This window comes from Cynocephalus volans, chromosome 2 (assembly GCF_027409185.1).
Source record: "Cynocephalus volans isolate mCynVol1 chromosome 2, mCynVol1.pri, whole genome shotgun sequence".
NCBI classification, from domain to species: domain Eukaryota; kingdom Metazoa; phylum Chordata; class Mammalia; order Dermoptera; family Cynocephalidae; genus Cynocephalus; species Cynocephalus volans.
In genome coordinates this window covers 143,432,075-143,504,163 of record NC_084461.1, presented here as the reverse complement: position 1 = coordinate 143,504,163, position 72,089 = coordinate 143,432,075, and the positions used below count along the sequence as shown (strand labels likewise).

At 34.3% G+C, this 72,089-nt stretch overlaps 1 protein-coding gene across 1 annotated transcript; it reads right to left on the bottom strand.

Moving 5' to 3' along the window:
- Window positions 1-25,076: 25,076 nt before the first annotated feature.
- Window positions 25,077-71,838, bottom strand: GABRA1 (gamma-aminobutyric acid type A receptor subunit alpha1). Its single transcript, XM_063086320.1, has 9 exons — window positions 71,765-71,838; window positions 68,404-68,516; window positions 56,373-56,440; window positions 49,126-49,346; window positions 46,535-46,617; window positions 39,946-40,089; window positions 31,167-31,319; window positions 26,119-26,321; window positions 25,077-25,388 (listed from the first exon to the last, which is right to left on the bottom strand). Exons 1-9 carry the CDS (start codon window positions 71,836-71,838, stop codon window positions 25,077-25,079), a joined length of 1,371 nt encoding a protein of 456 aa, XP_062942390.1.
- Between the last annotated feature and the right edge of the window lie 251 nt (window positions 71,839-72,089).

Sequence of the window (72,089 nt, the reverse complement as noted above, 5' to 3'; positions counted from 1 at the left end):
TAATATTGAGAGATTAGTGTTGCGGTCCCTATCTATTATTGTATTTGGGGACTATCTCTCTCTTTAGGTCTAATAGTATTTCCTTCATATATGTGTGTTCTTTGATATTGGGTGTGTATATACTTATGATTTTTATATCCTTTTTTGGATAGGTCCCTTAATCATTATATAATCACCCTTTTTCTCTCTTTTTATAGTTTTTGTTTTAAATTCTATCTTATCCAACATTCGAATAGCTACTTGTGCTCATTTTTGGTTTCCATTTGCATGGTATATCTTTTTCTATCCCTTCACTTCTAGTCTTTGTCTTTACAGTTGAGGTGAGTTTCTTGTATGCACATATAATTGGGTCTTGTTTTTTAATCCATTCAGACAGTCTATCTCTTTTGAGTAAGGAATTCAATCCATTCACATTCATGTTCATTATTGAGAGGTATTGTCTTACTCCTGGCATTTTATTGATTTTTATGGTTGTTTTATATGTCTTTTGTTTCTTTTCCTTTTATTGCTTGTATTCAGCATTTGTTGGGTTTTTGTTTCTTTTTTGCATATCTGCTCTATCAGTGAATTTTAATCTTTTTTGTGTACTTATGGTCATGATAATGTCCTTTTGGATTCCAGATGTAGGACCCCCTTCAGAATTTCATGTAGGGCTGGTTGTGTGGTGGTGAATTCACACAATTTTTGCCTGGGAAATATTTCTGAAGGATAGCCTTTCTGAGTATAGTGTTTTTGGCTGGCAGGGGTTTTTTGGTTTGCTTGTTTTTTGTTATTTAGTACTTTCAATATGTTATCCCATCCTCTTCTGGTGTGTAAGGTTTCTGTTGAGAAATTTGCTGTTAGTCTGACTGAAACACGCTTATAAATAACTCGATGCTTTTCTACTACTCTTTTTAAGAATCTCTTTTTGTCTTTGACTTTTGACTGTTTGACTACAATGTGTCTCAGAGAGAATCATTTTGGATCAAATCTGTTTGGGGATCTTTAAGCCTTTTGGGTCTGGAGGTCTGTATCTTTCCCAATACCTGGTAAGTTTTCTGCTATTAATTCACTGAATAGGTTTGCAATGCCTTTTCTTTTCTTTTCTACTTCTGGAACACCCATAATTTGGATGTTTGTAATCTTAAGGTTGTCTGATAGCTCTCATAGATTTTCTTCATTTTTTTAAATTCTTTTTTTTTTCTTCACCTGGCTTATTTCAAAAAGACTGTTTATGAGATCAGAAATTATTTCTTTTGTTTGTCCTAGCCTGTTGTTTAAGCTCTCAATTGTATTTTTTATTTTGTTAAATGAATCCTTCAGTTTCAGGAGTTCAGCTACATTCTTTTTTAGGTAATCCATCTCTTTATACAATTCCTCCTTCAGATCCTGGACTGTTTTTCTCATTTTGTTGTGTTGTCTACCTGGGTATTCTTGTATATCACTGAATTTCCTTAAGATTGTTGCTCTGAATTCCTTTTTGGACATTTTAAAGGTCTTCTGATGTTTGGAGTCTGTTACTAGAGAATTACTATGTTCCTTTGGGGGTGTCATATTTTCTTATTTTTTTTTTATATTTCTAGTATCCCTGTGTGACCCTAATAGGTGTACTAGGGTGTACTGATACTCCTCAGCTTGAATGGACATACCATAGCAGTGTTTCTTTTTCCTATTTCCTACAGTCAGAGGCTTCTCATGGGTCCTTGCTTCTTCCTCTGATAAAATGCAGGAACATCTGAATCTTGGTGAAGTGAAGTTGGTGGCACCCATGCTAGGCATTGGCAGGGAGTGGGATGGACTGCTTTGTGGGGAGAGGGGTACTGGTGGTGGCAGTGCTCTGGGGCCAGGCAATGGTGATGGTACTGGCCATGAAGTTATACTTTCCTCTTTAGTTCAGGTACTGGACTACCAAGGTTAGAGCTGCTGTGACCCTTCTCAGAAAGTAGGTGAGGCCACTGAGCAGGGCTACAGTGAGAGGTCCCATCAAGCCACTTCTTGTGTGGTGGGTGGGGATGTTAGGCAGGCATGCAGTGAAGTGACCCAACCAGCTGCTTCTGGGAATTGAGCAAGACCACCAGGCCATCCTTCAGTGAAAAAGCCTGTGCAGCCACTACTGGGGCAATTGGCAAGGCTGCTATTTGGAACTATTCAGGATGAAAGTGCCTGGCCACTTCTATGGTGCATTTTATTTCTACCAGCCCAAGGGCATATTCATTAAGGTAGAGACCCATATGATGTTTTTCTGGGTTGGGGGCTCAGGTACACACAACTCAGTCAGCTGGCAGGGATAGGGGTGGAGGGAATAATGAGAAGTGGTCTGCCTGAGGAGGATCTGCCTGCCTACTCTCTCACTGGAAATATGGGGTGTTTCAGTTCAGCAGAACCAGTATTGGCTTCCCAGACTTCAGAACTACAGTCACAGCCACTGTGAGCCCAGGCTTCAAGCTGCTGAGATCAGGGTATTATAGCCTTTCCTGTGAGTGTGTTGGGTAGAGGGTAAAGCTTTAAGGCTGGGGAAGTGCTGTGGCTACTAGCTCCAGTGCAGAGCACACTCCCACAGGGCTCCAGTTTCAAGGTGGTGCAGTCCTGCATTGGCTTGGATTGCAAGGTTGGGAGGGGTGGAGTGCACTATTTGTGCTAGTGTTTTACAGTGATGCAGTGTGTATTTTCTAGGGTGCTCCCCACACTTGTCTCTGGACTTGTCCTGCCAAAGGATTTATAGGCCTTTGTAGTGAGAATGAGGGTCAGTGAGGGTCTTCTGCCTGCCCTTTTACCACAAGAAATAATTCTTCCTGTGCCAATCAATGCTGTCCCTGCTTTTGGAGATGTGGCATCTGAGGCCACGTGTCTCTCTCTCCTTTCTGTGCCATCGTCCTGAGTTTTTGTGCTCTACAGCGATCTCATCAGTCTCCCACTGCATTCCCACACTCTCCCATCAATACTTCTGTCAATATTTAGCTCTCTGTAAGTTGTTCTTATAATTTTCTGTGGGAGGAATGCACCCTGGGTACCTCTAGTACACCGTCTTGCCCTGTCTCTGAATCACTCAGTTGACATGTGATTTTAGAAATCAGTCATACAATGGAGTGCAGCTGCCACTACCACTATCCTGTTCATAAATAAAATGGCTTAAACAGATTGTTTCCTCATTGTTCTCACGATATGCCCCAACTGTTTCTAAATTGGCACCTTTGTCTTTGTGTTCTCCCTCGCACGATGCTCACTACTTCTAGTTTGCTTATTGGCATCTTACCTATCCATTTGGGGTAGCTGAAGATGCATTCTTCCTTGATTTTTGAGATCAGATTGATGCACTTGCCTCAACTCAGAGTTCATGCTGCCTCTTCCATTTACTCGTTTTTTCATGGTTTTAATGAAACTTTGAGGTTAACAGTACAGTTTTTTAAGTCAATCAGAGCTTGGTTTATAAGTGACACAATAGCATATTAGCTTTGCCTTTAATATAATATTAATCTTACATGTTTGATACATCTCTGATGCCTCCATGGTGAGTCACTTGGCTAATAAGTTTTAGGATCCAATGGCAGGTGTGGGAGTGAACAGGTAGGGCTTGAGAGCATGGGTGCTGAAAAAGGCAAATGAAAGCTCAGTTACCAGTAAAGAGAATAAAAGGAATAAGGAAAGACAAACCTACAATTAAATGTGAGGAGCTAAGAATTAGAAATCAATCTAAAACGGAAGTTCACCAAAGAGGTTGGAGAAGGCATTGGGGTAGCAGAAGTGTACAACCAAAGGCAAATATTGAGAAGAATATTAGTTTTAGTCCAGCGTCTTTACCAAGTCCTTGCAGAAGACAATCTTCTCAAGGACAGTGAGAGGCTAAAACTGCACATTCTATTTGTTGTTCCTTTAGAAATATATGACCTTGTGGTATTTCTGTCCTTTTCTGCTTCCGATAAAGTTTTTTTTGAATGTTGCTGCTTTGTTTATATTTATTTTATTTTTCCTTAGGTTTGTATTTATTTTTTTTATTCTAATCAATCAAAAGAGAGTATCTGACTTCTCCTTAAAAGCAGTTCTCCATTGTTCCTGAGGACATTTGTATTGAATGAAGAAGAGCCAGATGAAACAGTTGGGAAGGAAATATTCACTTATTTTTCCCTGTATTTTACTAAGGTGCCCAAACTCCATACCACCTGGATCATTTAGCAGTCCTGATTCAGGAGCACAGGGCCTGGCAGTCTGTGGAAGGTTGCTCCCTGGTGCTGCCTGATCTGCCTTGGGCTGCTAGCATCCTTATGGTCTCCAGACAATCTGTCATTTCTGCTGTGTCCCAGTAATCTTTGGCAACAACAGAAGCAAACAGGTACCTAAAGGATAAGAAATTCCAAGGTAGAGGATTTTTCCTTTTTTTATTTTAAAAATGGTGACATTTTTATCACAAGAAGTCATTGAGAAGTTTCATGTAGAATCAAGATCATCTGTGGGCTTGTTGTAATTCTACACCAAAAATCCTGTGCTTACTATTTGTGTCACACTTTTCATTCTGTCTTTACCAGGTTCTGAGAATAGGAGGAAATATGTAAATATTTGTGTAGATAATAACTACATATATATATATATATATATATATGTATGTATGTGTGTATATTTGTCTTTCACTATACATGTTGAGAGAGACAAAGAGAAACACACACAAACATATGCACATACATATACACAACCATGCATACATATATACATGTGTAATTATTATATGCGCAAATTTAAGAAAGAGAGAGTTAAATATCCTAGTACATGAAGAAAGCATTGCATCAAAAAGTCTAAATTATTCAGTTTCCATTGAGATCTGCATAATGTAATAGACTAGGGACCTTCAAATGCCTACGAGGTTGAGAAAAATGATTTTGATGAAGGAAGCCAGGCCTGGGTGCTGGGTGCTGGGGCACAGTACAGGGTGGTGGGGACTATGGAGAACTGAAAGGTTCATGTCCAATCTGGAAGGGTCAACAGCCACTTACCTCCAGTTCACTGTTGCCTAGCAGACTGTAGGTCCATTTTTGCCAGATTTTCTTTCTTTTCAAAATAAGCCCACAAATCAGAGTGCATACAAGTTCTCCTTATTTAGAATTAGTGATTCTATTGTGGTTTGAACAAAGGCACATTGGCAGGCTGAATCCTGCCAATGGGTCTTCCCATAGCCTGTGCCTTCATGGCCAAATTGTCCAAGTGATTCCAACTCATTTTACTCCTCCCTTTCCATTCCTCTTCTGCAGTATCTAAAATTTAAAGGCTGACCAGTTATCTCAGTTGGTTAGAGCATGCATTGTAACACCAAGGTCAAGGGTTCAGATCCCTGTACTGGCCAGCCACCAAAAACACATACAAAAAGAAAAACTTAAACACAGCAAGTTATTTTTTAATATGCCTTCAATTAATCCATCAGTATAGAGATGAAGATTAAAAGTGCAGCATTCAAATACACACTTGTTTCTGCCTTTTCACTCAATTCAATAGAGTAAGTACATTTAGAAAAATATGTTAAAGTAATAATTATCCTATATGCTTAAATAACAACTTTTTTCTTATTCATTTTCTCTTAATAGTAAATATAATATATGCTAATCTGGATTTTCTCTCTTTTTCAGTACCAAAACCTACTTATTGAGGCTTAACTGTTTTCCTCACCTGTCATAGACAAAAATCTTTTGTTGTGTTTGGTTCAGCTAATGTTCTTTAGTGGAATAAAAATAGTATGCCCCTCTCTAAATCTCGCCTTACAGAGCTCATTTTATTTTGATTGCCATCTCTGCTTCACAATACTGAAATTTATATTGTTAGCCTATCCTGGGGAGTGGCAGAATTCTAATACTATTATTATTTATTTAAACTTTAAAGAATTTGTGGATGTCTAATTTTCCCTGCCCAATCTCAGCTTTATCTATTGATAATTCAACTGACCCTTTCTAATTGTCCGTCGGGAGTCTTTCTTTACATATTGTTTACAAGTTTATAACCAAATCTAAATTTGTACCTACAACTTTTTATATTTCTATCCCCACTACAAACATTAGTCACTCAACAGAAAATTAATAAAACTTACATGTGAATAAATAACCAAGCAAAAAATATACTGTTTAAATTTAGTTCCTGGAAAATGAGATTTTATTGGCAGACTCACTAAGCTCATTGTTGGGTTTTCCAACTGCTTTTTCCCTTTAGCTTCCCATTAGGTTTTATTTTCCTTTTTCTCTTAAAACTTCTTGGGATGTACAAATGATTTTTTTTACCCCGTAGCAATTCTTATCTATCTTAAGATCTATGTTATATATTTTTTTCTGGCTCTTTTATGAAAATAGTTCTGATACATGGAATTAGTAGAGTTGAAAGAACCTTAATTATTAATTCAGACAAAGCAGCCTGGCCACTAGCATTTGATTAACTATACTAGCTTCTCATTAAATGTAGAAAAAAATCCAACCTCTTAAGTATGGTCTACAACATCCTCCGGGACATGGCCCCTGCATTCCTGTCCAGCATCTCTTATAACTCTTTATCCCAGCCATGACACTACGCTATGTGTACTTTATTTCTCTCCTAGAATTTCAATCAGCTTATCTCAGCCACAGGGACTTCGCTGTTCCTTTTCTCTCTGGCTCATGTAAATGATTAGTTGCTGGCTTTTTCTTGTCTTTCATGTCTCAGAACTTATTTTGACTTCCCACAGCGATGATCCTTGACCAGCCTTGGTGTTATTTATACTGGTTTATGTTCTTTTATTGTATTAATAAACACATAGTTTAATTATGTTTTCATTTTCTGCCTCTTCCACTCTGGTGTAAACTCTATGAGATCAAAAATCTGTATTGTCTTATTTACATTGACATTCCCCGGCCTTACGACAGTGTCTAGCATTTGGGGAAAAAACATTCTCTATCTCTCTTTCATAAAAAAATACATAAAGACTGATAAAATAATTCCACTTGAGTTTCTTTCTAAAAAGAAATCCACTACAAAAACATAAGTAATATTAAATTTAAGAAGTTGTAAGAATTATTGAAGTCATACATGTAAAGCACTTAGCAGAGTATGTGGCAGCATAGTAGGTAAATAAAGAATAGCTGCTGTTATTAGTTCCAGAATCCTGCCAAAGAAGACCTCCAGAAGATTTCTGGTAAATATCTTAAAAGACTTCTTAAAACTACAGGAATGTGGAGTGAATTCTAAGGAAAGAAGCAGAGAGTTTCTCATTCTTGGATTTTAGAGGTAGTTCTTATGGATTGAATTGCGTCCCCACAAAAGTTTAATGTGTTGAAGGCTTAGTCCCCACTGTGACAGTGTTAAGAGGATGGGAAGTCCTACTATGGTAATTGAAAGGTAGGGCCTTGAAGAGGTGATTAGATTGTAGGAGCATGTCATAAGCTATGGATTAATAATTGTGATCAGGAGTGTGGTTCTGAGGGCTTTAAAAGGAGAGCAGAAGAAAAGTGTTTCTCTCTGCTCTGCCATTTTCTGTCATTTGAGACCTCGGGGTCTAGTAGTTTTATTGCCATCACCAAGGCCTTCACCAAATGTGTTCCCTGGATTTTGGAATGCCCATCCTCCAAAACTGTAGGCAATAAATTTCATTTTCTTATAAATTTCCCAGTTCCAGTTATTTTGTTATAAGCAACAGAAACAGACTAATACAGTTGTATTAGAGATTTTTCTAATGTAATGTGTAGAAGTAACTAGTACCTGCTAACTTATATTACTGGTTCTCAAACATTTGGTCCCAAGATTCTTTTGCACTGTAATAAGTTACTGAGGAACCCAAATATGTTTTATACCTGTAAATATTTACTGTCTTAAAAATTAAAGTAGAACATATTTAAATATTTATTGTAATTTAAACATAAAGGTAACAAATTCATTAAATATAAAAATAAATAACTTATTTTAATAAAAATCCACCAATTTTTTTTGAAAAATACTGCAGAGTGGCATTGTTTTATATTTTTAAAAATTTCCTTAATGTCAAACTTAATAGAAAACAGCTGTATTCTCATGTCTAATTCTCATCTATTTTACTATTTCACTATGTTTTTTGGTTGAAGTGTATGAAGAATATCTGGTTTTATACAGATATGTAGTTGAAGAGGGAAGAGTATTTAAATAATATTTTAAGATAATCATAAATATTTGTGACAATACACACACAAAAACTGCAAATTAGTTTCTTATAGGGTAGTTTTAATACTGAAGCTAAGATTGTACCCATGAAATTTTCTTATTCTGTTAGAACAAAATTCAGTAGCATATCTGGGATGGTGAATGGATATTTTACCCATACATAGTTTCTTAACATTATGCCCTAGTCATTTGGACAATATTGGTTCACTCCCTGAATAACACAAATCTTTACTTGAAAGCCCAATTTCTGTCATTGGCAATAAATGCTATCAGTTGTTTCGCTTCAAGTGACATGATGACTTTATTAATTTTTAAGAAAATCTCTGCCCAGTACTCAAATTTGAGTCTGTCAGTTATTTTTCTCTTAAGTAAAAATGGTTTTCCAGAAATGAAGACTTCAGATAGGAATCCAACCAATTGTTTCAATACTTTTCCTTGAGTCACCATGATACTTCAGCATGTCGCAAAAGTGTGTCATGAGTACTCTCCATTTCATCACACAGGATGCTAAGAAGGTACAGCCTTCTCAGTGATTGAGATTTAATAAAATCAGTAGTTCTACTGCTTTATCAAGGACAGGATTAAATGAAAATGACTTTTTCTTTTCTGTGATGCATGGTGGTAAACAAAACAATGACTACTAGGGTTTGCATGTTTGCATTCATTCTGAAGTGCAAGCAATTTCACTCAGAATTGCTTTTACACCATCACTGCAAATGCCAATGCAGTGAAAAAAAGGTAAAAAAATCTTAGTATGGTTATGAACAACATTTTAGCGGTGTGTATTCCCTGAAAAGGTCACAAGGAGCCCAGAGGTCCACATAGCACATTATATTATTACCAAACATTTGAACACATATCTAGACAGATGGTTTTATCCTTAGTTCTTTTCTACTCATTCAAACAAAGCTTGGTTAACACTGACAAAGGTTCAATCAATCTTACTGTTTCTCAGTGGAATAGATAAAATTGTGGAATAATTATATCTGAATTCAGCTTGCCTTTCAAAGAAAATGTCACTTCATAAACTCGGTTGAGCCACTTTGAAGAATGCTAACAAGTCATTCTTAAAGACTATCTACTGAGTAAACTATCTAAAATTTTTAGGTAATAAAGTATCTTGATTCTGGAATAATACATGTGAGGGTGAATATTTAATATTCTATGGCTAAACATATACTTGTGTTCATATTGAGAGACTTGGAAAAGTTGTGTCACCCATCCCTGCAAAAGGGGACTTATCTTCTATGTAATTCACATAAAATCTATGTTCTTTTGAGAAAAGTCTATTTCGGTCTTTGCCCATTTTTTGATCAGATTTTATTTTATTATATTTTATTTTTTTACTCTTAAGTTGTTTAAGTTTCTTGTATATTCTGTATATTATCTCTTGTTGGGTGAATACCTTGCAAATATTTTCTCCCATTCTGCTGGTTACCTCTTAGCTCTGTTGACTGTTTCTTTTGCTGTGCAGAAGTCTTTTAGTTTGATGTCATCTCATTGGTCTTTTTTTTTTTTTTTTCCTTTTTTGCAGCTAGCAGTGCAGGGGTCCAAACCCATGACCTTGGTGTTATGAGGCTGTGCTCTAACCATTTGTCAATTTTTGCTTTTGTTGCCTGTGCTTTAGAAGTCTTCCCCATAAATTTCTTTGCCCAAGCCAATGTTTTGAAGTATTTCCCATATGTTTTTTTCTAGTAGTTTTATAGTCTCAGGTCTTATATTTAAGTGTTTAATCCATTTTGAGTTGATTGCCAATAGGTATGTGAAAAAATGCTCAACATCACTAACTGTCAGGGAAATGCAAATCAAAACCACAATGAGATATCATCTCACTTCAGTTAGAATGGCTGTTATCAAAAATAATAAAAAATTCTGTTGGGAATATAGAGAAAAGGAAACTCTCATACACTGTTTGTGAAAATGTAAAATATTATGGGTATTGTAGAAAATTCTATGGAGTTTCTTCAAAGAACTAAAAATAGAACTACTGTATGATTCAGCAATCCCACTGCTCGGTATTTATCCAGAGGAAGGGAAATTAGCATACTGAAGAGATATCTGCACCCACATGTTTATTGCAGCACTATTCACAATAGCCAAAACATGAATTATGAATGGATAAAGAAAATGTGGAATATGTAACACAATGGAATACTACTCAGCCACACAAAAAATAAAATAATAAAATAAAATTCTGTCATTTGCAGTACCTTAGGTAGATTGTCCCCCCCAAAACTTCATCCTCACTGTAACTGTTGATGGTGGGAAACTATTAGAGCAATTGAAAGGTGGGGCTTTGATGAGGTGCTTAAGTTGATGGTTAAATTGTGGTCATGGGCATGGTTCTGAGGACTTTAAAAGGAAAGTGCATAAGGAGATATCCCTCTCTCTGCTCCACCATTTTCTGCCATGTGAGACCCTTGCATTGTTGTAAAGACACCACCAAAGAAGACCCTCACCAGATGTGTTCCCCAGACTTTGGACTTCCTAGCCTCTGAAACCATAAGCAATACATTTCATTTTCTTTTAAATTACCCAGTTCCAGGTACTTTGTTATAAGCAACAGAAATGGACTAATACATGTAGCAACTTGGATGAGCCTGGAAAGACACTTTGTTAAGTTAAATAAGACAGGTATAGACAGATAAATACCACATGTTCTCACTTATATGTGGGTGCTAAAAAAAAAAAAGTTGAATTTTTAGAAGTAGAGAGTAGAATTGTGTGGAGCATGGGAAGGAAGGGGAGGGGGGCAACAGAGAGAGGTAGGTTAATGGCCCTGAAATTACAACTAGATTAGAAAAATAAGTTCTACTTATTTACCGTACTGTTCTACAGTAGTGATAGGCTCTTAAAATTAACAATATTTTATTTTATGTTCTGAAATGGCTAGAAGAGAGCAGCTCAAATGTTCTCATCACAAAGCAATGATAAATTCTTGTGATAACAAACATGCTAAAATACTGATTTTACGATCACAAATTGTATACATGAAATATAAATCTGTACCCCATAAATATATACAGTCAATACATTACAATTAAAAAAATAAATTTCTTTTAAAAAGCTATGTTTTTTATTTAATCTTTAATCTTGTTATGAAACTTCTTAACAGTTCCTTGTCTCAATTTCTCATCTTGCAATCAAACTAGTGACTCAAAACCCAATCATCATGTCTAAGGGATACCTGTACTCCCATGTTTACTCAGCGCTATTTACAATAGCCAAGAGTTGGAACCAGCCCAAATGTCCATCATCAGAGGAGTGGATAAGGAAAACATGGTATATCTACACAATGGAATACTAGTTTGCTATTAAAAAAATAAAATAAAATACTACCATTTGTAGCAACATGGATGGACTTAGAGAAAATTACATAAAGTGAAATAAGTCAGGCAGAGGAAGAAAAATACACGTTCTCACTTATTTGTGAGAGCTATAAGTAAATAAATAAATAAGTATACAGACAAATCAACAGGGGGCGGGGCAAGAAGACACAACAATCACAATTCCTTGAACTTGTTAAGACAAGTGAACAGAGATGATGTAATGGAGGGCGGGAGGGGACACAAAAATCAACTACATTGTATATTAATGAATTAAAATAAATGTAAAAAATAAAATAACAACAACAACAGCAACAAAAAACCATCAGGTAAGTCTGAGCCAAGATTGATCTTTGAAGTAGTATAAGTTAAAAAAAAAAAAAAAAAAAAAACCTAAGCCACTTGCTCACTGAAGAAAAGGATGTAAGTTTCAAATGTAAGTTCTACTACATGTCAGAATAAATATCCCCCAATATATGTAAGGAATATAACTTAAGAATACTTGACCTATGTATTAATTGAAGAAAATATTTTGACACACACAAAAATGGAGGGCTTAAGTGTAGTGAGAGTCTGAACCATTTAGACGATAAGTTGTTTCCTGAGAATTGCTAGGCAAATGTCTCTATACTTGCATATAAAGGTGGTAGAATAAGTGGCATTCTGTCTATTTTATCACATTTGGGGGGAATAACCTGCCTCTTTATGGAATTGTCTTTGGAGGAATCCTTTCCATTTAGCAGTTTTCTTCTCTGTATTTTCAGCTGCAAACACACATTGTCCCTTTTACACAGGAGCTAATCATCTTTAATCAATAAGTCTATTGATAGAAAATCAAGAAAGAGACTTGAGGCCTAGAGGTTGAGAGACACCTGGGATATGTTAAGCATAAAGAGACACAGTTTAAAGCGCACATATATCTTAGGAAAGGTGGCCTTTCTGCCTGATTGCCCCAATAATCTGCTTCTGGGCATCTCTTAAAACACTGTTGCGTGTAATAGAAAACTTTTACTTCCAAGTGTCTTAAATAATAAAGGCATATGTTAGCTCACAGAAGAAACTCAGAGGTAGATCAACTTTGAAATTGGTTAATTCAGCAAATCAGACATGTTGCTAAGATCTCAAGATTCTTTCCGTCTATCCCTTCCTCCACCTGCTCTGCTAGGAAACACTGCCATACACAACCATATCCAGTGAGAAAAATGAGTCCTCTTCCTGTGGGTCTTTTCAACAGAATAAGAAATCTTTTCCATAGCCCAATAGTAAACTTCACCTCACATCCCATTGGTCAAAATTATGTCACAAACTTATGCCTAATGACTCACTGGCAAAGGCATGATCACGAAGCATATGGTTTTGTGGAACTGAATACCATTAGGGTTTTATAAAAAGGTGGAGAAAATAAGGGACGTGTTGGTTCTACGTGACTTAACCATCTGCAAGGCCTGTTTCAAAAGCTCACCAAAAAAAACCCATTCCCTTTTCCAAAAGAAAAACAGAAGAAAAGTAAATTTCTTCTTTTAAAAAAATTTATTGAGGCATATTGACATGCAAAAAAGAAAAATCACGCACGTTTAATGTATACAAGAGTACTCATAAATTTCATGGAAAGATTTATATTGTCTTTTAATTATATTTTTTCCATGATCTTTTTGAAGTACCCTGTACGTCTGGATGAGTTTGGACATATGCATACACCTGTGTCAGGACCACGACCAGGGTACCAAATATATCCATCACCTCCAAAAATTTTTTCATGTGATTTTTTTGTAAGAACACAATATGAAATCTATCCTCTTAATATATTTTAAAGTGTACAATATTTTATTTTTAACTATATGTGCTGTATTGTACAGCAGATCTCTGGAACATTTCATTGTGTGTAAGAGAAACTTTATACTCATTGAAGAACAATTTTCCATCTCTTCCTGTCCCCAGCCTCTGGATACCAGCATTCTATCCGCTGTTTCTGTGAGTTCCATTATTTTAGACACCACATATAAGTGGAATAATGAAAAGGAATTTATTTCTTTAATTTATTCTGTGCACTCTCTGCTCTAGTAAATTGACCTTTCATGAGGAAAATAGCCCAATAGTTTCCACTGATGAGTATAATATTTATATTCTAACAAGTACAGTTTAAGTATTTTCCATTTTAAGGATATCACTAGGATTGTAACTTTTACTTTTTGCAGAGTGTGTAAAAGAATTATAAGTCTACATATGTCTTGAAAAAGATGTGTAGTTCAAATTAATGATCCCATAATAGCCAAGCAGGCATTAAGAAACCAGGAATTTTGACTGGAAACCCTTCTATGGGCTTTCAAGGGGTGGAGGTGGGAATTTAGTAATATGCCATCTGTAATGCTGCTTTTTGGGACATCACATTATTTTTTTTTAAGCCAACAACAACGACAACAACAACACACACACACACACACACACACACACACACACACACACACACCCTGACAGATATCCATGATCGCTAAATATGATTCTAGCTCACTATTTGCATGGGAAGTATAGTTATTTGAAATTTGTTGACATTCTTACAGTAGAAAGACTTCCTCTAGCTGTCTTTCCCTAATCCAATGACTGCAATAAACCTTCAGTTATCTTGGTAACATTGATACTGATGCATTGTTTAGATAGAAATATGTGAATAAGGCATCTTGGAAATAGCTTTGGCTGGGGAGGTGAGATCACATTTCAGATAACACCTTTGTCATAAACTGTGCAAACTGAGTAATTCAATTGTCTGTGCTGTAGTGATCTCATCAATGAAATGAGGCTACTGCACTGGACATACCTTTCAAGGTCAATGACCTGAATTTTCATTTCTAAAATAAGTGTTTCTGATTCCTTGTATTTAAATGTTTAAAAAATGATCCATTTGGGTTTATTTATGGTACTTTCTTCCTTTTTTTTAAAACAAGTAAACAGCATTGTGTATGTTGATATTTTGTTCAGAACCATCCATGAGCGAGAATTTTAGTCCATGAAGGCATTTGGATGATGTTTAAGTCCATGAGGAGGATGCTAGTTTGGTCCAAAGATGCTATTTCCATTTATCTGCTGATGGACAGATCATCTAGGCAACAAAGCAACAGAGTAACCATTACTCTTTCAGAAGGAGAGAAGAAATCTAGGGTAATTAGAGGGGGGAGGGAGGAGAGAGAGGGGGATGGGGAGAGTTTGGGCAAGGGGTATAAAGAATAATTATGACTTGTAACAATATATATGTTAGTAATATTGATTTGATCAACATACTTCAATGTTGAACCCCCAAAATATGTATAATCAATTTTGATTCAATAAAAATTTAACAAACAAAAACGAAAAAAAAAAAAAAATAAGATGCTATTTCCCCATCAGGAAGACACAGTTTTATAGAGAAAATGATGCTTTTATTTCTGTTGCATTCTTATTACATGTTTAAACTTATAATAAATAATCCTTGTTTGAGAGTTTTCAAATTTTTGAAAATTATTTCGTTCTAAATGTGGAAGAGCTATTGAACACCATTAAATAGATAATTAAACAATTCTGTATTACTGTGATAAAACCTTGTAAATACACCAGATTCCATAGTCACAGACTTCAGTACTTCAAGACCGAGGACCTCTTGTTTAATGAGTAAGATGATTAGTGAAATTTTTGAATTGGAAGTTTTAACTCTTAGTTGCTTGATATAGAAAAGGTCTATAGGTCTTTTGCTATTTAGATCTCTGACACATCAGAAAGAACTTAGTGATGGATTTATTTCAAAAATTGTTGTTTAGAGAGAACACCTCTTCCTCTAGGGCTAGGATAATCTATATGTTCCTATATCAGATTCTTAAGAATGTTCTAACAAATTTTTACAGCTGGAAGGCTTAAAACTACACAAATTTGTTTTCTCAAAGTTTTGGAGCAAAAAGTCATAAATCAAGGTGTTAGCTGGGTTGCACTCTCTCCGAAGGCTCTAGGGGGTGAATTCTTTCTTTCTTCCAGGTTCTAGTGGCTTCAGGGGTTCACTGAGGCTGCATCACTCGAGTCTCTGCCTCTACCTTCACAGGGCCTTCTCCTATGTGTGTGTTGTCTCCTCTTTGTCTTTGTTAAATATGCCTATGTCTTTCTTATAATGACATTTAAAGACATTGAATTTAGAGTCAGATAATCCAAGATAATTGCATTTCAGCATCCTTAACTCAATTTCATCTGCAAAGACCCTTTTTCCAAATGAGATCACATTCACAGGTTCTGTGGGCTAGAGCATGGACATACATTTTAGGTGCAACCTTTCAGACCATTACAGCTTTATTCATATGTGTTCCATAAAACCTTCTGTAGTCTATTACTCTGGATGCTATTTATTTGTTCTTAAAGGAAGAGGTGTTCCTAGAGAGAAAGGCCACATTATAATCATCTCTGTATTTAATATATCTAGCACATTTCCTGATACGTAAGTCAACTCTTAACATATATCTGCTCAAAGAATGAAATTATTGTAATAGCCGTATTCTGAAGGCTACATCTTGATTGGTGTAACCATACTTTTGGTATCATTTGCGCTGAATATCTGTCCTGATGAAGGAAATAATCAAATTGAAGCAGGTTTTCCAAAACTTACTGCCTAAGGATAAGCTTAATGAACTCGATGTCAACATCTTTTTCTTTAGATAAACGATGTATTTGGTTAAAACTGCTCATTTATTAATTAATGTATAACCTACTGGTTCTGAATAAGACACTTAGATATTGTTAAGAATAGCTGAAGCATGAAGCATCTGCTTCAGGTTGCACATAGACACTTTTGGTTTCCATTTTGTAATCAATAACCAATGCCTGTGATTCTTGTGTTGCATTAGAAAAGGACAAATGTACTTGGAATTTCTCTCCCCCTCCCCTTTTGAAACCTCCTTTTGAAACTCCCTTATAAAGTGCCTTTGCTTATAGTAGACTTCAAAGCACTTTTCAACTCTGTTGGCTGTGTTTTCCGGGTCAGTCCTCAAGTTTGGTTTTCAGAAAACGTTTATAAAATTATTTCTGCCTTCATAGCCTTGATTTCAGTCCACACTCTTCTCCTCTGTAGAGTGTGGTAGTAAGGGTGAGACAGCACAGTGGAAAATCCAACATGAAAGAACAAGCTCATATTTTAATTTCTTATTAGTATTCGAGACTGGTGTACTATAACTCTGGATCCACCTTTAGCTGAGTGCTTATCCACTATGGTTTTCATTATTTTTTATTTATAAAATAAAGGTAATAATTTAGATAATCTTTTAGACCCATTTCAGCTCATAAAAGTGGCATATTTTCAATCTTGTTTGTAATCCTGATTTAGCACTTTATAGCTACATAGCAACGGACAAGTTATATAATTTTCTTAAGCCTCGGTTTTCTCATCTGTAAAATGGGGGTTGTCATCCCTACTTCACAGGAATATGAGAATTAAATGAGATGATAAATGAAAATTATGTACTGTAATTCCTGACACTACAACAGCAATAAGTTATTGGGAACTATTAATAGTAATTATTATCACTGTTATATCATACAGTGGTTTATTTTCCTGTGGAAAGTTATATTTAGGATCTATGGAGTTTAAAGACATGTTTGAACATCAAGATTTCACTTTCTCCTGGGCACTGGCTAAAATTTGTTAAGGAAACAAAGTTTCTTTTCTCTGGGCCACATATGAAGACTTTATTTGTTTACTTATTTATTTTTATTCATTAACTTTTAAATATTTAATTGACAAATAAAGATTGTATATATTCAAGGTATGCAATGGGGTGATTTGATACACATTGTATAATAATGCAGTGCATACCCAATTAATTAACACATCTGTCACCACCCATGCTGTATATTAGATTCCCTGAATTTGTTCATCTTATAATTTAAAGATTGGACCCTTTGGCCAACATTTCCCCCATTTCTCCCACCTCCCATCTTACTTTATGTAAACCCTTACTCAAGAAAATAGTTTTTGAATCAAAAATGTTCCTGAAAATACCTCTGTAAAGAGTTCTGCCTAAGGCTTGAATTGGAAAACAATTCTGTTGTATTATCTGTTTCATTATTTCTATTTTTACAGGGGCCAAGAAGGGAAGGAGCAAAATTTATGAGGACAACTCACCTTGAAATATGTGAATTCAGTTTCCATATGTCAATTTGCCAACTCCTAGTGGTAGTCAATGAAGAAATAGGACTGCTGAGGAGAGAGAATCACCAATATCAACTTTAAGTGTTTACTTTTTAGGATTTGAGTAACTGTGTTAAAGAGAAGTAGTCAACAGTATTATGAAGAGATTCATTGTATCTCTTACCCCAAGATAATTGTAATGCCAGAATTTCAAGTTATATCAACAGTTGGGTTTCACACCTTCGATATTATAAGCATCCAGTTGGTGTTTTATTAATGCATGCACAATTTGCCACCCTCTAAAACTAGATCATTCTGAGCACACATTATGCTTCATCTTTCAAGACTATAAAAATTTACAATAATTACAATATCTACAGACATTTCCGTGTCCTTAAATCTGTTGAAAACTAGAGCTAATGGGCAAAGTAGATGTAGCTACAACAAAGTAGATGTAGCTCCAAACAGCAGAAGCAAATGTTACTCATTGACTTACAAATAGTGTATTAAAAAGGAGAGAGGAAAGTATAGTCTCATTTATAGTTTCTGAAATTGAGTTTCCTCTTTACAGGAAAAAGCAATTTCATTTTCAAAAATATTTGAGTTTTATTATGTGGGGAAAAAGCATCTGTTTTATCAGATTCATTGAATTTTACTTCTTTGATTTACTTGTACTTACTTTTCCATTTGTGGGTAGAATTTATCAGTTATCACCTTTATACTGAATGAGGCAAAATCTCCAATACTTACTTCAATAAGACTTTGAATTCCTTGTTATTAACAGTAAAATGTATATGCTTTCCATAATAAAGCCATACTTTATTGCTGGAATTGTCAGTCTTCCCTCTTTTCTCTCCCACATGGATTGTTACTTTAAATTCTGAAATAAAACCAATGAATCTATGAACATAGGCTGTAGGTAATGTTGATATCACGTGCAAATTTCTCAAAGTGTGTTGTCCTGGACCAGCGGCATCAGCATTACCTGGGGACTTGTTAGAAATGCAAATTCACAGGCACTATCCCAGACCTATTGAGTAGGAAACTCTGGAGATAGAGTCCAGCAATCTGTGTTTTAAAAAGTCCTCCTGGGCAACTCTAATGCATGCTAAAGTTTGAAAACCACTGGTTTATGGCATTCCAGGATATTCAGGTGCCGTGTTTTCCTGTTTCCTATAGAGAATATCTTTGTTCAGGTGTAGGAGTGTGCACACTGCGTGTAAGGGAAAAGGTTGAATCTTTCAGCACATGTTTTGAATAAATCACCTGGCTCATGAGTGTGAACTATATTATTTAAATATTGATCCATATTGTCCCTAAACCTTACTTTCAATTTACAGATAAGAAGTACTCCTGACCTCTTTTTATTTTGTGGTGTGACTGGCCCGTTGATAACTTTCTCTCTTCTTAGACAATTCTATTTGTTGCCACATGGAAATATCGGCTCTATCGTAATATATAATCCAATTCTGTAAAGGAAACTGGAGGCCAGGTAGTATTCCTGATTCTCTTGTGCACATTGCTATGAATAATGCCTCACAATAGTTCTTCACATTAACCATCATATTTTATACCTTTATTATGATATAACTTACACAGCATAAAAGTCACTTATTTTAAATGTACAATTCAATAAATTTTAGTAAATTAAGAAAGTTGTGCAGCCATGACTATAGTGCAATTCCAACACATTTCCAAGAAGGTGCCTCATGTTCAATTCCCCACTCCCATCCCCAGCATCAGATGCCACACTCTGCTTTCTTTCTCTCTATATTTATCTTTTCAGGATATTTCATGTAAATGCAATCAGAGTACTAATATGTGGTCTTTTGTGTCTGGATTCTTTCACTTAACATAATGTTTTTGAGGTTCATCTGTGTAGCTTGTTTCAGTCTTTTTTTGTTTTTTCTTTTTTGTCAGAGTAATATTTTTGTTTATTTATTTATCTGCTTATGGACATTTGGGATGTTTCCAGTTTGGGGTTCTTATAAATAATGTACCTATGAACACTCGCATGCCACTCTCTATAAGGATATATGTTTTCATTTCTCTTAGGTAGTGGAACTATTGAGACATATGGTAAGTTTATGTTTAACTTTTTAAGAAACTGCCAAACCATTCTCTAAAGTGACTGGAACATTTTACTTTCTCGCCAGCAATATATATAGGTTCCAATTCTTCCACAATCTCTTCAACACTTCTTTTGGTCTATAATTTTATTATAGCCATTCAATGAGTAAGAAATGTTATATCATTGTAGCTTTAATTTTCATTTTCCTAATCACTAATGATATTAAACATTATTTCGTATGCTTATTAGCCATTTCTTTATATCTATTGAAATATTTAGCACATTTTTGAAATGGGCTGTTGATCACCTTATTACATAGTTCTATGAGTTCTTTATATATTCTGGGTACATGACTGCTATCAGATATAATTCTTATATTTTCTCCCAGAACGTGTTGGTTATTTTTTTTTTCATTTTTTCTAATTATGTCTTTTGAAATGGAAAAGTTTTTAATTTTGATGAACTCTAATTGGTCCTGAAAATTTTCTTATAAATTTTGATTTTGGCATATCCATGAACTGTTGACTTAACCCAAAATTATGAAGATTTTCACATACATTTTCTCCTAGACATTTTATAGTTTGAACTTTTACATTTTACTCTGTGATTTGTTAAGTTACTTTTATATATGATATAACGTATCATTTTATTTGTTTTCTATGTAGCTCATGACTTTTTTGTTTTATTGTAATTTTTTTTGTGTGTGGTGAGAACACTTGAAATCTACTCTCTTAACAATTTTCAGAATACAATACATTGCTATTAACTATAGTCACCATGTTGTACAATAGATCTCCTGAACTTATTCCTCCTATCTAACTCCAACTTTGTTCCACATGGCCAACATTCCCCCATCCACCAGCCACTGATAGCCAGCATTCTACTCTCTGCTTCTATGAATTTGACATTTTTAGATTTCATATATAAGTGAGATTATGCAGTGTTTGTTTTACAATTGCCGGCTTATTTTACTTAACCTTATGTCCTCCAGAATCATTCATCTTGTTTTAAATAACAGAATTTCCTTTTTATTTGAAGGCCAAATTGTATGCCATTGTTGTATGTATACCACATTTTCTTTATCCATTCATCTGTTGATCGGCACTTGGGTGAAATGTCTGTCCCTTATCAACAGCAGCCAGCCCCATTACTAAAGTGCCTCATAAAAATCAAATCATCCTTCAAAACCTCACCCAGATAATACTTTCATCTGAAAACTTTCCTCATAGCACTCCCCAAGTATAAAACACATATACCTACCGGTACATTTATCAGTAATTACACTTACTCCAGGAACTATTGTGATTTTAGGGACACTTTGATTCTCTATGAAATTATGAACTTTCTCAGAGTATATTGTCCTCAGCTCTGTGATCTCAGTATCTACCCAAGTAGCTGAAGAATTCTTAGAGGTTCAAATGTTTAGTCTGTGGTTAAATGACCAACAGATCATAGAGCTGGCATTAGATCCTGGGTCCACTAACTCGTGGTCCAGGATGATTTTAATACCTCTTATATTTCAAATTTCACTCTGAGTATAATTAGTTCCTACAGATGAAATTTGGTAACTTTATAAAGAATGGCAATATACTTCTCTTATATGCCTGTTAGCATCCTCTATTTTTATCATAATATTTATTTTGTTATTTTTGTCTGATTCTCTGTCTTCCTCCCCCAGTAGAACTATGATTTCCTTAAAGAAAAAGGTGAGTGATGAAATATTTACCTCTGCATCCCCATCATCAAGCACAGTACTTAAAACACAGAAGGGACCAAGTCAGATGTTGATTTTTGTTAGTCAGTCATAAGAGCTGAATAGACTTTACAGAACTCCAACGTAAAGTTAGAACTAACTGGTATAATGAATTTTAAACAGATGGTCAGCGTTAATGCCGAAGTCCTTTCTTATTTTGATTCCTTTGGTTATTATATGGTGAGCCTTGACATGGCTTTGGTTTGATAGCCAAAATAATCAACATTCAGTACATTCTTTTTTTTTTTTTTATGAGAGCCCAGAAATCAATGAACACAATTAGCTAGTTTACATGGGAACTTTTATTTGGATTGAATAAATCATTTTGTTAAAGGATTTTAAAAGTATTGATTTTTATAAGTCCTAAATTCTTTTTTTTAGGAAGACACATGTTTTATTTGTTAAAATATAATTTATGTTTTTTGGCATGGACAACATTTAACAGAGACTGGTTTTTCCTATGTGGTCTGGTATGTAGAAACTGGGTATATCATTGAAATGATTTTTCTACGGTCTTTCAAGTGACTAAAATTTTTTTACTTTGATATGACTGGTTATAGAAACATTTATACATTTAATTTTTAAAAGTCTAAATATTAACAATGTAGGCTAATGATTTTCAGCCTTCGCTACATACTAAGATTTACCTGGAGAACTCTTAAAACTACAGGTATACATCAAAAAGTTCATAGAAAGATTCATATTATCTTTTAATTCTATTTGTACACAACTTTTTGAAGTATCCTTGTATAATCCTCAGACGACTCCTCCAAGACATTTAAAGCACAGTGTCTGGAGGTAAATCAGAAAATAAATTTCTTGTATTAACAATAGATATGAACAAATCCCACTATCATTTTAGCATTTTGACTGTTCAGTTTTTGTTTTATAAATTTTGAAGTGCTACTGGTAATACCAGATACCAAGTGTTTAATAAATTTTTGTTTTTTGAAGTAATTCTTTTAAAATCATGGTTTAGGATCATACTATTTTTACATCTTCAAAAATCTTCTACGTGATTTAGATTCCTGCTAGCACTTGGTACTTCTAGGAGCTCCTAACCTGAAAATGTGTTACAACGGAGCAATGGAAGGTTTTTTTGATAATGTGAAAAGAGAGTCAGTATCCCATTTTATTATTGAATAATGTTAGCTTTATTATTATAATAGAATACAGTGTGACATAAAATTAAGAGCTTTTGCTAAACTCTGTAAAGCAATACATGCATCTGCCATTAACAACCTTGATTCATGTTAGGTTTTATTGCCACTTCACTGCACTAAGGTGCATTAAACATTCAGTGTCATCTTTTAAGAAAATTTCCTGGGAGTAAACAGGAACTGTCCTCTATAAGTGTGTGTCTTTATTTTGAAGGAAGACTTAACTAGTACCACATGGTTTAGCAAAGCACTGTAGAAAAGCTACATAGAATAGTTTGTCTTTGATAAACTGTGCAATCAATTTATACAATAAAATACTATCCACATATACTAACAAACTAAGAAATGATAGAAATGCAGTCATTGCATAGCAGAAAGCAGACTAATAGGAAATATTCACATCTAATGAGCAAAATACAGACCAAAAGTTAGCTATGAGGAGTCTGGAAGATAAAATGCTCTCAAAAAACACATTAGTTTAACGCCGAAAAATAACAAGATAAACAGCAACATAGAAGTTAGAGCCATAATTTATTTTATTTTCTATTCATAATATCTACACATGATACCAGAGGATGAAATGTCCTTGTTTCAGCCTTTATTGGCCTAGCTTGTGAAACTTAGGCAGGATCGAATCAAACAATGAAGCACATTTAAAAAGAAAACCAGAGTTTGTTTAGGAAAACATAGTGTATTTTCCTATATCATTGGATAGCAGCTTTTTGAGAAAAACATTGCTGAAAACTTGGGTATGGATCCCAACTGTCTAATTTGGCAATTAAGCTAACAAGTTTATGTTGTTGTGTTCTAAATGTATTTAGACCATGACCTGACCTGTGGATTCTGAATGCTAAATTTAAATATCTGTAAAATTCTACCAGACAAAAGGAGACTTCAAAAATACCTTCTGCATAAATATTTCTCTCTAAAACACCTGGGCAGTAATGAAACAGACTAGAATTTTTATAGGGAATATTAATGGACCTCTTTTATTTTAAGCCCTTACATAGTATACCTATAAATATATTGCTACAGTATAAATAAAATGTAATATTACTCAGTAAAAGCTATTTCTTGTACATTCTTTCATGTATTTTATAATTAATGCTACATATAGTACAACACTTATTGAAATCGTTGGTATCAGCAAGGATAGTAATAACATACAGTTGATTTTCTAGTTCCAACTAATGCCTCCCATTTTCTTTTCTATGTTATAATAGCCAAAAATAGGGCAACGTAGTGGGGCATGGCTTGAGCAGATAGCAGTTGATCTATTACTGAACACTGGACAACAGTTTCAAAGCATAAACTTTCTCAGCAAAAGTGGGCTTCATACCTGTATGTTTCAAGTTCCATCTGATTCCTCCAGGCTGTTTTGTTTTTAAATTCAGGCTCAAAATGTATTTCCATAGTATTTAACAACATTCTAACAGCTAAAAATGGTGATTACTACACAATATTTTAAGAACGCAAATTTTAAAAAAGTAAAAAATGTACAATCTCATGCCGTATATTTACATATATAATTTTTATATTCTATTTCTCATTACTCATCATAAATTTCAATCTAAAGCTTTTAATGTAGTTATATAAAAGAATACATTCAACAATTCTTGAGCTTGCAAAATATTTTTGCCCCTCTAAAAACATCTTCTTAATGAGAATCAAGTGATTATTGGGCCCACGTGCTAATCTGTAAATAGATACACTGGAAAAGGAATATTTTAGAATTATTTTATTCTATTTACTTATTTATTTTTAGTTTTTATTGAGTGTACATTTCTGTTAAAATGATTCTTCCCTAAGTCTAGTGGGAAAAGTTCAGATTATATAAAGTAGGCTATTTAAAGCATTTCTCTCCATTAAATTAAATGAACTCTACAGTGAGCAACTGCACCTTTGCCTATGAAATCTCCATGTAAATAGCATTTAACAACAAAATAGCACATTAGGAATTTTTTAAAAGGAGAAAGAATGGAGATTTTTAGCTTTGGAAACAAAATGTTAAAGCTATACATCAGTTTAAAAAAATGTAAGAATACCATTATTTGTTCAATAAAGACATTGATTTTTTAAAACATTTTCATTAAATATTTATAATTTATTCTTTTAAACACCTTCACATAAAAATATTTTTGACATATACAGTATATTTTCAGAATATTTGGAAATATATATCTACAAATGACCTAGGAGTTATAGCTAATTTTCTTTTTCTTCTACTCTTCCTCATATCTTTGGACCTTCTTCCCCTTCCTTTCCTCTCTTATTCTGTTTCCTTCTGACACGATTTTTCTGTCTCACTACCTCTCTCAGAATCCTGTCTTCAAGCCGTATACTCTGCTCTGCTCTGGACTGCCATACAGGGGTCGCTTGTTCTTATATGAATTATGGAAATAAGGAAACCTTCAAATTCTTTAAGACAGAGGCAATAAAGCAGATAGGAGTTACTGCGTTGAGAACAGAAAGCAATTCCTGTTGTGCAGAGGACTGAACAACAGAATGAGACTGAAAGGACCTATTGATGTGGTGTGGGGGCTTTTAGCTGAGGCTCTCTGTTTAAATATGTTGCCCAGTAGACTAAGTTAAAGATTCCAAATAGCAGTGGGAAGGCTATTCTTGACAGTCGGTCAATTTTGCTGACACTGTTGAAGGTTTTCTTGGGTTCTGGTGGTTTTGTTTCAGGCTTGACTTCTTTTGGTTCTATGGTTGCACTTTTAGCAATGGTGGCTAAGCCAGGGTCACCCCTGGCCAAATTAGGGGTATAGCTGGTTGCTGTTGGAGCATAAGTGTTGTTTTTCTTAATGAGAGGATCTTTCACTTTCTTTGGCTGTAGAAGGAAAGAGTAAAGCATCTTGTTTAGTAAACCATGAGAAACAAAATTAGAAGTTGCTGAGCAGAGTGACCCTTACTTGGAACCCAAATCTGTGTTTTATTTAAAAATTTAACTGAGGGGAACAGCAGTATTCTTTACTTGAGAATTTTCTACCATGAGGAATGTATTGGTAATTTCCATGTGTTATGATCCTTCAAGTAAACCTCTATTTTGCAATGAGAAAATGTGCCTGCCCTTGACTTCACTGAAAATTGGGGATAGTTCAGTCTGCAAAGTCAATTCTATTGAGGCATTATAGTTATAAATTTATGACCAAAATTATTAGGTTCATAAAATTAGCAAGAGACTATGATTTTCAAGTTACAAAAATTGTAATTCACTTCATAAATGATGGGTTTGGGTAAGTTTTGCTCCTAATGTCAGGTTTGTTCTGAAATTAATAGAGACCATACATAGGAAAGCATATTGGGGTAGAAATGTTTACCTTCATGTTTGTCCTTTATCTCTACTCTACTCTGCATGTCTATTCACCCAAATAACTTCTCCTCTTAGTAATAACAAAATTTGCATAGCACTTCATCATTTATGACATAAGAAAAAAAACGAAGCCTCATTACTCCCCTCTCTTCAGGCTTTATCCAATCCCATGGGCCCAAAACATTCCATCACACAGGTTTAAAGAGACATGATAGTGATATATCACAGGAACTATTAAAGCATTTACCTTTTCTGGAACTACGCTTTTGCCATCCCATGCATAACCTCTCTTGGTGAAATAGTTTACTGTGGCAAACTCTATCAGAGCTGAGAACACAAAGGCATAGCACACTGCAATAAACCAATCCATGGCTGTTGCATAGGCCACCTTTGGGAGGGAATTTCTGGCACTGATACTCAACGTTGTCATGGTGAGCACTGTTGTTACTCCTGTAAGGAATGAAATTAAGTGAATATGTAGATTCATACTACGAATTTCATCACTGGATGTCAGTCTACTTGAGCAAAGGGACACCAACAATACCATGTACAAAATGTGGTTTCTAATTCATCCCATTTTGATTTGGGATGAATGCGTACTACTTTAACCCCAGTGTAGGTTATGGTTCGTGGTATGGCAATATTGAGGGGGCATATTGGAGGGATAAACAGCTCTGCTATTGAGGACCTATTAATAAGATAGTGAACTCCTTTAAATGTGCACCTTAAAATGGAGTCTTAGATGGGATAGGAAATAACATTTCTACCTTCACCCATTTCTTGGAATAAAAATCATAGATCTTCACTGCCTCTGATCCAAAGGAAATCTCTAGATCCTCAGCTCTGTTTAATATTCTACTTGTGTATCCCATGAAACCAATGACTTTTTGATAACTGATAGACAATTTAACTATCTGAAGATGATAATTTGCCATATCATTAAGTCTTCTACTTTTATTCTATTTTTTTTCTGATTCTAAAATAGCCACTCTGTTGAAGAAATTCCTGAAACCAACATGTGTGGGGGTGGAAGGTGTTAATTTTATATAACTTGCTTGAGGTCACACAGCCAAGAAGCAACAAAACCAAAATTTGAATACATGTTTGTCTGATTCAAATGTCCACAATCTTTCCCTGTTTACTAGTGCTGCCTCATTTTTCCTGCAGTGCAAATCCATCCCTAGTGATTCAAATAACCTCTCTTCAAAGCAGTTTTGAAGTTGTTGGGGTTTTTTTTTAGTTTATTCAAATAATTATATAATTTGGTATATGAAAGATGAAATCCTTTAATGTTCATTTAACAAATTAATATTCTAAACCTACTCCATGTAATGCACTTTCTAGGTACCGAGTCATAATACTGTAAGGTTTCTTTTAAGTCATTTGAAAATGTTTAAAAAGCAGTTCACTTTAGCCCAGTTGGGGTAGGTCAGGCCACACTGCATGGCAATGATCCTGATCTCGTCCAGTGACTGGTCCCAGTCTTACCACTTATTAGCTCTATGGCCCCAGGTAAGCGAATTCACTTGTAGGGACCTCAGTCTCCATATCTGTAAAAGGGATAATTTGCCCTTCATTCTCTCTCTTGTCTATACCATCTTTGAAATTCTAGGAGGGGAAAATTTCTGCCTATTTACAAGTTCACTGTGAGGATTAAATGTGATAATACATGAAAGCATTTTAAAGATTATAGATGAAGTATTGCCATGGAAGATAGTGTCATCCCACGTGTCTAAACTCATATCTATGATTCCTCCTCCCCTTTTGATTAATTTTAGTAAATCAGCAGGGTCACACAGATGGTAGGCAGCTAATTTTTGTAAGCTGCTTTAAACCAACCAGTATGCCTAAGTTCTCCATGAAATTCAAGGTAAATGGCCTTTGTAACTACATTAGGAAGTGATATAATTAAGAAGAAGCACTGTGAAATTTTTATTAAGTTGTGTTTAAGACACATTATTAAAGTTGTAGGAAATAGACTTACTTTGATATTTAAGGGTGTTACAGAAAGTTCTGCGGCATTTTTCATATTACATAACCAACAAATAGCTTATGCAGTATTGGCTGGAAAACTGACCCCAAATTTACATATCGATATTAACTTGAGTAAATAACAAGGTAATTAAAAGTTAGTATTTGAGGAACAGAGCAGTCTACTTTCAAATCCCAGTTCTGAATTGCTTAATGACCTTGGGAAAATTTCCTCACAAACCTGAGCTTCTAGGTTTTTTTCGTTATTATTTTTCCTTGCAAATTGATTTGAATAAGTCTACCTGAGAAAGCTATTGTGATTATTAAATAAAATAATGTAACAAAGTGTTTAGCACTTAGACTGATACTTATTAAGAAAAAGACTAATGACTATCATTATTGACAACTTCAGTCCTTTTTGATAAATCCCTGCTATAGAGAATTCCACTTTTTCAAATTTTGGTTTATATAGGTAGTTTTGAGAAGTAATTTGAGAATGGGTATTCTAAAACCATATGTATCCATAAATTAAGAGCAATTATGAGTAGTATAAACAGAGGGGTGTGTGTGTGTGTGTGTGTGTGTGTGTGTGTTGTTTTACAATTTCTGCTATAGAGAAAGGGAAAGGAACAAAAATGTGTTGAACAGTGATTAAGTTCTAAGTATTGTGGCTGACAATTTATATATTTTATTTATTTTTCTCATTTAATTATTTTAAGCAACACTACTTCACTTTCCCTGTGCTCTCATTTCACAGGCAACTGAACCTCAGATAAATGAAGTAAATTGGCCAATGTCACAGCTGGTAGGTGATGAGATTGCACCTACAACTTGGACCTATTAGGCAGCAAAGTTACACGATCACATTGCCTCCAAAGGAGAGACAGCATGGAAGGCCAAGAATATGGTCATCTTTTAAGGTATAACACAGACTTCAATTTTGTTGCATTCTGGATGCTTTTTAACAAACTGTTATAAAGTACAACTTTTGTTTACATTCTTCTTTTGGTATTTCTTTAAGTACTCCTGATCCTCCAGCATCTCATAGATCTCAGAGAAATGTGCTCAGTTCCAACTAAAATGAATAGAAACATATGAACTACATAAATGTTAAAAGGCTAAAGGTCTAAGAAAATTGTATTTGTGATTTCATTAAACTTAAAACGTTAGAAACATATCACTTGATTTATGGAAATACTTGCCACAACTGAGTTTACAGGTATACAGCTATGTTCACCCAAATGGGCATGAGTGGATTGAGATATAAGATTGTTAAAAATGTTAGGAGCAATGTTTCGACTTATAAAACATCCTGAAATGCTTTAGAGACTTTCCAAATAAAAAGGGCAGGATTTGCTGGGGTGAGAGGGGAGAAAAGTCATCAATTTAAAAAAATATATTTTGGGGAGCTGGCCGGTTAGCTCTGTTGCTTAGAGTGCCAACTTGTAACACCAAGGTCAAGAGTTTGGATCCCTTTACCAGCCAGTCACCAAAAAAAATAAAAATTAAAAACATTAAAAAAATATTTTTTCATGACAGTGTTTGGCTCATTCTACAAAATTAAAACAAAACAAATAAAATAATTATGTTATCCGTTCTCATTTTTTAAAAAAATTTCTAGTGAGTAAAGGGCTCTATATATACATATAGAAGTGAACATATTAACAAGAGTTCAGTCTTTAAGTGGCTTCAACACTAGTTAATATGGACAAATGGTAATAAGGAAGAACAGACTGAAAGGAACTGTTCTTTTGCTCTGCAGCTGGAATTATTCCGGATCTTAATTTTGCTGTGTTCTTAGGCTATTGTCAGAGCAAAGATTTGGTGGTTTCCAACACGGAAGAACCTTGCCAAGTTCAGAAGAGACACATTTCTGGGCACTTGCAGCAGAGTCTTACTCTTTTACTGAGAACTGATTTTTTTCATAACTTGAATATTATTGAAGGATGATACAACATGAAATCCACAGTTTAGATTTGATACTACTTCAGGCTATTTATTATCCTGTAGCACCAGGCCTTAAACACAGCAGATGTCTAGTTGGTATTTGTGGAATGAACCTTGATAATTGCACCTTTCACCAATAAATATGTGGACATTGCTTCCAGTTGAATGACAGTGAACACAACCAGCACATTCCATGTCCTGTCAAAGCAGCAGGACAGCACAGAGATGATGACGTGGCATCTTAATTAAGAGGTCAGACTCCAGAGCTAAGTTCTTGGGTCTTATTCCTGACTTCTCCACCTGATAGCTTCTGACCTTGGGTAGATTACTGAATCTCTTGTTCCTCAGCTTTCACTTTTATAAAATAGGGACAATACTCCTATATAGTATTTTGAGGGTTTAATAAGGTAATATAGGTTAATTTCATAGAACAATGCCTGGACTAAAAGGACTTAGTAAACATTACCTATGATTTTTATGATCATTCAAATTTTAAGCTCCAGGATAAAACCTTCAGAAGGTGATTGGTTTGTTTAGTTCACTACTACGTTCTGTGCCTAGGTCATGGTAGTAACTCACAGTAGGTTTCAAATAAAAACTCATTGAATAAATGAATCAATTTATTGATAAAATAAATTTACTGTAGTGAAATCTTTCATTTTCACCAGTGTGGAAAGTGTAATTGAGACAGTGTATTGGGATATAGGTAGGAAATATCTCTGTATATAAAAAAACAAGCTCCAAAATAATATGCTGGGAGGTAAGATTCTCCATTAGTAAAATGTTGCTTACCCTTTAAACAGTTCTCTATTAGATTGCCTTACGTTGAAGTGTTTAGTTCATTTAAAATATTTTAATAGAAAAAAGTATATTAGTAACTCTTCAGGAGTGTACACATTGGTTAAAGTGAGGCATCCTTGTGCGAATATGATGGTTATTAATGAGTTCTCCCTACTTAAGGAAACCCTACTTTTATGTATTTAAGGAAATGGTTCTGCTGATATTTTCTAAAATTCTCAAAAATGGACTGATACATGTCATGTATTTTAAATATATGATTTCAATATTAAGGTTTCTATGTATGTGTTTTTAATCTGGTATCATGCATTTTATGCCTACTTAATTCCATTTCTAGCCCAGAATATCAAATCAAACATTCATTTAACCTCTCTATTCATACACACTAAAACAGCTGCTTCTTAAAGTATTTTTTTTAAAAAAAATATATCATAATGAGAATGGCAATCCCTTAAATCTTTCTATTATACAATCGTCAGATTTTAATGTATAATCATTTTTTCATTCTCTTTGCAATGTCACAGACACACTATAACTCACCATCCAGACCCTTGAATGCATGTCTTGATTGGCACTTACCAAAGACAGTTCTTGCTGGTACTGACTCTCTGTTGAGCCAGAAGGAGACTTGGGAGAGAATAACCGTCATTATGCACGGCAGGTATGTTTGAATAACAAAATAGCCAATCTTTCTCTTCAAGTGGAAATGAGTGGTCATAACAACATATTCTCCTAGAAGGTAAAATAGTTAGGCTGAGCAATTTGACCTTGAAAAGAAGGTATATCTGAGGTTTTATATCTTTAGCAAAGGCCTGGAGGTTAGACACATCCTTTCTCCACATGACATCCAGTTCCTGGACAGCTTTTATCCAGGAGAGAAAAGAAACATTTTTAACATACACCAAAATGGCTCTGCGGATGCGATTGCTGTGCCAGAGTCCCCATGAATGTTCTTCCATCCTAAAATTGGTACATCATATATTTAAGAGACGTATCTGAGCATATGTTTACATATCGACCTTAATGACCTTGAAGGCAATGTGCTATACTCTGTGACAGACATCAATTGATCAGAAACAGACTAGATCCCCAGTGTGTCACTGCAGGACAGATTCAGGATGTCTACTGAAGGAGCTCTATGACCTCAGATAAGTCATTAAGCTTGGCCTGATGGGCGAAATGAGGAGAGTGGGCTAGAATCCATTGTTTCTCAACATTTATTTCCCAGAATTACCTGGGAAGCTTTTGAAAAAATCAATTCTTCAAATTCCATCTAGATTCACAAACCATTTTTTGAATTTCCAGGTAAATCTGCATTTTGAACCAGCTTTTGAGCTTGCCCTAGTTCCTGGCCTGATCTGAGAAACAGTGGAGTAGTTCTGCACTCTCTATGGTCTTTATATACTCCAAATTCGTACTTCACTTAGAAGCCCAATGCAGTAGACATATGACCAAAATTGCAGGAGGGTTTCACTTTTACTCATGTTATATTTTCTCAATTACAAATCTTACAAGTTTTTAACCTTATTCAATAAGAATGCATGCTTAGTTACCTGCAGGTGAGTAGGAGAAATAGATATGATCTGGCTAAGAAAGCATCAGATTGTTTAGAATTCACATTTCTTCATCTTTTTCCTTCCTTTCTCCTGCAAACTTTACCCTACCAGACCTAGCATCTTTACCACAGCACATGGGCATCTGACTTCAGCGCCTATAGCTCAAGACTTCTTAATCTTCATAACTAAAGCCCTTTTCTTAGTCTTCAAGCTGGTTGTTCACCTTCTTTATAGCATTAAAGAATGATTGTCTCTACCTTCTTGATAGCACACTTTTGATTCCCATTTTCCTTTATCTCTCCTCTTTAGTTTCTTTTCCTAATTCATTTACTATTTCAATTAGAAATCGTTTGTTGAGTTTTTATGTTGATCAGGTACTTCTTTTCCTTTTCCTGTAAAGTAAACGTAGGGGTTTTTAACGGAAGTGAGGCATAGTTCTGTCCTCAGCTCTCTTCCTTACTTTTTCTTGATTCTAACAAGTTCATCTTACCTCTGCTCCTGATGTAGTATCTATGCAGATATGCATATTTCTGTCAAATCTACATTTGTAAGTGACCTTCCTTGCAAACTAAGGACCTCTATTCTCAAGTCCAGTCTAGACAATATCTATCTCACAGATATTAATTTTCACTGATACTACCAAGAAAATATGTTCAAAACTCAAATTAGCTAATTATTCCCATAGAAGAATGACCAGTACATGGCACTATCATCTGACTGTTTACTCAGGCTAAAAATCTGGAATTAATCCTTGGATGTTAGGTGGTGCTTTGGAAAGAGAGAAGAGAGTAAGTTGATCACAACTTCAATTTCACCTCTACAGTATCTTTCATTCTGTCTCTTTTTATCTCAGTGACTGCCCTTATCTCCTTTGTAGATTTATTACAATAATCTATTAACTGTCTTGTGTGCCATCAGTCATATTCTAATGCCAATTTTCCGTTAATTTTGGTGTAGAGTGATCTTTCACATGAGTGATCATGCCACTCATTTTCTTACTTAAAATACCTTAATGGAGTCCCATTTTCTACATCAGAGTTTCTCTACATCAGCACTTTTGGCATTTTGGACCAGATAACTGTTTGTTATAGGGACTTTCCTGTGCATTGTGGGATGTTTAGCCACATGCTTGGCCTCTACCCACTAGATGCCAGAAGCAAACACTGCCTCCTCCCCCACTGTGACAATAAAAACTGTCGACAGTTCTACATGCTAACAACCAAACTCCCTAACCTTTATTCAAGACTCTCCACATCATGGCTCTAATATGGATTGCAATCTCATGTCTCTCTGCACATTTTCAAATTTCCATAGCTTGGCCTGCAAAACTCTACTTGACATCTTCTGTGACTGAATATTTTGTTCATCTATAGATTGAGCCCAGCTCAAATACCAGGTTCTCATTAGAATAGAAAGAAATGCCCTATAGAGGAAAGCACATTAGTTTTGGAAGCAAATGAATTTGAATTCAAAATCCAGATCTGCTATTTTCTTGCTGTGTAGCCCTAGGCAACTCACATTTTCTTATTCTCAGCTTCCACATCTGTAAAATAGTGAGAAGTATGATTTAAGGAGAATACAGAATAACGGCTCTAGTTAAGATGGATACTACAAAAAAAAAAAAAAAAAAAAAAAAAAGATGGATACTACATAAGTATTTTGAAGTACATTTCAGTTCCTTTCTCCATTTTCTTCACTTTTCTCCCCAATCGGAATTGGTAGAAATGTTGGTAAAAGAAGCACATTTACTTTCTACAGAAGGAAATCATCTATGCATGCTTTCATTATTAATTGTTATTAATGATAACACTTGACATTTACTGAGAACTTAGTAAATACCTTCAACTTGATTTAATAGCTCTTGATTATATTTATAATACCTCACACTTTGTATTTTAGTTATTCATATGCTTATATTCCTTTCACCAAACTGAGAGCTAATGAGAAGGCAGCTAATCCATTGGACATAGAATGACCTGACATATCTTCAGTATTCAATACCTGCCTTTGGTGAGAATGGATGCACTGAGGCTTAAGGACACTAAATCAAACAAAATCCATAGCATTCTTCTCTTTTGAAGAATAAACAAAATGTTAACTAGTTAATTCTCTTTTTATTTTCTGTATGTATCTTTGATGATGTCTCTGAGATCATTTCAAAGAGAAAGAAGTGATCCAAATTTGAGAAAAATGCAGAAAAACAATTTTTCCCAGACTTAATAAATATAGCATTGTGTGGACATACCATGTTACATTTCACCATCCCAGGGGTATGCAATATTATTCCTAACCATTAATATAGTTGTGGCCCACAATATGTCATCAGCTCAAAGAACAAAATCACATCTTTCATATAATATCATAAAGATGAGTGTCTACATACATCCCATTATCTTTTGTTGTTTGCAATGTGATATTTTAGCAAAGATTCTGAAAAGAATATGATTTTTGTAGATTTGAAGAGCTAGAATTTGACATTATATTTAGTTTATGAAAAAGTTCTCCCTAACAGATTAAGGAAAGAATAGGAGAACTTTTAATGTTTTGAACCCATCTTTTAAATTAAATGAAATCTGAGAAGTGTTGGAACAAAGCTTTTAAATAAGAAAAGAAAAGGGTAGCAACATTAGGATCATATTGCAGTAGTTTTAAAATGAAAGAAAACCACTACAACAAGAACAAAAACCTCAGTCTTCTAAATTGGATTAAGAGAATACGTCTAGACATCAAGTGCTTATGCACTAAGCATGTCAAATTCTTTTCCTTTAATTCAACAGTCTAGAAGAATTTTAATTCAAATATCCTTGCACATCATCTAACCCTGAGGGAAGCTTGTAAATCAGATGTGACAATATTTCTGATATATTACATTACAAAGTTGAGAAGAGTGAAAGAAAAGAAACAGGGTTATAATTTTACAAAGCAGGATTAAGCATTTGTTTATCCCTAGCTTCCAATCTCTGCTTTCTCAAATGTTATTTACTTGAAGGTAAACATGTTGCTTAACTTCATTTTACTTCATTTCCTGATTTGTCCAATTAATATGACAGCATTTAGCTTAGTTATTTCCTGGGATGCTGTGAGAATGAAATTAAATGATAGATTGTGAAAGTACTTTTAAAAAATTGGAGTTTTATACAGATTTATAGGGTAAAGACAGAAAAGATAGGAGTGTATTCTCCCGCCAGAACAGAAAGTCAACCATTCTGTCATTCATCATAATTGTATTGAACATAGATTCCATTGGAAACTGTCATTTTTCTTCCAAGTATTTTAAATTTGGTATTTTCTATAGGTGCTACCTTTTTAAAAGGAATGATGTATTAAAAATATTTTTGAGGGGGTTATGGTGGTTTTTAATAACTAGTTCAAAGAGTACTGAAATAGAAATAGAGGCAATGATTATAGTTCTAGGCCACTTAGCTTCTCTGGACTTGTTTGGTCATTTGAAATATGAATGAGTTGATCAGATGACCACAGAAGTCTTTCCAGATGTCACATTCCATGTTCATAATTTTTTTCTCTGGACATCATGTATTAGGCTTTATTAATGTGATCTCTGAGACTCCTTTGATGAATGTTAATCACTGCTGTCACTCCATGGTCAAGGAAGAGTTACTGTCCTCATTATTTTGACCCTCCATAGTCATTCTTAAATCAACTCATTCAGAGAATACTCCATCTTGGAAAGAAGGTCCCACAATTTCTCTTAGTCATCTCTTCTAAGGATTAACATAGTCATTCAAAAGAAACATCCTATTCACCAAACTAACCTAAATTTCCCGTTGTCAAACCTACTTAGGTAAATATGGAGAACATCTTATATTATTGTGTATTTTTAAAACATTGTATTTTACTACATCCTTACTGTTTCTGGACACTCTTATGCCTAACAACCAATTTAATTATTTTGCTATTTTATATAAAGTTATATTTCATGCCATTTAATTACCGTTGTAATTTCTGCCTGGGCTCACCCTGGTGTGGTGGAAAGAGTCAGGAGGTCATGCCTCAGATCTAATTCCAAAGTGCCTGCTCTGATGCTTTAAGCAGAAGTGACCTCTTTCTCCTTTAAGCCATCATGTAGCTCTCTTGTACTTGCTGTATTGTTATTTATAATACCTGATATATATTGCATAAGTTTTACACATGAGATACTCTTTTAAGAAGTTTGCATGCATATTCTCATTTTAATCTCACAGTAGTTCATGAAGTAGAAGTTACACAGTTAAACATGCAAAACCAGTGTTTCAGCCCTTGTAATATAACTCCAGAGTTGACCCTCTTAATGACTATGCCTCCCCATCTCACATGCCTATGCTGTCTGTTACTAGTATGCCCTGTAGTTGAGAGCACATACTCTGTAGCTAGACTACCCAGGTTCAAACCCCAGCTCTGCCACTTCCCAGCTGTGTGACCTTGGAAAAGTTTAAACCTCTCTGGGCCTCAAATACATCCCATCTATAAAATGAAGATAATAATAATCATAATATTTACATCTTGGGAATTTTGTAAAAATTGGATTTAAAGATTACAAGTCCCAGTACATGTTAATTACTTATCTCACTGAACCATGAGCTTCTTGAGGGCAGGGGCTGTGCATCTTTCATCTCTCTTCTCCAGGCCCAATAGCAATTCTGAACACAGTGAATTAACAAATAATTTTAAAAAATAAATGAATAAATGAATGAATAACAGAGAATTATACTGGATTTGAACATTGACTGGATTTATCCTTCCTGTGTGCCTGTAATAATTTCACTGTGACAGGTGAATAAGAAGTATATTTCAAACTAAGGTTCTAACTAATTTTCTTTCCTTAAATTTGATCGCAGACTCCAGGGAAGAGATTGTACCTTTAATGTGTCTGCACTGAATTAAAAATTGCAAATATTGTGTTGGGATCTCCATCTATTTCCCTCTGTCACTGAAGTTATCTCGAGGTATTTTGACCTGAAAGAGATCACTGAGATTGTTTGTGTATTCACATGTGTGTAGGTGACAGGCAAGTAGGATAACACCTTCTGACCTTCTAAGGGATGATTTGAATTGATTCTCTCCACATGGAGAATTTTAAGGTAGATGACAATGCCTTTTACCTAATTATTCTCAGTGTGTGTGCTCTCTGTTGTCGTCATTCTCTAGTCTTTTGACAGTAGCAGGGAGATAACAACATTCAATGTCATTTATCTTAATGTCTTCAGGGCTTCACAAAGAAATGTGAAATATAGCACCGAAGATCTTACACAAAGCTCTCTGTTTCTTTCCACTGAGACCTATCAAGGTGGATTCTTGATGGGATAAAGTGGACCCAGAGGAAGTGTAGTTCAGTGTATTCTTGCAGAGTTGAAAACGTACATCAAATTGAATTTCTTCATTATTCTCCCCACCCTCCAATATTCATTATGGGAATGACAGGAAAAAGCTCTTATTTTGTGCAGGTACAATTGCAGCTCTAACAATGTCTATTTCTAATGGACCCCACCTGTGAGGTCTAGCCAGCTTGATGGCAGTGGGTTGGGCCTCTGTCTCTTATCCCATTGCCCTTTTCTTGACTGTATATCTTCTCTGACTTACTAGAATGTAGTTAGGTTGTAGGTCTCCAAGCTCATCTGATTAAGCCAGTAATTTTTCAGACATGAGAACTGGGGTATAAAGAGGATTAAGTGGTCAAGGTCATTATGGCTAGAATTAGAACGGAGGCATTCCCTCTTCTGAGCAACCCTTGAGACTTGTACGTACTTCTACTATTGCATGCATGCTACAGCATTTGAATTGTTTCCCTGACGTCCTCCAACCTCTGCTCTAATTACAGTAGATGAAGATTTTGTTGAAGGAAAGGTCTATGTGTATTCTTCTAAATGACCTTGTCTTGCAACAGTGAAAATTTGGCCCCAACAGACATAATCTAAAAAAATGAAAAGTCAACCCCTGCAGCAATCCTTCCTTGATTATCCTAGGCTGAATCATTTATGTTTTTATTCTGTAATTCAAAATATTTATTCAGTGCCTCCTATGTCTCAGCTACTATAGAAAATAATAGGGATACAGAAGACAGACATGGTCCCTGCCCTCACAGAAATGTTAATCGCAGTACTTACCACTCATTTTGATAATTATGGTTTATATGTTCATCCTCTCTTAGGTTTCAAAATTCATGAGAGCAAGTTCTGTGTCTTGTCTATCATTGAATCTCTAATGCCTGTCATAATACCCAGCTTATAGTAGCAGTCAGTTTTTAAAAAGTAAACACAGCTCATTTTGGTATCTTTTCCAATATAACATGTTGTGAGAAAGAAAAATCTTTAGCATTTTATATATTTTAGAATATATTTAGAACTATAGCAACAGCTACTACATACCATTTTGAGCAACTGCTATATAACAACTCTTCAGTATTTTATATTACCTCATCTTTAATACGAGATTATAGGATTCTCATTCTTAGATGAGAACAGGATTTCTAACTGGATTAATGACTTGCCCAAAGTCACAAGGCTTCTACGTGTCAGGACCAGGACTTGAGTCTGCATCTTACTCACTGCAAAGCCTATGACCTTTCCATTATACCACTGCATTTCTAATAAAGGCAAAGCTAAGGAACAATCTTCTCCATTTTTAAAAATAAGAAGCATAAACATTTAAGCTTCTAAGGTAGCTATGGGTGCTTTTACCCAAGCAAAAGACAGATCTTGTTAAGTAGAACTGACCCAATAATCACAGTAAGAGATACCAACCTATTATTGAATGTATTAGACTTACGAGGGTCCCAATATAAAGTCTGAAATCTAAGCAACAATTTTGTTGAGAAAAAATAGCACCACTGCTTTTATTTACTAAGAAACCATCTTTCTTTAAAAAATCACAAATCAAAGTAAATGAGATTAATTTAAATTTTGCAAGAAATCCATAAAAATAATTGTTGACCCTTTTTAAAACCTTCAGTAATTGAACATGTCTAAAAATATTGGGCTTTGGGGGGAATATGTTTTCCTAATTGTTAGAGTCTAGCTTTTATTTATAATTACCTGACTTAAAGATCATATTTCAGATAGTACAAAATGGATAATTGCATAGCTAAACTCTTATTATTTGAAACAACATCAAAAATTTGGGTCCAGCTTTCTTAATATTATCTCATGTAGTTCTGAGTATAACATTGGTAGATCAGTTACAACACTAAAAACAATCAAATCCCACCTACTTTTAATTAATAAATGGAGTGATCAGTAATGTGGCTACGTCTCTGTTGGCTTTACCTGGGAAAGATCCTAGCAATACAAATGGATTTGCAGAAGAAATGAGTTTTTTGATGTCCCATGTGTAATGATTACTGCTACAAATTCACCAAGATTCATTGACTCATTGTAATAAATGGGACCTAGATGATATTAATAGCTAATATTAATGAAAAGCTTTTTAAGTTCCAGGAATTGTGATAAGTACTCTTCATTGACTTAATTTATTCCTTCCAACAATTCTGCAAGGAGATCACAATCAACAAGTAAGGTGGAGGAGTAAGGATTTAACCCACCCATTCATCTACAAGAATTTACATACCTAAGTCCTGTGCTACACTGATCACACAGAACCAGCTCCTTATTTTGCAAACAAAGAAACAGAGGTTAAACTGCATTAAATGACAGGTCTAAAGCCACAGGTTTGCAGAGTGTACATTAGTTCCCAGCTCAGCTGACCTTTAGTGCAATTTTCTCTCTACCTGTGTTACTAAAGGACTCACATCCTCACAAAACCTCTTTCTGTCCCTTCCCCCATATCTGGAGAAACAAAATGGCACTTACCTGTACTGGACTGAACAATTCCAGAGTCTACTGTTTGTCCAAGGAGATCATACTGGTTTAGGCGTGATCCATCTTCTGCTACAACCACTGAGCGTGCTGGCTCTCTGGTCCACTCATAGACAACTTCTGCTCTTGTATAAGCATCTAGAAGAAAAGAATGGAAAATTATCCATGTATTTTGCCACTTCAATTCTCCTAATTTGTTGCTGTGTTTTATCAGTGTCGAATTTTTCTTCTTTTTTTTTTGAAACATAATTAATTGTATATGTCTGTGAAGTACATAGTTGCATATCAATAGCTATGTGCAATATGTGATGCTCAAATCAGGATAATTAGTATATTCAATATTATACAATGTTATCATTTTTCATGACCCTTTATGGATTCCTCCCTTAGCCCCCCACCTCTGTTAACCTCAGTTCTGTTCTCTCCTTTTGAAAGTTCAACATATTATTGTGATTATTTTATCCTTCTTTCTTTCTTTTTGTAATTTTACTTTTTATTTTTTTAGCTCCCACTTATGAGTGAGGACATGTGGTATTTCTCTTTCTGTGCCTGACTTATTTCACTTATAATTTTCTCTAAGTTCACCCATGTTGCTGTGAATGACAGGATTTCTTTCCTTTTTCTGGCAGAGTAGCATTCCATTGTGTAAATATACCATGTTTTCCTTATCCAGTCATCTGATGAATGTCATTCAGGTTGGTTCCAACTCTTCACTATTCTAAATATTCAGGATTATATTTTCTTTTCTTTCTTTCTTTCTTTTTTTTTTTTTTTTTTGTGGCCAGTAAGGGGATCGTAACCCTTGGCTTGGTGTCATCCACACCGTGCTCAACCAGTGAGCGCACCGGGACGGTGCTCAAGGATCATATTTTCTATCTCATGGTTCCAGAAGGAGGCTATGGAAGGGGAGCTCATATCCCTTAGTTTGGAAAACTAAAACACATTTTCCTGATTCATTCAGTCATTTGTTTACTCTTCTGACAAATGGCTATAAAGCATCTGCAAAGGACAAAGTACTGTCCTGGGCATACAATAGTGAACATATTAAACAAGAGTCCTGATCTTATGGTGCATGCGTGGTTGTAGTAGAGACCAAAACAGATAAACAAAGAAATATATAATTTCAAGTAGTATTAAGTGCAATAAAGCCATATACAACTGGGTAAAGTGATAGACAATGAAGGTGGTGAGGGCACACTTTAGGTAAGGAAAGAGACTGACAGAGAGTCTCTGCAAAAGTGACCCTTCTCCAAGTGCATAACAGAAATGAGGGAGTGAGCCATCTGAAAGTCTTGGGGAACAGTTTGCCCAACAGACAAAGTAACAAGTATTTTCTTTTATTACAGACAAAAGCTTGACTAGTTTGAGGAAGACCAATGTGGCTAGAGTGGAGTGAATGAGAGGTGAAATGAGGTTAGATGCAGAAGCTTGGGTCCAGATTATGTAAAGCCAAGGGAAGGTCATGATAAATGTAAAAAATAACACTGGAAATTTTGCTGCATGTCCATTTGCAAAGGACATCTGAGTTTACTTTCTTTTTTTTTTTATTGGTTATCTTTTTATGCATATTTACTATCACAATGATGATGAGTTGCATTGCATAGATCTTCTCAATTGTTTTCATTTCCCATGTCACTTTTAACCTAGCCATCTCCTGTAGAAATTGAGTCAACAATCCTGATCTTATTTCATGCAGGTTGGAGGAGGAGAGTGGATAGAGTGAAAGAGAAGAAGAAGAAGGAATTCCATAGTTTTTCTGAGTTCTAGTCACAAAGCACCTACTCAACATAAGTTGGAATGATAGTACATACTCTCCTCTATTTAGATGCAGGGTGATGTTAAAAATGTCAGGAACATGACTGTAGAAAAATCAAACTGTTTCCAGAGTTTTTGAGAGGAAGGCATAATACCAGAAGTTGGCCTTACTATGAAAGCTTGACTCTGGGCAATGGCCAACTTCTCCATTAGACTTAGCGGGCAAAGTGCCTAGGGCCCACACTATTTTTAGGAGGGCACAAAAATATTTTAATTTCTTTTAAAAATCAGAAGATAAAATGAATCTAATCTAACCAGAATTATATTCACCTTTATGCAGACATAGTCATAATATATATGAGGAATGTCCCCCAAAGGCCAAAGTGCTCAGGGCTCATAGAAGTCATGATGTGACCCTGCTTGACCCAACCTCCATCAAGAGATGACCAGAGTTGGATATTGTGTTCAAATACGTATTTTCCCAAGCCAAAATATTATGACATGTAAAATCATGGTTATGTAAAATTATGGTTTCCTTTTTACATGAAAATAAGGCTGCCTGAAAAACATATGCAAGCCATGCCCTTCAGCCTTTGAAACAAAGCTCCTTAGTGGTCACTTCTCTCTGTGAGTGATGCAGAAAAATGTAGTCACTGTTCCTGATTCTACACAGGTATCTTTTCTGCTCCAGCATTATTTCTGGATCAACTTACAGGCAGATACCTTCTTAAGAAATTTTTCCAGACGTTTGATACAATAAACTAAAAATTAGTTTAGTGGTTCATGAGCTATGTAAAATTACAAATGGATAATTTGGAATTTGTCTTTACTGACTTTTCATGTTTAATTGTGGTTATCCTTGTTTACTTAAAAAAAAGCATTTCAGCATTATATATAGTAGGAGGATTGCATCTATTAAGAGGGTATAAATTTGATTTTCTTTTTTTAATCTCTTAGAAAAGATCGGAACACACTAGTTTGAGAAGGACCATATTGCTTACAATTTGTAGGTACCTCTGTTCAGTAAAATGTTGTTCTGACCATATATGCTTATTATTTTAATGGAAGCATCTTACCTAAGAAGACACATTGAGTTTATTATGGTAGTATGGAATGACTGAATGTTCAGTTTGGAAGGGCCTTAAAAGTTATACTGTTTAATCACATTTTAAAGATGGTAAACTAAGGAATAGAACATTAAATTATTTGTTTAAGGGTGCTTTGTTATTTAGGGGGAAAACCAAAATAAAAACTTAGTATGCCATTCATTCTATTCTACTGCTATTTACAGGGTTTTTCCAGGCAAAACCTGGATATTATATGCTCATAAGCCAAGCAAAGATACTTGGTGGTCATGTTGACAGCAATGAAACCAATCCATGTCTTGCATCATTTCACAACAAACTAAACCTCTTATTACTATTAGCAACAGTGCACCATATCTTTCTATACCTTGTCATGTGTTGTCACTGGGCTGCTACTATAATTGCAGAGAAAAAAAAGTATTACCATTAACTTCTAATCCATATAATTTTGGTGTCTCACTTCTTGCAATTTCTTAGAAACTGGATTGTGTATGAAAATGTGTAGACTATCTACTACAAATATGGCACTATTATGAAGGTGACGATTACTCATTATTCACATCTCTCATTGGAAATCTTCCAAATGAGGAGTAAATTCACATGATAAAAGCTGGGTTTTAAAATAGAGAAAACAGATATACTTAAAGCCATAGGATAGGTAATATATCCTATTGTATTAAATTTCAGCAGCTGAAAAGTAGTTTCTATGAAAACTTACTTGATTTTTGACTTCAGTATAAAGAAAAGAAAGTTAAAAAGAGTCTTCAACTACTTAGTAAAAAATTTTAAGCTATTATTTCAAATAAATCATATCACCTAAGAAAATGTTTAAAAAATAAACAAAACAAAATGGTTTTAGTTGGGGTTATAAAAGACCTTTGTAGTAGTACAACACTGGGAACATATATTTAGTATCAAAAGTGCAGCTTTTAATTGACACTATCACTCCACTTTTAAAAAATATATATTGATGAATTTCACTTCACTTTTATGAACCCCTGTTTTTCCATTTGTATGACACAGATGAACTAAATAATTTCTAAAGTTTTGTGCTGTTTGGAATTCATTTAAATTTATACTCATTTCTCTCCCCTAGTTTGCAAGATGCTCTGCTTGATAATCTGTAAGTCAAGATAACCATTTATTAAGTCCTTACTATATCCAACACTTGCCTAGATCTTAATATGAGAATCCATAAGCCAAATCTCTTCTTTTATAACCAAAGCCTTATTTTGTATTTTCCTCAAAAAAAAAAAAAAAAAAACAGTTCAGAGATGACAGCTGTATCATGCACATTATTTTTGGATTAACTGACCTTGTGAAGAAGCCAGAGAAATAATTAGACAACAAATGGGCTTCCACTGCCTCTTCCAATACCAATAGCAGGCAATGGTAACTAGCAATGGTACTCTCCCTCAATAAACATGACCATCTGAGACTGTATTTCAATGTCAAGTCTTCTCTGTTCAATTCCCAACAGTCCTAAATCTTCTTTTTTGAAGAAAGGGACATTTAAAGCCTGATTATTGTAATCTTTACCCATTCAATAAATATTTATTGAGTGCCTGCATTGTTTTAGCCTCTGTACTTGGAAATATTAGCAAATGTTACTCTCATGGAGATTGCAGTCTCCAGACAATAAAAAATGTGAACCAATAAATAAAACTAATAATTATTGCTGTGATAAATGGTAGAAAATAAATGCATTATGATCAAGAACACTGGTGGGGCAGTATGCAAATTTCAATAAAGTCATCAGGGAAGGCCCTAAGAAATGACATTTATGCTGAGATGTGGAAAGATAGAAGAGGCTAGCCAAGCTAAGAACCAATGGAGTAGTAATACAGGCAGAGAAAAGAGCATGTGCAAAGGCTCTGAGGTGGAAAACAGCTTACTTATTTTTCTTTAGCTTCAGCGTTCTCATATAAGACATATATTTGTTTTCTACTCTTTATATATTTCCTTCTTCCTCAAACACCTCCAATATCCTTCAGGCTGACGATGCACCCAATTGAAAGTATTTACTTCTCAGTCTCCTTTGCAAATAGTATTAGCAATGTTCCACATATTTGATTAATGGAATGTGAGAAGATTCCTGTTAGGATTTTAGGGAAAGCTTTCATCTTTTTGATGCAGACACTATTTCTTTCTTTTTCACCAACTATTTACCTTTATCTTGAAAGCAGATTCAATGGCTGGAGCTGTAGCAGCCATGTTGTGATGAGGAAGAACATCTAAGAATGTCTTAACACATCAGCTTTGCTAAGGCATTGAAGTGACCAGCAATTAACCAACAATCATTTATGTTTCTACATCTTATATGAAAATAGACTCCCTCTTTTTTTCAAATATTCTCACTGCTGAAAACATTCCTAATTCAAAAAAAACCCCGGTGTAATTCATTGTTCAAATCAGGATATTTTTGAAGGTAAAAGGGGACACTGTCTGTAATCATACCAGTATAGTAGGCATAAATCAGTACTAGGCAAACTTTGATGTGTGATCTTCCTAACTACAAGGTTATGTTGTGGATTACCTGAGCTTATGAATGTACAAATTGTTACTATACTGTCTGGCATGCAAGTAAAACATAATACATATTATCATTGTTAAAAAATGGAACTGGTTATCAGGAGACATAATAGCTCATGACGTAGAGTATATTAAATTAAGAAAAAGGTGGAGAGAAGAGAGTTATATCATTGAAGTCCTATTTAGCTGACAGCTTTTGAAGTAGTTTACCCATGGGTTTCAGAATAGAATGAAGTTTAAAAATAAAGTTGTCTCTCCATGACCAGTACTGCTAGGAGCTTAAAGGCCCTTTTCTATTTTCTTTGTTTGCTGTCTTCCTGCACTACCACTATTTTCTTTCTATGAATCATATCTTCACTAAAATAGTTGCTCAAACTGCTTGACTAGTGAGAACAGAAAGCTGGTTAGGTGGTCCTGGAGTTGACTCAGTCCTTGTGCGTAATTCCCCTGAAGGAAACTGGGAATATATTTTCCCCACTCACTTCATGCATGCTACTACTCCAAAGCAGAAGGGTAGAAAGAAGACCAGAGAACCTGACTTTCCAGACCACTGTTCTCTAGGCTCCTCTGAGATGTACCCAAATATTTTCAAACAGCACAAACCAAGAAAATTATTATAAAAAGGTTTTATCTAGGATACTTTCAAGAACATTAATATATATATATATAAATTCCATAGGATATACAAACTGATCTAGAACTTTTCTAAGACTATAACTAGGGTAGATTTTTTCCTAGAAACATCTGTTAGATATGGGTGCCATTACTGAGAAACACCTACTTATTGCCCTTTGCTACTTACCAATATTTATATCTGGTAAACAAATTGAATTATTCTTAAGATGAAACAAGTGTCAGTAATGATATAAAAGAAATACAATGATCCCCATTTGTTGGGAGGAAAATATTACCCATGAGATATAAGCATCCATACTCCACTTTTATTTATGAATACAACTTCAACAAAATTAGAATTCTTTTACTAAATAGTTCGATCCATTTTTTTCTAGTCTGATAGAGAATTGCTCTTCTCATGAAATAACATTCAAAAGTGAAGTTGAGGATTACTACTTATAGAAAGCCTTTGCACTATATTGCTATTTAAATTTTCTTGATGCTCTTACCTACCTGTCTCTCTGACAGACATAACCAATAAAAACTTAAAGACTTAGTTTTTATAAGAATAAAAAAATGTAAATAAATTTACTCACAGCTTCCAAATTTTAGTGGGCAGGCATGGGCATCCATAGGGAAGTCCTCCAAATGCATTGGACATTCAGCTCTCACCGTCAGCCTTATTAATTAGGGAAAATATAGGATACAAACAACAACCGTATAGATTAGACACTTCAAGATACACACCAGTGGGATGCTATTAAGTGTAGCAAATACATCAGCAAAGCAGGAGAAAGAGGCATAAACTGCAGAGCTATGTCAAAATGTTAATAATCATAGGATCTAAGGTAAACTATTACAACAATGCCTGGATTCTATCCATTTTTTGTTTGCTTGCTTTGAGAAAATAGGTGACATCTGATCTTGTACAATGGGCAAGCATTGCTAACATTTTCCAAAACAAACACCATCAACCAGTCCACCTAGCTACAGCAAATTCTTAGAGAATAAAACTAGGCGTTGGCAAATAAACACTTGCATAAATAGTAACTCCTTCTTGGCTGAGAAGACATGGAAAGCAAGAAAGAGAAAAGAATTTTTCTTGTCCTAAATGCAGCTCTCTACCTCTGCCCCTAAAATAACACCATATGCCTAAACAAAGAAGTAGGCTAAGGGGGAAGTGTCCTCAGGCTTTGTGAGATTGAAATTGATGTGAAGTCTCCTTGAGAGTTTACATGTGATCTGCCTGTATTCCAACCATTTAGTCTTATTTAGAACTCCGCTGCCTAACTGAAGCCAGGACTCTGCTATGCATCTCTTTTGTCCCTGGAATGTTTGGGAATGTAAATTCTATTCATGTTTTTTAAAAAGGATTGTTTTTGCTCTCAGTTTGTAGAATTATGAAGAAATTTATATTTATTTCTCTCATGTGATTTTTAGCAAGCTTATTTACCCATACCATTAAGTTGCTCAAGAAATATGGTAAGATGGCTTTATAGCCAATAAAATCATTAAGTGACTATAATACTGATGAAAGCAAATGAAAGATGCATAAATTAGCAATTACATTACATTCTTAAATCAAACTATTAAGGAAAGCAATAATGCATTAACAAAAGTGGTGAGAAATTTAAGAGATGGAAGATATAGGTTAGTTATTGATGAAGAACACTGCATATATCAGAAACCATTAATCAGTAAATAATTCAGGATACGCAAATCACTCCTCAGAAAATTGCCACCTGGGAGGAATGGACACTAGATTTAGGCTCAAAGGCAAGTGTAGGGTGTTTTACAGGGAAGAATATTTCAAATTTCAAATATAAATAGGTCCTGGTTGAATGATCGGAAAGCTCTCAACCCATGTGCCCACTGGTCCTCTATTTTATTTTTCTCCTCTAGTTTTTAGTTTTGCTTTGTTGTGTTTTGTTTTTTCCATTCTTTATGTCCTATTACACATTGACTACGTAGGTCCAATATCTAATATGGTTCTCGAAGCATTTTTTTTTTCCTTTTCATTTGAATGTTTGTGTTTGAAAAGCTAGGCATTCTGGCAGTTTTCTTCAATTCAAAGGCAAAATATCACTCTATTTCCATGCTAAAAACAACCCACTAAATTGAAGATTTTGCCTTTATTACCTTTTTATACCAAGAAAAAGAAAAAAAAAATGGACAGTCTGAATTATCATGCTCTGGCCAGATCTACAAAAACAATATTCTAACAGTTCATCTGGGACTCTATTTCCATGCTAAAAACAACCCACTAAATTGAAGATTTTGCCTTTATTACCTTTTTATACCAAGAAAAAGAAAAAAAATATGGACAGTCTGAATTATCATGCTCTGGCCAGATCTACAAAAACAATATTCTAACAGTTCATCTGGGAATGAAAACCTGCTGCTTTTAAGAATGAGTTCTGGAAAATTTTTAATTTCTCATGAATTAGGAATATTTTTAAACACCTCTTTGTTTTCTTTAAAAGTCATCAACACTTTGTTTGATTCATATTTTCTCCATTCAATCATAAATGTATTGAGCACTGACTAGATATTGGGCTTTGCAGTAATCGTGAAAATGGGGAAATGTTATAAACCAAAAATATGGCTATATACATATATACGTAGTCTTCTGTTTAAGCAAAATTAAGAATATTTATATTCTCAATCTAGGTGGCAATATCACTGTGAATTCATATACTTTTTCAAATACATATTTCCACAAGAATCTGTTTTCTTTTAAGAATTTTGTAACTTTTTTTATTTTCTGTCTTTTGTTCCTTCATTTTTAGTAGAAATATTTTCGGATATACACTGTTAGAAAGCTTCTAGAAAATTAATCTATAACATACTGTAACAAAGTAATATATGAAGTTTATAATAGGGGAAAGATTGAATTAGAAATTCAATTCTAATTCATATTGATTTAGAGCAGGTTGGAGTGATATCATAATATTAATACATATCATAAACATTTTGCTCATTTTTATAATCATTTGATTTAACATTTTAATGCTCGGATTATACTTCAGTAAGTTAAATTTTCACAGCAAAGTAGTTTTTAAGGTTGAAAACAGAAAAAAACAGAAAACCAAATCTTCCACCACAACCCATCAGCTTGATGATTGCCTGCAAGGGGAAGAGAATAACGTGCAGAGAGACTGACACATGAGAGCACAGCCATTCTTACCTCATGGTGTACAATAACGTGCCATCCTCTGTGATCCGCAGGAGTTTGTTGGGCATGGTCATGTTGTGGGCCACTGACTTTTTTCCATTGTGAAAAAAGGTGTCCGGAGTCCAAATTTTACTTGCCATTAGGTTATTTAACCGGAGAACTGTCATGGGTCCTTTAAATTTTAACCTTTCATCCTTCCAGCTTTGACGGAAAAATACATCTATTGTATATTCCTAGGTAATTTTGGAAAATGGCAAAGAGTTCACTGTGCTGTATTTTGCAATTTAAATATCTCTACACAGACAACACCTAATTTTTGTATCTTTGGAATTAAAACGTAAGCTAGGTGATGTTTCTAGAAATTAACTTGTGGTAGTATGTACATACTGATCTCAGGTGAATCACTGGTTGGTGTAATGATTTTTCTAAAGTATCTAAAATGCCTGACATATTTCTTGGTCATTTTTTTTTTTTTTTGCCAATTATCTTCTCAGATATATAAAATGAAAGTAACACCCCCCTCCCAACCCTTCCCCAACCCGACTACACTGGCACCTGAAGAAATAGAATATATTGCAATTAAAAACAAATTCATATTAGAGTGGATTACATACAGAAAAATGTTTAAATTAAATAATTCCAGCCATAAAAATAAAGCATAGTGTTTTAGGGTCCTTCCATGGTCTCTGAAAACCTCATATCCAAACCCAAATCAATCGTGGTTTTAATGTGGGTGTGAAAATACCATCTTCCTTTTGGCTAAACATATTTCTCACAGATAATGTATATATACTTTCAATTCTCCTACACAATCAAGAAGATTATGAAAATAAGAAATCCATTTCTACTAGTACTTTGGATCTTTTCCTAAATGTTAAAAAAATAAAATAAAAAAGAATGCAGAGTGTGTGGGTGAGTGTGAGTGTATGTTTGTGATTGTATATGCGTATAAGTCACATGAGAAATGTGTGAAGTTTATCAGCATTCACAGCTAGGGAATCTATTTATTTGAATAAACATAGCATTCCTTATGGCAATGCCCAGAGACAAACATCTGCTAATCTGAAAACAAGCAATTTGACTTACCAGCTCCTAAAATTGAAAAGGGTAATATCCATCTTCCTTGCAGTACTTGCTACACTGGCACTAAATTTGAAACTCAATGGTTTGAAATAAAGATTACCATATTCTCCATTAATTTTAGCATTCTACAAATCAGAAGGACTAACTTGAAAACATCAACACTACATTTTCCTAATCCTCTAAGCCCTGATGCATCAGAAAGGAGTTGTTTTCTTAATTTTATACACATATCATCTTTAGGACATAGAAAATAAATAACCTCTGTCTCTAGGCATTTTGTGCATTTGTTTGACTACTTGTCTCTTTCCCAGGGTTTAAGCAAAACTGGGTAAAAACTGAATGAAAGTGCCTCCTTCTGGCACCTATTTAGCATCGCTGATCCCTTACTGATCAAGTAACTAATACTTATTATTGCATGGTTTATAATGCATCAAGCACAGTGCTAATCACTAACTGAAATGGAAACAAGGAAGTGAAACATGATGCCAATATGTCTTTCCAGTCAAAACAAGTTACCTTGTTTAATGGTTAGATTTTTGTGTGTCTGGAAGTGTCAGATGTAAGGCACTGCGATACATGATAGGAATTTACTCACTAGCAAACCTTTGTTAAGCATCTGTTAAATTCAGCAGAGGGAAAAACTGTTTAGGCTTGGGTGCTGTAAGAAAAACTCAGGGAGGGGTAAGATGGGCATAGGATAGTATTTCGGATGAGGAGAGAAAGGGGGAGGTAGACTGTGGCTTCTATCAGGAAGGGATACAGTGTGGCAGTGCTTGTCAGAGAAACAGAGTGGATGGATCTACTCTGAACTGAGCATCTTCTCTTCTCTGGACAATTGGTAAGCGAGGACATAGTGATCTGATATATGATAATATTTCTATTACTCAGGACTTAGCCACATGAGCTCTAGTCTCTATCCAACTGAACTACTTTAGACTGGTCAACAGTAGAGCAGATGGCCACTGGTAAATCAAGGTTCCAGGGGATGTCTAAGCTGACCATGTTCCCATGAATCTAAAAATTTGATTCACTTGTTTGACTTTTGGAAAATAAAATAAATGTTAACTATAAAATAAACTTAAATTGAATTATTACCAAATATTTGCCAAGATATATTTCAAAGTCAATGATTTCAAGCAATTATGACAGAACTTGCCAAAGTCCTGATGTTTACAGGTTTATTATATTTACAGCCAGCTTTATTTGCTAATGGCAGACAATGAAATCCCCAGATTCATTTAAGACATTCTCCCTTCAAATATTGTACCAGTCACACACACATACTTACATGCACAGAAAAGGAGCAACACTAACTGGACAAGCATTAGTTTCATTCTCCCCTTTGTTAGAAGTAGAAATGGAAACTGAGGGAAAAAGCAGTCGATAATGATCAGCTTCTGCTTAACCCAGACTGTAAATATTTGGTCTCCCATTTTCTGGGAAATGCTCCTGTGTGATTGCTTTTGTAGCAGCAGGTGGTTCCCAGTAGCCACCTGTATGACGTGATCTTCCCCCCATGGTCACAGTTTATTAGACCAAGAATAGGCATCAGGACCAAGATGGGTCAGAGCCCCTTCTTCAGGAAGTTAGAACAAGAAAGACTAGAGGGGCAGAGTCATAGCACAGTGGTAATGAATGTGAGTTCCAAACCTACAGGCTGAATGGCCTCAGGTAATTTTTTACCCTCACTAAGCCCTAGTTTCCTATCTATAAAGTAAAGTATAATGTACTTGGCTATTGTGAGAAGTGAGCTAATACTTGTGAACAGCTTGCAAAAATGCCTAGAAGATAGGAAGCATTTAGAAAATATTAAAAATTAGTATTTGTCTCTCATTTTCTTATTTTATCAACACAAATTTATATTAGATTTCTATGTAACTGGGAGTTTAAAAGTACTATTTCATTGGAAATTTGTAGAGCAGGAACCCTGAAGAAAGTAAGAATGTGATCATAACCAAGCAAAGCAAAAGCAGAATGTAAAGGAGGAAACTTGATGCAAGATAGTCTGAATAGGAAGCTTTGCTGAAGAATTTGTTCAAGTTTTAGGGTTTCAGTCCCCACCACTCAAGAGAAAAGTCTCTATGAGTTACTCTGTTCAATAGAGTAGGTCCCTTGAGAATGTGAGCCTTTTTCTGAAGATCTGGGACAAAACATCCGCTATGTTTCTAAATATTGTGTTGAAGTGTTCCCGCTTGCACCATTTTTTACCATCTGTGTGTGCTTTGACTTAATACATTTTAAGCACTTTGGAAAACAAGGCTGTATGATTGTGCTGCCTGGATATTTCTGTCAGAACCTGGTGCCCTGGGAATGTGCTGTTTGATTGCCAATTAATGGTTTTTAAAATAAAGTTAGGGAGATGTCCTAATTTTGTTTTCCATACCAGATGAATTCAGATGCCTTGGGAGCTACGGAGTCTCCAGGGATGAACGGCCTGGGTTCAAGTTGATAAACTTAGCTAGCTAGTCACTTTCTTTCTCCAGAAAATATGGATAAGAATAATATTTGAGGTTTGGCATGAGGATGAAATAAAATATGATCTGTAAAGCCTTTAGCATGGTGCCTAACATTTTGCAAACATTCGTTAATGTTAAATGTTGTTATGGTTATTATTATTAATTTGATACTTTATTAGTTCTCACTTTAATAACTACAAAGCTTTTCCTGTTTTGAAAAATAGCTTTGTCATTCTGCCTCTTAATTTTGATTGTCTCTAAATTACACTGCTCCCTCCTTCTTATTCAAAATTCTCCCATAATATGATTTAAATGATTAATCTTCTAAAGCAAGATGGAAAGATGCAATTTCAACTATCCACTTAGCAAATTAGTTGCAGACCTATGCTAATTTGATCTTTTGCCAGAACAATTCAAACATTGTCTGGTTTAGAAGTTTTAGGCTTGGGCACTCTCTCTGTTATTCCTATCTGTTATTTGACCAGAGTTCATACATGAAATGTAGTTCATGATAACCACAGAGTTAATTGTATATGAAAAATGCTATTGTGCACCTTTATTCTAAGACAAAAACAAACAAACAACAACACTGGTTTCTTAAGTCACAACTAACCTGAATCGATAATTCAAAGCATGGCAAACATTTTTCAAGGGAAGAGAAAGGTTTTTGATCACATATAACTTCATTTGAGAGGTGTCACTTAACTTCTACTGAACATCTACTCTTTGTGGGGCACTATGCCAGGTGCTGGAGACAGAGAAAGAATAACCTTTTTTTTTTCTTTGTGAAGGGTTTTTCTTAGTAGTAGTAGGAGGAGTATTGTTATCAGTGTGTAACGTTTGTAATGTGTCATCTCCTCTCTTTATGTTTTCATCAATGAGAAAACAACTTTGTCAGTGTAAAAGTTCTGAATGTTTTTCATTCTCTCACACTCTTCTACTGGGGAAGGGGAGAAGGGAGCAGTAACTTAATCTGATGGGTGAATTTGGAAGAAGAAATCAGTCTTGCTTATTTCATCCCTTTCCTCTGGTCTTTTTCATTGTGGGTGCTGTCTGTCCATAAGGCTGACAAATTCTGCTATGCTTCTCCATGCTAGAAGTTTCACATGGACAATCGACACCAGAGCTGAGGGAGGTCAACATTGCCTGGGACTGGGTGAGTTAATATGTTGACTCTGGTGCTTACTCTCTGCAAACTCACTTGTCTGCAGATTCAAGCTACATTCTCCACTATTATCATTATTAGGGATAAATATGATATTTTCATTTCCATGTCCTTTACTCCATTGTCTCATTTCTCAAAAGTTGTAATTTATTGGGTCCCATAAGACCTCAATTTTTTAATAATAATACAGTCTCCTAAACCTATTATCTGTAAGTAGTAATTCACCACTTACTCTAGATCGGCAATGCACTAATACTATGAGAGATGTGAAATAAGTGTTCCTTCATGATTTCGGGCATTGTTTTAGGAAAATAAGACATTTATTTATATAGGAGAAATACCTTTACAAAACAGTACTAGCTATGTGGCCAAAAGCTAAATGGTATTTTATAGTCAATAAAGGTGATTAGAATGCCAAAAGGGAAAGTTAATTTCTTATCAGATTGACAAAAAATAATTTCATCAAGCATTTGGGCCTTGATTTGGCCTGTGTGAAAATATAAGATTTAAGTTGGTGGAGAGAAGAGGAAATTTCCATGAGGTCTACATTGCGTAAAGGTCAAAGACAAAAATAACAGTAGCTACTATTTATTAAGCACTATTTATAGACCCTTTATATATCACATTTAAAATTTTTAACAGTCTTACAGGGATAGGCAGCTATAATAATATATACATTCGATAGAATTTGAGCCTTAGAAGCTTAAGCAATTTGCCCAAGGTCATGTTGCTGGTGTTGGTAAGATTTGAATTCAGTCCCCTTGATCATAGAGCCAGTCCTGTTAACCCCCAAGCAAGATTGCCTCACAGAAAGCAGGACTCACACAAACGACTAAAGTAAATAGTTAATATCAGGAACAAGTGAGGGAGAGTGTGGCAAAATTATTTATAGATTGTATGGAACATAGGCAGAAGAATTTGAACGTTAAACCTATCTGGGACCTATTTATAAAAGTGTCATGAAAGAAAAATGTTATAGGAAGACTGAGTTCCAACACGGGAGAGTCACAGTGGCTCCTCAGAGTGTTTGATTTTGAAAAAAAAATATTTTATCACACAGTATTTCAACAAAGTGGTCTACAGACTGACCATAATGACAAAATGAGCTGTGAGAGGAATAAATCCACAATTATGGTTGACATTTATATATTTAGTTCTTGCATAGTAGTAATGGCTAACTTTTGTTGAGGGTTTATTATATGTCAAGTATTGTTTTAAGTGCTTTCATGTTTTAATTTATTTAATATTTGTAAAAACCCAACGCGGCATTATTACTCCCCTTTTATAAATGAAAAAACTGATCCAAAGAAATGCTGAGTAACTGCCCCAAACACACCCTTCTAAGTGGAGGAGCTGGGATTATAAACGGAGGCCACCTGGTTCAGAAAAACCTGCATTCTTCCATACCACTCTGTTGTCTTTCATATACTCCACTGATTTTTATTTGCACAGTTGGTACATTTAAAAACTCGTCCTTAGATTTAAAATATTAATTATCTCCTGAGCCAGCATTTCCTGACGTTTAATTCACAGAACTAGTTTCACAGAATGTTAACGGGTATCAAATGATGAAAAAGGGATTTGGACAAATATGATTGGAAAACACTAGATCAAATATAGTCAGACAGGTTTCCTTACCTCAGGACTTCTCAGAGCTTTTACCCTACCAAGGTGGGTGTACCGTGAATTTCTACACTTTTGGAAATGTTGGCCTCGGATGATATTTTCTGTACCTTAGAATCACTCTAAGCTACTTTGAAATCAAAGGACTTTCATACTAAGATGATGCTAACAAAAAGCAATTTCGCAAATAATATTTAATTAATATATCTTTGAAATATCCATAATGGTATGTCTTCAGCCTCTTTATGATGTTCTCACATAGAAGCTTGGCTGTTATGAGTTTAGAAATATTATATAATATCTGCAGAGCTCTACAGATTTACCAACACCTATCAGATTGAAGAGAAATTCATGTTAACTTATTTGGGTTGGAAAAAAAAAGTATTCATTTTCTTCCCACTCAGTAATAATTTAATAAATGCCTTTTGCAATGATGCAGAATATTTTCCACTGGTGTATTTTATTTCCAATATTTCTTTATCTAATTCTGGTCACGTGTTCACTCGATTTTTATGCTCATTTCCCTTTTAGAGCCAAAATAATTCAGATATTTTAATATTGCTATTATATAACAGTGTTGGTTACCTAAAAACCTAGCGTCCTTGCATCAACGTGGTTTCTAACTAAAATGAGAGGTAACTCACACTATATGGCTTGCAAAACATAAACCAAGCCAAAGCAAATATTTCAAAGATGGAAAAAAGGAAGACTGCAGTGGTTGACAGTAATAGGACTGGTCTGGGAAGCAGATGGGAATTTTTCTATAATATCAATGCTATATATGCATTATATATTACATATTATACACACAGAGACACAAAAGATATAGCTGAGCCTTTTCAGATTCCTCCCTAAATAATTAGTCTATGTATTCCTTAAATTAGTTAAATTTAAAAATACCCCAAGAAAACCAAAGATGCAGTGTGACTTACCATATCATGGTCTGAAACGGGTCCAAAACTGGTGACGAAGATGTCAGTCTTCACTTCAGTTACACGCTCTGATGAAGCAGGAAATTGGGCCAGTGAGTGTCGATCAACATCTCATTAGATCTCACAACCACATATTCACACCCAAATGTGAAATGTATTGGCTTTGATTAGCTATTTCTAAAATAGGTCCACTGTGTAGTCCTGATAATTTACTGCTTACACATGAAATTTCACAGTTAATATTTTCAATGAAGAATGGAGCCTAAATATGCCACTTTGGGAGGCAGACTTTATGGAAAACTCAGCTGTTGCTTAATGAATTCTTCAAGAATGGACACACATACCTAAAGGATACTAAACCACTTCATATTGTAAGAAAAATATGTTAGCATACGGGTATGGCTTAAGCTTAAATATTTTTATAAAGCAAGGCAGATCTTCCAGGTATCTTGGGAAGTACACAGTATGCTTTAGCAAGCTTTATTAACTCTTTAAGGACTCAAGAGTATGTTTTATAAAAGATTACTTTCTTGCACTAAATCATAGCTGAATTAGCCAAATTACTCCCTGGGAAAATTATGATAACCGATATAAGTATCTTCAATTTTCAGGATGAGGAGAACATATTATGGTATAGATTATGTTTCAATTTCATTGTGATTTTATTATGTTGGTCTCAGATGGCACATATTTCAGACAATAAAATGAATCTGTTGCAGTTCTGTGACAACTCAACACAGACATTTTCAAAGAAATACAGTCACTTAGCAAGAAATAGAAAAACGTGGCTTACAGAAAAGGAAGCAATTTGTTGAGGAGTGAGAAAGAAAAAGATAACTTCATAATTTTTACCTTTAGCTCTGAGAAATCACAGTCCAGTATCTTAAGCAGTACATTTCATTTATCCGGACATTTGTATCACTGGCATAAGGACATTAAAAAGGTGATCCAATATATGAAATAAAAAATTCTTTGAGCTGGCATTTCTTCCTCAGTAATTTACCTTAAATTGTTATACTTTCAGTATAAATTTCTCCCAAGGAGGTCACGTAATACACTGTATAACATGTGTACCTCAATGGATAAACTAATTTGGAATTCGAGATATTCCCTTCAATAACCATAACCATTCCATTGTTTTTTGTTTTTGCAAAAAACAAAAACAAAAAAACCCTAAAAACATTGGCTCCAAAACACTTGAATGAGCCCCTTCACGTAAGAATTATCTGGGGTTTATTTTTTTTAAAGTTCAAAATGGGGACATAGCTTGTGGCAATGAGAATAGAGAGCTGTGTTTTTGGAATGCACTTACAACCTCAGCTTTAATATGCTGTAGCAACTGTGTGTAGTTTGAGAGGCACAGTTGTCAGCAATAAGTCTAAGGGATCTTAATCATTCTCCTCTTGTAATGTCCCCGTTCTCATGCCTTACAGTAGCCATTTTCCTAGTATATATACCTCTTTCTCCAACACTCACTATCTCACCACACGTATTTTTACTAAACTAACTCTTTTTCTTAGTTAAAAACATCTGTTATTTTTTAAGATTCCATCAGGAGCTCACACTTTATTAGAATGTTAAAACTGTCTTTCATTTAAAAACAATAACAAAAAAATCTAGGCTGTGAAAGCTAGAATGTATCATGTTAAATTAGTTCATTTTTGTCCTTTCTCTTTCAACATTTCCCTTTCTGTATCAAGCAATGGAGTCATCACTTGGATTTTCTTGGATATAATGAAATGTACATTTATTATCATGAAAAAAGTACAAAAAGAAAGACAACAGGTAATAGAGCCTTGGGCACATTTTCACCCTAAATTCTTTGTGTGTGCCCATTATTGGAAATAATTTTATTTTGTATTATTTATAGATTAATTCCTTGTAGTTAACTTCATCTGAAACTATGAGCTCAAGGACAATTAATACCTAATTATATTTTTTTACATGAGTCTTTATATGATCAGATGTTCCTGGGTATTTTGGTTTGTTTGTTTGTTTGTTTTCTAATTAGTTGATTCAACTTCACTTTGTTTCCAAGTGTAAGGTTTATGGTAATTATCTAGTAGAACTTAGTGATATGTAATCAAAATTATGTACATTCTTCTCATTTTTTTTTTTACTTTTAAAAGTACGTTCATTTAGGGAATATGTACTAATTAATCCTTGTCAGCACACTTGCACATACATGGCAGCCTAGGGCAGGTCTCCTGGAATCCTTTATTATCTGTTTCTTGAATGTGGGGAGAGCATAATTTCTGTACTTCAAGGGAATTCCCCAAGGTAGCAAGCTTCCCAAAACTGGCTCACCAGATGTTTTAGGAGCAACCAATCTGCACTATCCAGCATGATAAAATGCCCTGAAGTAGTAAGATGCCCACTTGCCAAATATACAGGTCATTTCACCCTATTGTTTTTAGATTGTTAATAGATGACCATGCTATATAAACAACATATAATAAAGCCTAAAAGCCCGTGTATTAAAGATGATTGTACCAATCAAGTAGAACATGAAACATGGTTAAATATACACATATTTATTTCCATGTATAATTGTTTCTGTGCCATACAGAGATTAGGCATAAATGAAAAGCAATGAACATAAATGACTCTAACCACATATTTAAAATCTATTTGTTTAATGTTATATCTGTCCTTGCCCCTAACCTTATTTACCATACCAGTTCATCATCTTCAGGTACTTCATCTTATTTTCCACTAGCCACTTACCTCTGAGATTTCCCCAACTCCTCATTGTTATATTCCAAGGCAAAGGCTCTGACCTACAGCCCCTATATCATGAGTCTCTCAAATGACCTTCTCACCAAGCACTCTAATCAGTCAACTATCCTTAAAGAGTTTCTGATTTTGCTCTCTGTTTATTCCCTTTCTCCTCCAAATGCACTCACAAAACCATAGGTTTCAGGCAGCAAAATTTCCAAGCTCCAAAACTGAATAATGCCTGTGGGGAATGGCAGTGACCAGTCAACTACTAAATGGAAGGAGTGAGTGATGGCATAGGAGTGGGAGACGAAGGAAATTCTGCACACCATGTGGAACTTGGGGGGATAGGATCATTAGAAGAGGATGCATGTGTTTGGGTTGAGATCTAAGGGAATTTCTGAGGAACCTCCCTTTTCCCAGTGGTGGGAAAATTTAGTCATCTCAGCTCCTTCCCTCAATGAGATCCCACAGAAGATATATACGTGTGTGTGTGTGTGTGTGTGTGTGTGTGTGTGTGTGTGTGTGTGTGTGTGTGTAATTATTTATTATTTAAGGAACATTATGATCCAAATCATATTCTCTAATACCAGAATTTATTGACCAGACTCTAAACTGTTACTATAAATACCTGGGAAGTAAAAAAGGCTTTTCTGTGGATCACTTGAGGAAAAAATCAACATATTTTATACTTTATTTAAGAGCATACAACATGAATCAGGAACTTCCAGTGAAGTTTAGCTAAAATGATTATACATACACCTAGACAAAACTAAACATGAGTGAACCCCTTATGTAACTAGAAAATTATCTGAAAATTGAAATCAATCAGAACAATTAGGTTGAAAGAAATGTTCAAAAAGCCAATTAATCAAATAATTTTTTCAATCATATTTTCTTCACAATAATCCTTCCATGTCCAATGTAAGAAGAAAGCTGATAGATTCTTTAAATATAAATGTATACATGATCAAGTTTTTAAAAGAAAAACATGGAATAGAGTTACATAAAATGGGATCATGGTAATAATGATGATGACTATTATTGATGGGATATCTTAAAATAGCACATCAATGTAAGTGGAGTAATTTAATTAATTAGTTAATTAAATTAAGCTGTTAAACAAGTAGACCCTTCAATGGTATGTTGTGTGTGTGTATATATATATATATATGCATGTATATTAATATATACACATACAATGCATACATGTATAAACATATATATTAATACTATAACATATACTCTAAGTGCTAGACAGTAGTAGATCTGTTTCTACTGAGAATTTCCTGCAATGTTGATATCCTGCAGATAAGGATTGAAATAATAGATGTTTGGGGAAGTTGATTAGTGCTAGAGGAAGAAATGAGAAAAGCAGGGTAAGTAGTAAGGTAAAAGTAAGTAGTAAGCACATTGGATTAAGAGTCTAAATACTCAGATTTGAACTCTGATTTTTGTGGAGAACAAGCTGTGTGTTTTTTGGTACAATCTTTAAATCTCTCTGAGTCTATTTTCTCACTTTTTGAATGAAGAAACCTGCACAGGTGACTTCATAGCATTGGAACAAGGGCCAAATAAGATTGTGATGCCCCAAACACTTCAAGAAGCATTTGTTGGGTACATCAATTTAGTCAATGTTTACTGAGTATTTTTTTGTGTGCCCACTAGGTAATAGTAATACAATTCTAGGTAATAGTAATATGGTGATGAACAAAAGTGCCAATGTTCTTATTCTCCTGTAGCATATCTCATAGTTTTTTAGGGAAAATATATTTTAGATAGATTAGATACAGATAGATAGATGGAATTACATGTATAGTTATGTACACATAAACACAAATTATACTAATTAAATTCAGATAATTATAAATGCTCTGAACGAATATCCTTTAAAGGGATGACATTTGAACTGAGACCTGACAGATAAGAAAAATTCAGCAACAGCCAGATCTGGGGAAAGACATCAAGAAGAGGAGAAAACAAGGCAAAGGACCTAAGATGAGAATAAATGCATTATGTTTAAGAAACAGAAAGTCCAGTGTATCTGGAGCCTGGTGATGCTGATGACCATGGTAAAGATGACACTCTAGAGGCAAGTAGTGCCACACCTGAAGAGCCTTGTGCATTTCATTAAGCAATTGACCTTTATCCTAATGCAAAAAGAAGCTTTTGAGTAATGAAATGAAATGATGTTACTTGAAGTTTAAGGCAATAATTGATGCTGTGTGAATAGTGGATTGTAAGAGTGACTTTAACTAAAAGAAAATGAAAGAAGGAATGCACAGCAAATAAATATAGATGGCATTACGTTAGTAACGCCTATCACAACAATTTGTTTAACATGACATGGGCTGTATTTTCACTGGAAATGCTGTCTACTGAGGAGCTTAGAGTAATATTCACTAGGCCCAGTTGTATGGACTCCTAAGTTATGAAGCAGGCCTATTGCCTCCTTTAAGCTACTTCATGTCTGTTAATTCACAGAGTCTGTTAATTCACACAGGCAGATACTACATGGAGACTAAATGGACTAACATTAGTTTTCATAATAAAATGTATCTAAAAACCCTACTTTAAAATGCTGTTTGAAAATTGAAAATATCCTGAGCTCCCACGTAAGCATTAATGTATACTCCTGGACTGAGCTATGTTCTAGCTTCCTGCTGATCTGCCTGGGGGTCAGCAGAACATTTTTCTCTCTGTCCTTCATTTTCATTCTTTTAATGCCTTAGAAAAATTGGCAAATTTCCCCTGTCTGGTATGTAGAGCTACTTAACTTTGGTTGTGTTCAGCTACTAAATCTGGATAAGGGGTAGACACCCATGTTTCAAGGTATTTAACCAATCCCTGATCTTTTGGTGTTTTTAGATTCCAAGAATTCAAATGATACAAGCATCTCCTCAGAAGAAAGGTAAATTTTATTGTAGTAGACATTTATTTCTCATTTATGCTGAGAAATTATCTCCTTCTCTCCTTACATTATAATAGAAGCAGTTTTTACTGAGAGAGGGCTAACTTTTAGAGAAGAATGTATATTGCAGGAATGGGTTTCTTTTGGTCTTTATTTGTCTTGATCAAAATTACAGAACCTGTAATAGCCTTGAGACATCATATTTCCTATGCAGCATTTCAGTTATATGAGAATAATAATATAATCATCTTGGAGATCTATGCCATCACTTAGGACCTTGCTTTTTCTTAAGTTTTCTAAAAATGGCGGTCCATGGTGATTAACAGTAAGGTTCTCATTTCAGGAACACTACATTAATTTTCAAATATAGAATTCAGATTCTGCCAGAAAGAAGCAATAATCTGTAGAAAACATTTTTTACGGACCCTACATTGGTACTAGAACCAAGATGGAAAAAGGAAACTATTTTAAAAGGTCAAGAGGAGCTGCACAAAAAAATAAATAAATAAACTGCAGCATTTACTAACACTGCGGCCTTTATAACTTGAGCATAGTCTCAGTGGCTACATTTTATCTCAGGAAATCTTGGCATTGATCAGAAAGATGATTTTTATACAACAGGAAAGATAAGAGTAGAAGGTTCTCTAAACAGACTAGAACGTTCCTTTGGTTATCTAGGTTGGATTCATTAGACAAGCTGGCTTCATGAGCTCACTGAAGAGCTCAGCCAGTAAAGGTTAAAAAGTGCTCTCTGCTCATTTTAACAATTCCTGTTGGGTTTTGAGTAACTGCTTTTTCTCTGAAATTCAACTGAGTTATGGAATGTCTAGGTAGAGTATTTCTGTGGAAATGGGTTGCATTATGCCAAAGTCTGAGAATCTGCTACACACCATGCATTAAAAGCACAAGATAAAATGACAGTAAATTCAGAAGAAAGGAATTCAAAAGAAAGAGGAGAATTTAAAAAGTTAATACTAAAGGCTATTTTCTGGTGCGAGAAATATAATAACAACAACAAAGAATTAGATAAACCTAACCTTCTTTAATTTAATTTAATTTAATTTAATTTTTGGATATTGTCAGAAATTCGGAAACTTTTTATTTACACTATCACATTGTGACAAAAATATCCTGTTGTTTCTATTTCTGAAATGCTGTATTTTTAAGATAAATACAAAATATGTGCTTTAACATTAGCTGAACATTAAAATGTTTCTCTATGATCTCAACATCACATGGGATTAAAAAAACAATAAAAAATCATATGACTATCAGACATCTTATAATCTCGAGAAAGATCAAGTTGAATTTTAAGAAGTATGAAACTATACTGCTCTCCCTGTCCTCCGGTCATCTAAATTTTACAAAGTTGCACAATATTTCTCAAAAAATAATTCACTTTTTTTTCCAAAGCACTCTTCAGTTTTCTACTTGTTCTTATTTTTAAATACAAGAAAAAAATATTCAAATCTATGGCACTTATAGAAAAAAGAAGAAAACTTTAACTGAATATCTGTTCAGTGTGTTGTTCTACCATCAAGACTCCCTACCTAGCTCCTTATCAGCGTCTCCACCCGTCCATCGGGGTTTGGCACATTAGAAGGACACAGTCACCTCTCTTTCCTCGCTGTCTTTATCTGTGTGGTTTGATGATAAAATCTCTGAAAGGCATCCATCATCCCATACGTTATTTATTGAGATTAAGTTTAAGATTGAATTTAGAAATTATAACAATATTTCCAGGAACTACCATTAATAGAGAAAGGGAAAAAAGTTCTTCTGTAATTCCTTAAAATTGTGGCTCACCCAGGACCTCATTTTTTCAGCTCTATTTTATTTATGTTCCAGTTAAAGTTGGATTTGCCCTCATCTGTTTTCCAGGGAGTGAAGTGATTTTTTTTTTTAGCAGAAGAAAATGTCTTTCATAAACTACATGAGTGAGAATCAGCCTGTGGACAGGACGAAGGGGAAACCTATAGTTTGGTGGTGGCATGTCTGAAGGACAAAATGTGCACTGGCCTGGCTTACCCTGGGATTTGGGGCATATCAAAAATACAGTGTAGTCCGTATATGTGATGGGGCAAAGGGAAGGGAAAGATATCACTGAAAGGGTACTATTCATCCTGAAAAACCTAAAATCTTCCTCAAGATTAAGCTTCAAATCTTCCTTTATGGGTTATTTTTGCCCCAGTCTCAGAGTGCCAGGGGAGCCAGTGTAAAAGAGAATTAAATTCCACCCAGATGGGTGCAGTTCAACAGTAGCATTACTTAATTTTTTAGGGATCTAGAGAATGCATATTTCCTTAGTTTATTATAATCATAGACAATAAGAAGAAAACTTGGGAAAACTAATTTTGTCAGAAAATGGTTGGTTTGGTTCTGATTTAAAAGTAAAGAGGTGTCTGGATTAATCAAGGGACACTTGAGTTTACCCTTCTTAAGATGTATTTCTCTCCTCTCCCTTCCTCTCGTCTACCTTCTCAGTTTCTCTCACTTTCCTCCACTCTCTCTCCTTTTCTTTTGTTTCTTTATTTTGTATTTATTTATTTTTTGTTGCCAGCTGGCTATCTCTCTCCTATCCTTCTCTTTTGTTCTCCTTTCTTCTTTAACTTTTTCCTTCTTATCTTTCTATTTTTTCTGATTTTTACCTTTTTTCCTCCAACTATTTTTTTCTTCTATAATAACCATGTTTTTGGCAAGAATCTTTCAAAGATGCTATTCAGTCCCTGGTTGCAAGGAAGAAGTAGATTTCCACATCTTGCTACCAAAGAAAGAGATCATAAATGAGGATAAACTCAATAATTACTGACAATTTTGGTTTGTATTTTCTGACTACTGGTTACTTTAATTCAAGTCCATTTAAAGTTTTCTTCATTTACTTCATACTTAAAATATGAACACAGCAAACTTAACTTTTTCTTTACATTCCTGAATAGAGTATATTATATTCTTAGGATTGCACATATTCTAATCCTTTTCAGCTTCCCTACCTTAAAAAGTAAAAAACAAAACAAAACCAACCAACAAACAAAAAACCTTTCCAGGATATCTCTCTTTATATGACCCTTTAATTTTCATTTTTTCAGGATTGCTCTTGGCCCTGTAAAGGTAGTCTTTTAAAATAGTGTTACGATATATGCACACTAATTTCCATCACTTGTATCAAATAAGATGTATTTCGTTAGTTAGTTATTGAACCTAAAGTGTCTCTATCCAAAAACTGATGCTATATCTTCTGATGCAGTGTGTTTCTAAAAAGCAGGTCATGGTGAATTTGCACATACAAGAGTTTCTTATATTCATTTCAAGACTCAGATTGTCACATTTCTCTATTTCCTAAGGACATTCAAAACAAAACATACCTTCCTTTTGCACAATTGTTGTTATTTTTATAAAACCAGACTTCTGTCATAATAAAGAAGATATCAGGCCCCTTTCTCTTGCAAGAGGAAATTACCCTAGCTATAATCATGAACTTACTGAGAGGAAACTTTTACCCCTTATAAGGTAATAATAATCTTTCAAGTATTTCCTCCACATGGTCTTCTCATCTAAAAGCAAATGCTCATTTTTAAAAAATAAAGGGTGGTGGGGGGATTGTTCCATTTTGCAATGGGGATCTACTGGAATGTGCATCATAGTTAAATTACCAGAAATCTGTGGTAAAGGAATGCTTTAAATAAATGCCTTAATTCTGCAGAAATAATAATAATAATAATAATAATAATAATAAGGTAATTTCAACCTTTCACAGCCAGAAATTATGGTGCCAACATTTTTATCTAACTTTATAGCTTATTAGGTCTCAGTAATTTCTTAAAACTATATTTAGTATTTTGAACTGCCATTCTCTAATGACAGAGAAACATTCTCAAAATGTACTTAAAAATGTTGATGACTCAGTAGATATATGTAATAAACACATCTTTTGTCCTTGAAGAATAAAAATAAAAATAAAAATAAAATCCCCTCCAAAAAAAGAATATACAGATTAAGTTTAGTCGGTATTTAAGCTTTTTCGTAAATCTCAAATCCATCACATTTAGTTGCACTACATTTCAGGAGGACAGTCACAATAGAAATAGAAAAAAGACATTTGAGCTACGCCTCTATTTGTTTTAATGTCTATTGTATTTTCGAGATTAATGTCTTCAAGAATCAGAAATATCAGAAAAATAATTTTGAGCAAAGATTAAAACACATCCATTCTTTTAATTTTCCCAAGTCCTGGTCCTGGAATTTTCTATTACTATAGCATATTATGTTCATTTTAAATTAAAAAGAACATACCTTATCTACATTTGGCCAACTATTTCTCCTCTTTAAACACGTATCTATTTTTGTTATTTTCTGCAATAAAATAGATAATAAAAGTAGATTCTACAAAAATAGTACTGTTGCAGTATGAATTAATGTAGTTAGTTATTTCTGTAAGAAAATCTACCACTATCTCAAGTATCGAAAATTAGCTTTTCAATCTATTTTTAATCTAGTTTATACATTTTCAAGGTCCACGGCTCTCCATGGTCTAGGTGTGCATACGAAGTTTAGTTAAACTACTTGCTGCTTAGACTATATTTGATTAAGGAGTCAATATATACATTTATTAAAGCGTTACCATATACATTAAATAGAAATGGGCAGTTATGGCTTGTTACTTGTACTCAGAACAACCATACAATAGCACAGCTGTTTATTAGAGAAAATGTGCAGGTGCATGTACAATTCTTTAAAAAACTGAAAACTATGCACAGATATTTCAGAGGATACTCATATTCACATATTAAGATATTAAATAGTATTTCTTAAGCTAGGATAAAAGTAGTTTTTAGATATGTTAGAAAATTCTGCAGCTCTTGTAGGGAGTGATATCATGGAGCAGAAAGGAGGTTCAGTAAAGGAATCAGACATATTCCAATCAGTACTTTTGAAAGTCTTGCTTTTCAAAAGTTATATCACTAACCTAACTTTTTCATCTTGCTGTGTATTCCTCCCCTACCTGCAGTCACTGTAATTCATTACAAATTTTATGAATACTGATGTTTAGATGTACTCAGACATTATATTAATACATCATGTTCACAATTCTGCTCTCCTTTTTGTGATCACTCTATTTTGACTTTAAGATTTTTTTCCTGAGGACTTCAGCGAAAAGTAGGTGAAGCCTAAACCTGAAGAAATTTGTATAGCATATTCTAAAATGAACGTTTAAAATTGATAAGAAAGGACACCTGTAAGACCTTTGACATATATTTGAATTGTATCTTTGGCAAGGCAGTTCCCCTTAAACCTCTGAGACACTAATGACATTTGGCAGCCTCAGAATACACCCAGGATCTACAACCATGTAATGACACTATGCAAGATACTTTTTTAAAATGGGACTCTAAATCCATGCTACCATTCAGTAATAAAAACAATGTTTGAATTCTTAAGCTTCTTATTCTTTGCTTATCTGTCCTAAGCAAGGAAGAGGTAATTTTGTTGTTATTGCCATATAGTTACTATTTAAATATTGCTATTAAATAGTTTCTACAAATGCTTTGGAAAAGGTGCAGTATCAGCTATAGCTGTGAATCATAGATTCTAACCTTGGCTACCTGTGTGACTTTGAACGATAATTTATTTCCTTGCCTCACTTGTTTTACTCTGAGATCAATATTTTGATTTGGCTTCATTAGTCTTTGTTTAACCAAATAAGATAGTTTGATTATCTTATTCAAGGGTTATTCAGATAAGTTTGCAATTTCAAGAACTATTTACTCATAATGTTATACATAGTGTGTTATTAAGTACTATCTTCTTCCTAAGCAGAAATTCATGAGTATAACCATTGAAATGACATACCAAGAATGATGAAATTTTCCTACAGAAAATTAAGGTATAAGTTCAAATGCACAGTTAAAAAACACTACCATCTATCTCATTCGCCTTTTATCCTAGCAGTGGTGATAATCTAACCCAAAATAGTGGATTAATATGTAATATTCCAAAACTAAAGTTTAAAGCAATAGAATCAGAGATACTCTATTTGAATTCAATGCAGGCATAGCAGTGCCAAGTGAAATAGACACAGTCTTTGGACTGGAAGGAAGAATATTATCCCCATTTTTTCCCTGCATAATAAAATCGTTACACAAAAACATTGTACTTGTCGAGAGAATGTAACATCTCTTTCATGTCATTTTGTGAATTTTGTGTCTGCATTTTACTACGTGTGTGTATATGAACAAAACTATCATAGTAAATTGAATTAGCATCAAGTGATCTATTAAAAATAGGATTAGTCATTAAAATACATGCTATCATTTTTATTACTTTACCATTTAGAGGGAAAACAAGGCTGTAATAATAAAGGTTTAATATTACTTTCTAAAACAAAAACCCAATAGAGAAACCCACCTCCCAATCCTGGTCTCAGGCGATTGTCATAACCATCTAGGAGTCGGTCCAAAATCCTGGTGAAGACAGTGGTATTGTCTTTAAGCTCATCCTGTAGTGAGGGCTGTCCATAGCTGAACAAAGCATAAAAACAGTCAGTGGCTAAATTATACATTTCTACTAAAATCTCTTTTCAAATAAAAACTTTCCCAGATTTTTTCTACTTTCCTTTCCATTGACTCTTAACTTAAAAATTCCTTTTTGTAAAGTAAAAACAAAAACAAAAACAAAAAAAAAAAGAAGAAAAATTCTCATGTTTGTCCTCATTTATGATAAGCTCTTTTTCTAATATTTCTAAATATGAAAGAAAAATTATAGGAAATGAGTCTGACTCCTTTTTAAATTCTCAACATGCATATTATGTTGTAATACATGTCTTCTCTGGGCAGCAAAGAGTGTTACTGCATGCTAAAATACCTCTGAGAAATTTCTTCTCAAATTAAAAAATATATATACATATGCTACCAAAATAATTAATAGTTTTGTTTCATTTAATTTAACACAGAGCAAAAGTACACATTTTTACCTACCAACATCTTTTCCTTCATTCATACACTCATATATTTTGCTTTTTTGATGCTCTTTTAAGATATTTAGATGAGAAACATAGATAAAGCTTATTTCTTAAGATAATTATATTTTATTATCAGTGTGTAAATTCCCATTTCCCTTAACATTTAGAGCTAATTTTTGAATTTTTGTCATGTCTGGTTTAGATGTGAAAGAGACCTTGGAAAAGATCAGGTTCAATATTCTGAATTCATGGTTTACTAAACTGCAGCACACTTTTAGTGTTTTATTTAAAAGACACTGCTCTTTGTGAGCAAATCTTGATGTAGAACCCAGCTTTTTTCAACTTTTAGTCTAAACCTTCATTTCCATTCTTCTATATAGGAATGCTTATTAGTTATAACATGTCTTTGAGTTTCAACCACACAGTGACCACAGTTCAAATATTGCATAGTTCTTACATCAATCACATTGCTATTTATGCATCTTGAATCACATTTTATATAATGATTAGCATTACATTTCCAAAGTCCTTTGAGAGAACTGTTTTCCATCCTAGGATGGATCCCACTTACAGATGTACTTCAATGATAGCTCTGACCTTGAGTAAAAAAACAAAAATAAGTATAGGGTGTAAACTAAAAAACTGGCACAAATCTACCTCTTTCACACTTTCTATTTAATATGCTTTTGATTTCACTCTTGTGTGCTTACATTACTTATAAGTATTTATAAAAATAATATTTGAAACCAGAATTCACTTATCTGACAGAAGCAAGAAATGTAATCAAAGTATCATTTCTAAAACAAACACTGTTTTACAGGGAATTAATTGTATAACAGAAAAAATGCAATGGCCATTTTTCTGATAAAGTTTAATTTATTAAAGCTATTATAAGTAAAAGCTATCTGTGATATTAAATATGTGAAATATGCCTCGATGAAACAATTTTTCCTTCTCCTAAATTCAACATTAATGTCACACAGATGGAGGGCTCACTCTCCTTTGGCAAAACTAAACATCTTGCTGGTTTTTTAAATCAAATTTTCAGTGAGATCTGTGTCTTCCAGTATGTCTCACTGGCAGATGACAGCAGTAAGGCAAAAATAGTTTCTTGACTGCAATTATTTATAAAAACTCATTGTCATAAAACCAACTGCCATGCATGCATCTTTCAAGGATATTGGAAGGTCATCTTGAAAAAATGGAAAAGAAATGCTAATACACCTTAAGTTGTGGGAAGGGCCTGATTAAAACCTCTAAGGAAAGAAACAGTAAAATAAGGAGAGAAAAAGGGGATATGGGGTGACATGACAGAGTAAGATTAGGTTAATACAATCCTTAGAATATGGAGTGTCACCTTTACCTGCATTTCCTATGTTTTCACGGATTATGTAAAATTCAGGAAATGCTTTCTCCCTGGTTTCAACCTGTAAATGTTGTTTTTAGCAATTTGTTTGTATGGGAATACAAACATCGAAAGACCTCTGCCCCTTCCCCAAGAAGACCAGCTCTGCTATCCTCATAGGAATGGAAATCTTTCTTTTATGTGTTTTTTCTAAGCAAATCTTCTTCACATTTACTTATAATTTAATATGTCAAATTGTAATTGCCAGGGAACAACCTTAGGGAAAAGATCAAGATTATTTATTTGGTATTAAACACTCATGCCAATGTAGTGTTTCCTAAACTGAATATAAATTTTGAAAAGAAATGTCAGTTTCAATACCTGATTTTGATTCCATATGAACCACCATATAATAAAACACTGTGCACTAACTCCATCTACAGGTCATTACAATAGTAACACTTCATATAATTTTTCAAAAGCAGTGAAGATCATTCAACTCCTCGAATTAAAAGTATCTGACAATAATGCATGTTCTGTTCTTCTGATGGTCAGTGTTTCCCATGCATAATAGCAAAAAATAACAATATACAATTTCTCAGTTAAAACAAAAAAATCCTCCTAACTTCATGTCTTTCCAGACTATTCCACATCTCTATCTTAACTCATAACTGTTCACTTTCTATTACATTTTGAAGAATAGTGTGTTTTTGTAATACATCTAAGACTTTCTCATGGGCCACAGGAACAAGCTACTTAAAAAATATATAAGCAGATAAAGAATCTAAAGTACTTGGTCACTTATATAGTTGCTACTATAATATGTTTGTGTGCTTGATTGGATCATTAGAAAATATTTTGAATCTGATTAAGCTCATTAAATTTTTCTCATTATTTGTCTTCATGGTAGTTATGCTTAGAGAAGTTTGATATTATCCAATGTTCTAAATATTTGTCTAGTATATTCCACCTCTATTGATTATATAAATAATGGTTTCAAAACATCATATACACATGTATTTATAGAGACTTATGACGTTCAAATTAGAAATATTATTTTAAACTTTCCATTTCCGTATACTAATGTTACTCTATGATCTTCACAACTGGCTAAAAAATTTCTTATTGGAAAATCACAGTATGCAGACATCAATTGGTGTAACTTTTTCTGTGAATTAGGAAAATGGACGTTTTTTTTTCAGTAACAACTAAACAGTGAAAAGTTAAATTTAAGCTTAAATGTTGAATTAATATATTCCTTTGTTAAGTGTGTTCTAACACTCAAATAAGTGGATTATTTTTTCATACTGCTCTTCTTTATTCTTAGCTGATATTTTATTGTAGTTAAGTTTTTATGAATTCCCTTAGTCATGAATTCATCCAAGGACAATTTTCTTCCCCCTAATGGAATAAATAAAAAGTTACAGAAATTCTCATGCAGATTTAAGATAAAGTGTCCCCACCTTCTTCCAGTCAATGTGCTCAGAAGGAGGGTCCACGCCCAAAGATAGTCAGAGAGACCCGGGCTTTTCTTCATCGCGGGCTTGAGCAGCTGAAAAGTAGAATAAGTAGAGATCAATGTCTCTTGCAAGAAACATCAGGTTATAACCACTAGGGCTGACTGAGGCAGTTCAGATGAATGCTTTGAAGTCAGGAAATGACCTCACTGGGATGTGACACCTCATTGGAAGCAATGGAAACCTGGACCATCCATTCTCCACTTTCCCTTCCAATTCTCCATTCAGAAATACATCAGTATCACAATATCTCTTGAAAAAGAATACAGGT

Bases quoted from the DNA above. Each gene is read 5' to 3' on its own strand.
- GABRA1 (XM_063086320.1), bottom strand. From the start codon at position 71,838: ATGAAGAAAAGCCCGGGTCTCTCTGACTATCTTTGGGCGTGGACCCTC. The intron at 56,441-68,403 runs GTGGGTTTCTCT...CTGCTTCATCAG, and splicing joins CCTGAGACCAGGATTGGGAG to AGCGTGTAACTGAAGTGAAG. The intron at 25,389-26,118 runs GTAAATGCTTTA...TTCCTTCTACAG, and splicing joins AAAGCGTAGTTCCAGAAAAG to CCAAAGAAAGTGAAAGATCC.